The sequence below is a fragment of the Ostrea edulis genome, chromosome 10 (assembly GCF_947568905.1).
Source record: "Ostrea edulis chromosome 10, xbOstEdul1.1, whole genome shotgun sequence".
Classification (NCBI taxonomy): domain Eukaryota; kingdom Metazoa; phylum Mollusca; class Bivalvia; order Ostreida; family Ostreidae; genus Ostrea; species Ostrea edulis.
The window spans coordinates 34,545,317-34,617,405 of NC_079173.1; the positions used below are offsets into that span (position 1 = coordinate 34,545,317).

The following is a 72,089-nucleotide window of genomic DNA, read 5'->3' on the forward strand; positions in this document are numbered from 1 at the left end:
GTTTATAACGAATCAGAATTATTTGCCCCCCCCCCCCCCCCCGTCCCCTAGCACTTGCTTTATTGTAATTCTTCGCCCCAACTCATGCTGAAGCAAGCTCTATTATAATTTTTCGCCCCAACTCATGCTGAACCATGCTTTATTGTAATTGTTCAACCCCAACATTTGAGGAAGAATGCTTTATTGTAATTGCCCCCCCCCCCAACACTTGAAGAGGCATGCTTTATTGTAATTGTTCGGCCCCAACATTTGAGGAAGCTTGCTTTATTGTAATTGTTCGGCCCCAACACTTGAGGAAACATGCTTTATTGTAATTGTTCAACCCCAACATTTGAGGAAGAATGCTTTATTGTAATTGCCCCCCTCCCCCCCCCCCCCCCCCCCCCCCAACACTTGAGGAAGCATGCTTTATTGTAATTGTTCAACCCCAACATTTGAGGAAGAATGCTTTATTGTAATTGCCCCCCCCCCCCAACACTTGAAGAGGCATGCTTTATTGTAATTGTTCGGCCCCAACATTTGAGGAAGCTTGCTTTATTGTAATTGTTCGGCCCCAACATTTGAGGAAGCATGCTTTATTGTAATTGTTCGGCCCCAACACTTGAGGAAACATGCTTTATTGTAATTGTTCGGCCCCAACATTTGAGGAAGCATGCTTTATTGTAATTGTTCGGCCCCAACACTTGAGGAAACATGCTTTATTGTAATTGTTCGGCCCCAACACTTGAGGAAACATGTTTGACTGTACAGTTTTTTCTTCAGCCTTCTGTCTATCATATTCTTTTTAAGGAAGTTCATCTTGCATATCTACAACTAGTAAGGATATTCCTTAGATTTCTTTGTTTTCTTGTCAAAGAGCTGAAGCTACTGATATGGATATGCTTATAACCTTTTAGTAATAGCATGTGCAACAGTGTGGTAATATATCAATATTGCATGTAGTTGAGGGTAACATTGAAATATTTTCACCCTGAGAAAATCATTGTCAACCGAGGTGTAGCCAAGGTTGGCGATGGTTTCTCGAGGGTGAATTTTTTTAAATTTTACCCTTAACTTCATCCAATATTGATATATTAACCAACAAAGCAGAAAGACTTAAGTCTGTTGACATTTTATGAATCACTGCCATGCGATATCTTGTATATTAATGCAGATATTTCACGTTTATTACAAACACCCAAATGGCATCATCTAACAATCTGCGGCGAACCGTACGCGCATAAATTTAACGCATGTGATGTTTTTAATATCACCCGTTGTCAAGTACTGTTTTAATACTCGTTACTAGATACTAATCACCCTGGAACCTGTGCTTTCAATTCTCAGAGGGCAACAATATATTTTTCTTTTCATATGCTTCTCCACCAATCAGATTCGAGTATTTTACATGAAAGTATAATGATAGCAATATATACAACATTGTAGTAATGTAACATACCACAGTGTAGTAATAACATATACAACACAATAGTAATAACATATACAACACAATAGTAATAACATATACAACACAATAGTAATAACATATACAACACAATAGTAATAACATATACAACACAATAGTAATAACATATACAACACAATAGTAATAACATATACAACACAATAGTAATAACAGATACAACACAATAGTAATAACATATACAACACAATAGTAATAACAGATACAACACAATAGTAATAACATATACAACACAATAGTAATAACATATACAACACAATAGTAATAACATATACAACACTATAGTAATAACATATACAACACAATAGTAATAACAGATACAACACAATAGTAATAACATATACAACACAATAGTAATAACATATACAACACAATAGTAATAACATATACAACACTATAGTAATAACATATACAACACAACAGTAATAACATATACAACACAACAGTAATAACATATACAACACTATAGTAATAACATATACAACACAATAGTAATAACATATACAACACAATAGTAATAACATATACAACACAATAGTAATAACATATACAACACTATAGTAATAACATATACAACACAATAGTAATAACATATACAACACAATAGTAATAACATATACAACACAATAGTAATAACATATACAACACAATAGTAATAACATATACAACACAATAGTAATAACATATACAACACAATAGTAATAACATATACAACACAATAGTAATAACATATACAACACAATAGTAATAACATATACAACACAATAGTAATAACATATACAACACTATAGTAATAACATATACAACACAATAGTAATAACATATACAACACAATAGTAATAACATATACAACACAATAGTAATAACATATACAACACAATAGTAATAACATATACAACACTATAGTAATAACATATACAACACTATAGTAATAACATATACAACACAATAGTAATAACATATACAACACAATAGTAATAACATATACAATAGTGTAATAATATAGGGTTATTGAACTTATATCGGTGAATATTGGCACGAGTTGGCTGTGAAAATGCACGAGCTTGTATGTACAACAGTGTGATTATCAATAGTGCAGTAATATCATATACAACAGTATAGCAATATCATATACAACAGTGTACTAATAGCATATACAACAGTGTAGTAATATCTTATACCACAGTGTGATTGCATCGGGCACAGTAGTATATAATAAGGAAATTGACAGGAGAAATGTGATTTTTTTCGTTTGAGGTACGAATTAGACAGAAATCAATTTCTACTAATTGGTGTAATAATGAATTACTTGTTCGGAATTACAAGGTTTTCATTCGAATACCTGTTTGTGTCACGTGGTTCTTTAGAACCGGTTTCATAGCAAGGCTTTATAAGGGAATGCACAGGTGTTATATACCAGTTAAGGATGACACGGGCAGCTAAACACATGAGTTTAAATTTCATGAAATGCATTTTTAAGTAAATTTATTTAATCCAACTTTATGATATATGATATACAATTATGTATCTGTACATTTAATATGCCCAGTATTAAATAGTTGCAGCGTGTCGTTGCTAATTCCACACAGTGTGTTATTTATTAGTATTCTACTTTCGTTAGAAAGTAATGAATAGACTCAAATGAGAAATCAGAGTGACTTCAATCAGTTACCACATAATAAACCTGGGCTATCTAATAATTAATTGTCGTGTACTAATTGAATTATGACACTGCAATTGTGACCTTTATAGTACAGCGTCTATTATACATTATTTTTGTTAACCTTCGGTATCATTTTATTCAGGTTTTGGAGTACACCGTTTTAAATTTCAAAAGGAAGTTGTTTAAAAGTTATTTTAAATGTTGGAATTTCAAGTTTCCCTAACCTTTGTTGCGAACTTCAAGTTCATATAATGGGGATGGGGGATGGAGGGGAATAAAGATGTAGTAGGGGCAAATAGTGTTACACCCCTCTCCCGACAGGATCATAATGTTTACTTGCTTTTACGTATCTTTAAGGAAGTCAGTTCCTCACTTTTTAGCACAATTACGCAGGATGTTACATGTATAATTGTGTAGGTACTGGTTCGATACTTACGTCATGAGCCCAAACATGATATACATTTATTACTTAAACCAATCCAGTTAAAAACGAGTTGCATGGGATGCATTGTAAAGTCAGGAATGATGTGGCATATTTATAATTGTGAAGAACTAATTTCAGTTTTAAATTTTTCAAGTTACTGTCCAGAAACCATATTTGTCTGAAGTTTTCAATCTATTTTTGGTCACTGTGACCTTGACCTTTGACCATTTTTCTCTAAAATCAAGAGGGGCCTTGCTTTGCTGGTATCCAACAATATAACCACGTTTCATTTGATTCAAATTAAAAAATTTCAAGTTATTCTCCGGAAACTAATTTTTTTTTTTAATTTTAAATCTATTTTCGGTCACTGTGACCTTGACCTTTGACCCATTTTCTCCAAAATCAATAGGGGTCTTTTTTACCTGGTACATAACAAAATCTTTAAGTATCATTTGATTCGGATTTAAACTTTCTGAGTTATCATCCGGAAACCAAATATTTCTGAAATTTTCATTCTATATTCGGTCACTGTGACCTTGACCTTTGACATTTTTTCTCCAAAATCAATAGGGGTCTTCCTTACCTGGTACCCAACAATATATCAAAGTTTCATTTGATTCGGATTTAAACCTTCTGAGTTATCATCCGGAAACCAAATTTTTCTGAAATTTTCATTCTATTTTCGGTCACTGTGACCTTGACCTTTGACAATTTTTCTCCAAAATCAATAGGGGTCTTCCTTACCTGGTACCCAACAATATATCAAAGTTTCATTTGATTAGATTGTAAACTTTTCGAGTTATCATCCGGAAACCAATTGTTGACGCCCGCCCGCCCGGCCGCCAACCCACCCACCCGCTCGCCCACCCGCATCACCAAACCAATAGCCGAGTTCAACTTCGTTGCAACTCGGCTAAAAATAAATTTCAAAAGGGTTTCGAGAGGACTATATTTTGTGGCGGACGGATTGTTTTTACTGTTCATGTTTTATACAATGATATATTGTCCGAGGTTTGGGTCAATATTTATATCCCCAGACGTGTATTTCATTTTTGTAATTCATGATTCAGTAGTCGATACTTGGAAATAATTTAAATGTTATAAATGTATAATCATTATTTGAAATGCAAAGATTGTATATATTTAATAGGTGATTGGGGTGCTCTGCTTTGAACCCAATGACAAAAGGTTTGAAAAAAAATTGATATGAAATATTCTTTATATTGTACATACAAAAAAATGCTTCCTTGATAAGATTTTCTGAAAGTTATTTTTCCTTTTCTTTTTACACAATATTTTCAAAGCGCATGAAAATGAAATGAATTGATACTATGTGTATAAGTTATGACCCTCTGGGTGAGGTCATAATATGGGCTAAAAAATCTTGTAGGAATAAAGAGGACAAAATGCTAGGGTTAGGGGGTCATATTATGGGGTCAAATTGTTTTGTGGGAATATAGAGGGCAAAAATTATTTCTTCTGAGTAGGATCAGTGTGACTCCGGTGAGGGTTACGCCCATGGTCCTCTTGTTTAGAATCTTAACTCTAGCTACAAAATGTTTCATCGGCGTTGGCGAGTGAGGTTTGATATGCATTCCAAAAATATCTTACGTAAATTGAATCGATGGATTTTTAATTAAGCTCCTCTTCAGATTGTCGTCTTTAACGCGTTTTCAATTGAATTAAGATATACGCAACACTATCGCTAGCGAAAATCCTACACCTCGTTTTCCTGATAAAATTCATGGAAATGATGATGGTTCACATTATTTGCGCCACAATAATGGAGTGCCAATTTCAAGTGCCACTTTGAAATAAATATCAGCGAAAATATTCTTTCAGGTATAATGCGTAGATACTATTGATCGTTGTTAATCTTATCAAACCAAATTAGCAGATGTTTTACAGAGTTTCGGAACCTGACATAACTCTATTGACGAACGGAGACCAAATTAGTTTCTGCCAAGCTGTACGCCGTGGAATAGTTAAAGATAAAAAGAACATCTATTAGCAATTGATGACTCGGTGAATTGTCTCTCAAAGTAAACTATCCACGGTAACAGACCCCAATGAACAACCTGCAAGACAAATGTGGCTGTCACAGCACACCAACACGTCCAACGACCCGATACACACTCCCGCCGCACAACATTAATTTTTCATGTGCTGATTCAGGAGATAAACGGTGTGATTGACGCCAGTGCCCCACGCCTCCTATTGACAACCCCTGATCGGGTAATTTGCCTATGGATTTAGCCGGAAACAACTATATGTTGCTTTGAATTAAATCCTTATCATCTGATTCTGGTGCAGATGAAGACAGCTGAAGTTTCGGGATGACAAGTATCAATATTATAATACCTTACCTTAACAAGGACAAACACAATCGATGTGGTTAGTCGTCGATTGATAAGCTGAATTAATGTTAATTCCTGTAAATAGCTACCGGGACTGGTAATATAAGGATCATGTTTTAACAAGTGCATTGTTGGATTACAACGAACAGTGTCCACTTGCTTACGAAAACACTGATCTGATTGCTAGTATATTCAATAGGATTTTAATTGGATTTTTAAGAATTTATCATTCTCCAGAAGTTTTTTTTTTTAGAAATATATATACATGTATATATATATATATATATATATATATATATATATATATGAATATTCAAAGAGACAATGGTGATTTGACTTGTAGTGCTCTGAGTCGGCGGTGAGTAACATTTATATTCATTAAGTTTTCTCCGAGTTCCATTGATTCTGGCAGTCAAGGTTTGGGAGACCAAGCGGGGATTACCAAGGACGTGTAGGATTTCTAAATTTTTCATCTTCAGATTCAACTTTATCTCAATAGCGACTAGAACAGTACTTCTAAAACTGTGTGAACTTTGTCGTAAAACTTCGGCGATTAGTGACAGCGAGGGATGCATCACGTGTTTTAAGTGGTTTTGTTTGGTAGTGAAGATAGTGACACTGGGAGGAGGGTGTGTCGATCTGAGACAGAATTCCAAGGACGTGTTTCTATAAACATTGTACATTCTATCCGTTATCGATTTCGTCAGAATTTATTTAAAGTCAGGACTCGTGAGAAAAAGACGGCATTTTTTAGTTTGTTCATGTTACTGCCATTACTGTCATATATATTATGTAACAAGGAAAAACGGACAAACCATATAATGTCCTTGTGTCATTTGGATATTCGAGCATAACTGTGAAACCGGAGCGGTGCTGGTGGTTAAAGACAAATCGACCTCATGTGTGTGATCGACGATTATTTTGCGCGTTTTGTTTAAACCTATTCTAACAGTAGGCTTCCATCATGAACAACACTACTTTGACCGCGACTGACCAGTTGGAGCCCGTACCTATAATATTTATTTGGTCCTTATTGACCATCATTGGTTTGACTGGGAATAGTGTTGTCATCTATATAACAATTTTCTACGCCGTGAAATCTGCTACAAATTCCTATATTCTTAACCTGGCAATATCAGACATGGCTTTCTTGATTGTCGTAGTTCCATTCACGTGCTTGGCGTTTATCTTCAACTATTGGGTGCTCGCCGATGGTGGATGTAAGCTGTTCATCTTCACCCAGTATGTGAGTATCTAACGAATCTTCACCCAGTATGTGGGTATCTAATGCCCTAAATATTACATCTAATCTTCACTCAGTATGTGAGTATGTAACGCGTCAATCAGTATGTGAGTATGTAACGCGTCAATCAGTATGTGAGTATGTAACGTGTCAATCAGTATGTGAGTATGTAACGTGTCAATCAGTATGTGAGTATGTAAAGGGTCAATCAGAATGTGAGTATGTAACGCCTCACTCTTCTACGCGAGAAGAATTTTTTTTTGTCTATTAACAATAATAACTTCCATTCATATGTCGATTTGATATATCCCTGTGAGCTCGAAATAAAGGACACCACAGAGTCGTCCACTTCTGCTTCATACTTAGATATTTTATTGAAAGTAGACATTAACGGCAAACTGACAACTCAACTGTATGACAAACAGGATGATTTCAGCTTCTCCATCGTTTCCCATATTTATGTAGAAATATTCCATTATCACCTGCATACGGTGTTTATATATCTCAACTGATTCGATATGCAAGAGCTTGTTCTACGAATAGTCAGTTTTTAAATCGAGGTAAACCACTGACAAAAAAGTTGATGCTACAGGGGTTTCAACGGTCTCGATTGAAGTCAGCATTTCGCAAATTCTATGGTCGTTATAATGATCTAGTTCGTCAATACAACCTATCATTGGGTCAAATGCTGTCTGACGTGTTTCATACCGATTGTTAAACCGTTCTTGGCACACTGATTTTGACTACGAATAACTCCGTTTACTTGATCAGGATATAGGGCTCATGGCGGGTGTGAACGGTCGACAGGGGATGCTTACTCCTCCTAGGCACCTGATCCCAACTCTGGTGTATCCAGGGGTTCGTGTTTGCCCAACTATATATTTTGTATTGCTTGTAGGAGTTGTGAGATTGATCACTGTTCGTTATTTTCGCCTTTCAGTATGTGAATATGTAACGCGCGTCACTCTATGTGAATATGTAACGCGCGTCACTCAATAAGTGAATATGTAACACGCGTCATTCAATATGTGAATTTACCGCGGGTTGTAATTTATACACTGTGAGACTGGGTGTGTATGTGGATTTACCGCGGGTTGTAATTTATACACCGTGAGACTGGATGTGTATGTGGATTTACCGCGGGTTGTGATTTATACACCTTGAGATTCAGTGGGTGTGTATGTGGATTTACCGCGGGTTGTAATTTATACACCTTGAGACTGGGTGTGTATGTGGATTTACCGCGGGCTGTAATTTATACACCGTGAGACTGGGTGTGTATGTGGATTTACCGCGGGTTGTAATTTATACACCTTGAGACTGGGTGTGTATGTGGATTTACCACGGGCTGTAATTTATACACCGTGAGACTGGGTGTGTATGTGGATTTACCGCGGGCTGTAATTTATACACCGTGAGACTGGTTGTGTATGTGGATTTACCGCGGGCTGTAATTTATACACCGTGAGACTGGGTGTGTATGTGGATTTACCGCGGGCTGTAATTTATACACCGTGAGACTGGGGATGTATGAAACGCAACTTGGATAAATCCCAGTATACACTTGATTAGACCTCATTCAGGTTCAATCGTGTGTGGGTGACAAATTACACTATTTATTTACTGTAATAAATTGGAACATTATTCTATGTGTTGTACAAGGTGGTTAAAAATCAAAAGTCAAATATAGATTAAACTAACAATCATTGTCTTGCAAGCTATATAAGAAATAAATGTGTAGATGTATATTACCGCATGTAAACAAGCAGAATTTTATATTTATACGTAAAACTAATGGCAAACAAAATTATCCAGTTTAGACATAATAAGCAATATACATGCAAGAGCGGTCACCATCTTGCTTCTTTACATGCGATTCCTAGTCCATTGTGACGGTCCAATTGTTAGGGGGCGGATAGGGTGAAAGGGAGGGGTGGGGGTGGGAGGGGGAAGAAAAAGGTTTAGTAGGTTTTATACTTCTTTTTTAAAGCTCCTTTCATCTTTCCCATTTCACCACTAATCTGCACCAAATTAATCGCACCGGATATATAGGTATTCGATGCCATTTCCATTGTGTTTTGACAGACAAAAGAAACAATTTACAAATACAGAAAACAAGAGGCCCACGGACCTTATCGGTCACCTGAGTACTAGTTAAAAGTATCACTAGTCCCAATAGCTACGGAATCATGAAAAAAATCCTGTTCTGAATATCTTCGCTAAATTCTAATATTCAGCAACATTGTAAAACAAGATGTGTTCTTAAAACTTCAATGCCCTCAAAAGTGCATACACTGTCTGATGAAAGGCTTCACATAATATATGTATTAACAATAAACGATATGACCAAGTTGGCCCCATCCTAGACTTAAAACCCTGCGGTTGCAAAATTCACCACTTTTTTTGCTATTCCTAAATGTACATTTAGATTTTATAAGGTGTCATCAAACTTAAAAGAAGTCCTTCAAATCATTATAATAATTTTGACACCACCCTGAAACCAAACCCTTACCCCCTAGGATCATGAAATTTACAATTTTTGGTAAAGGACTACCTACTCCTTTTAAATATCCATTTAGTTTCAATTTAGTATTAAGAGCATTAAAGCAGATATCATTTGTACATGTATATTTTGCACATATACACTATATATACCAAGTTTGACCCACCCTGGAGTCAGCACCCCTACCCCGGGGATCATGAAATTCACAATTTTGGTAGAGGCTTTCCTGCTTTACATCATTATGCATTTAGTTTTTCTTACACATGTGCGGTTGTAGAGAAGATTTTTTGAAAATTTGTCAATTTTGGGCAGTTGTTACCCAACCCCTAGAGCAGACAGCAGGAGTCCTGAAATTTGCAATTTATGCCTTCCTTGTCCCAAAGATACTTCATACCAAATTTGAAAAAAAAAAATGAAATAGTAGTTATCAAGAAGTTAGAAAATGTTCAATTGTTAACGGACGACGCACGACGACGGACGTCAACCAATTGCAATAGGTTACCTGAGTTTACTCAGGTGACCTAACAAAGAATACATTTGCAATATTGCGTAAGCCTGTTATATCTATATAAATATAATAACCATTGCAGTGGATATGGGTAGTAAACTGGCATGCCATACCCAATCCCCAGTATCCATATGAAATGCAATTTAACACTATTTAGGGGGTGGTGGGAGGGGGAGATGGCTAAACCCCTGTCCGCCCTCTCAATTGTTACATGGGTAATGGAGGGGCGTGTCCTAATATTTTGGTTGATTAAATGCATGATAAATTGCATCACTATTAGCAATCATCATGGAAGGAATGACAATTACATTTTGTATATATATGCATACTTGCCCCATATATAGCGTTATTATACATATGTGATCACTGTTCTAACGGTAGTTTAGCATAATTAACTAACATCATAATTATTGTTTTCCATGTAGTTTTCACCAACTTAGCCTATACGTGATTACTGATAAATCGTAATCCACATAATTCATAAATCGCAAACGCTGTACATATTTAATCGTTTGTAGTTTGGAGCTCTTGGGCACTGAAGCAAGATCTATGGTGTATCTTTCATAAAGAACATATCTTTATGTCTATATGTTCATCGGAACCAATCGGAACATCGCTAGACCAGATTATGACCCTTGTTGAATTAGAATTTAAGGTCCAGATTCTGAGGTTGAATGATATACTTTATACCTATACCACATCACAGCTCTAACAATGAGATTTATAATGGGATATTTGCATGTTTCAAGATTAAAAAAAAACGTTTTAAAATAAATTTTTATTTCAACTTGAATATTAAATTTCTGTTAGAAACACACGCTTCCGTACTACAGTTCCTGTTTAAAAGACTTGCTTCGTTGTCTGCAGGGGTTGTACATAAGAGGGTGTGGTTGTAATCCTCTAGTGGGGTTTCTCGGGGCACTCGGACCTCTTCCCACATTTTATGACCCCTTCACGCAAACATCTGTGCAAACTAGAACCCACAGGAAATACACTCACAAGCTTTCATGAGTTTTCCTGGTATTTAACATCGAAGTTAATCAAAGACTTCTTCATCGATGCATACCAGCCCGCCTATGTATGAACGCTTGATGCTAAAATGAATAATGTTTTATATCTACATTTCATAAATGTTTGGCTTTGATATCCTTCGCATATTAAAGGAGTTGGTAAATCGAATGAGAGATCAATAAAACTGTTGTGCATATCAATGCAATTTTCTTTTATGGTAACTATATCTGGATGTAGATTAAAAAGCTTCCATGAGGTTCTCATGAAATTTTTAAAGTCATAACAAGATCAAATATCAAAACAAAACACCCCCACTCCCGAAAATGCATTTATGTAGTTATACCAGCACCTCAATATTTCAGGGAATAGAAAGGGTCAGTTGGCAGGTACCAATAAACACAGATTTGTTTCTGTATCTGTATAAGCGGCCAGTCATCTCGGCGTGAATCGGGAGTTACAGGGTATAATCTAACGTCCAAGACGATAATTACTTATACACGAATAATCGTTTAGATAGAACAGAGACTTTATCATAATCCCGTTTTTCCTTTGATAATTAGATTCTAGACGTTTAAAAGCGGAGTAGAAACATAAGATACAAACATCGGTTTTTGACATGGAAAAATAAGCCGCGGATTTCACCAGTACAGCTATCGGATACTGATGCAGATCCTTTATCATGTAAAACATGTTACTTCTCTTGATTTTTGTAAGCTTGTTTTTCATACAGCGCTGTGCTTGAGGGCCAATTATTGATGTTCAATCCCTCAAATTTTGTTCAGGCAGATGTTTCAAGGCCTATTCGTCACAATATCAGCAATGGATAGTTTTTCCTTTCAATTTCCGCAAGAAATTTTACTACTACGCAAATCTTTCAACTGTAACTACATTTTTTCTTCAAATATTCTCTCAACTTTTGCATTTTTATATCAATATACATTTTTGTCAATTTTGTGTTAATTCATTTTTATCTGTCTTTTTTTGCACAAATTATATATATATATATATATATATATAAAGCACAAACAAACAATTATAACACCCAACCTTACGTTTACCCCTAGGATCTAAACGATACATGTGAAAATCAATTAATTAATATATAAAGCACTAAATAATCACAACTAGGTACTGAAAATTTTCGCCCCAGCCCGGGGTCGAACCAGCGACGTACGGCACCCACCGCCTAGCAAGATTGTCAAACCAGTGCGTAAGTCCACTCGGCCACAATATATATATATATATATATATATATATATATATATATATATATATATATAAAGCACTAAATAATCACAACTAGGTACTGAAAATTTTCGCCCCAGCCCGGGGTCGAACCATATATATATATATATATATATATATATAAAGCACTAAATAATCACAACTAGGTACTGAAAATTTTCGCCCCAGCCCGGGGTCGAACCAGCAACCTACGGCACCCGCCGCCTAGCAAGACTGTCAAACCAGTGCGTAAGTCCACTCGGCCGAAGTCGTTGTGGCCGAGTGGACTTACGCACTGGTTTGACAGTCTTGCTAGGCGGCGGGTGCCGTAGGTTGCTGGTTCGACCCCGGGCTGGGGCGAAAATTTTCAGTACCTAATTGTGATTATTTAGTGCTTTATAAATTAATTAATTGATTATCACATGTATCGTTTAGATCCTAGGGGTAAACGTAAGGATATATATATATATATATATATATATATATATATATATATATATTTATTGTTCAGGCAGATGTCAGGCAGATATATATATATAATGGTTATGATTTTCCTACTGTACACCGGTGTACATATTTCAATACTTCATGATATTTACGCGGACTTATTTCTGCAGTATGTTTCCCTGATGCAACATTTCTCCAGCACTAAAGTATAAAATGGTGCCATTGGATTATATCTTGATGTCTAATAAAGCGGTACATGTACTAGTTGAATTTTGAAATCGTAGCTGTGTGTGTTGAAAACGTCATTTCCTTTCACAAATAAATGTTAACTCGGTGAAAACCTCATTTCCTTCCACAAATGAATGTAGACTGGGTGGGTTTATGTGGAAGATGCTAGTCTACGCCGTACGTGTGTTTATTGATTGTATATTGTTTAACGTCCCACTCGAGAATATTTCACTCATATGGGGACGTCACCACTGTCAGTGAAGGGCTGCAAAATTTAGCCATTGAGCAGGGAGGGATCTTTATTGTGCCATACCTTCTGTAATGCGGGCCTCGGTTTCACGTATTCATCCGAAGGACCTCCCCATTTAGTCGCCTATTACGACAAGCAAGGGCTACTGAGGACATGTTCTGACCTGGGTCCCCAGGAATTACGCAAAAATAAATTCCATTGTAAAGACCCTTACACTGTAGTTCTGTGAGGGTGGGCTAATCATGAGAAAAAAGTAGACTTTCTGTTATGTTACGAAAGATGGATGGTCAGTCACCTCTAGTTCGCTCAGGTTTCACCGGTACACAACAATTAACGAGGAAACCCACGTGCACATTGGCATAAGTGTCTGGGCAGTCACTATTTAGCATATACACCGGTACACAGTAAATAGCGAGGACACCCACAAGTGTTTTCTTCAAAGTAGCTGAACAGTCGCTATTTATCAAAGACATAGAAAAACTCAACAAAAGAGAACAGAAAGATGAAAAACGAGGACAAAGATGAAAATCAATACGAAGAGACAAAATCTGTCTTCATAATTCATAGAGGAAATGAGAAATTAATGGACTTGTTATGACGGAACAGAGTTTACATGCCATTAACAATCTACTTTTATTGGTTCAATGAAGGAATGGAAGTATCCGATGTTTAACGCTTTTTCACTCATTGGTACTATATACATCACGGAAGCTCAGTTAAGATGCCCCATTCTTCGTCCTCCTGGCATTAAATGGTTATCATTACTCTTGCAACGTTTGTAGACAGTGGCTCCCTCACACCGTTTGTAGACAGTGGCTCCCTCACTCCGTTTGTAGATAGTGGCTCCCTCACACCGTTTCTCCTTATAATGCTAGTTATTGGGGATGTAAAGGACCTGTATATCTCACCGGGAACCGGAAAAGTTGTCCCGAGGCAATCCAAAAATATTGTTCTTGTTGTTGATCATTTTAGTGCTTTATATACTGTTTGTATTTGACCTTGTATATATCTCTCTCTCTCTCTCTCTCTCTCTCTCTCTCTCTCTCTCTCTCTCTCTCTCTCTCTCTCTCTCCATATGTATCTACCTCTACACATCTATTATAGAGTACTTTTTGGTAGGGTATATCTACCTCTACACATCTATTATAGAGTACTTTTTGGTAGGGTATATCTACCTCTACACATCTATTATAGAGTACTTTTTGGTAGGGTATATCTCTGAATTTAAATGATCCATTAACGTCAACATAGACTAAATAAAGGAAATGTACAAACACATGTAGAATTAAACCATCGGGTCAATCGTCACTAACATGCATGCTTTGTTTTCTCAAACCACGAACAATTCATTCCACGAAATTGTTCAACAGAATTCATTGTATCGAGAAATACTATAATATAATTTGAATTAGGATGCTTATCCGTATTTCTCTGATGTTTATTTGTGTTTGTCCATTAATGTCATTGTAATGGAATACTTTGAGAAGTGATCACGAGATATTGGGATTTTCCTAACAGCTGTATCAGATTTAAAATCCTTCTGCGAAGGGAGATGCGGGGGTTTATGATATTGTAATAAACAACATAAATCCTGCATACTAAGCAATGAAAACTAAGAGCAATATGTAATAGGGTTTGATTCAGGTAATTGGTACAGGTAATCTGAAAACAAAGCACAGCCTTTATAATGACATGTGAAAGATTTCAGGTCAAATAGTCATATTGAGTTTTAGATTAATGTACGGTTCTTAGAAAATTTCTGTATAAAGTCATGCATACTACAAGTCATTAATTCTGTCTGATGTATTGTGTTTGGTGAAATAATCGAGAGTCGGACTATTACATATGAACCAGTGTTAACAAATAAACAACAGCAAGGCTTAGGTCAAATGAAGCAGGTAGATGAACAACCCTGAGTTCAACATAAAGGGACAACAAAGCGAAGGATTAGATTATCATTTTCCTGATTCATATCTGCTGATCAAGCCCTCTGAAAGCAATGTTAGCTCTAAATCTGAAAATTTTATTTTGTTATCAAAATGTGCTATTATGATAGTTTTGCATGTAACCTTTTACTATAGTCATAGATAAAATTAAAATTAAGTTTAAGATTTTATCAAAATAAAGATTTTGATTCTATATTGATTGAATATATATATCAATTTTTGTACGGGAAGACAATAATGTAATCTTGCTTCATCCTCTGGATATGTTTTCTAACAGATACATGTAGCAATAACAAAGGTTTATACCTTATATTTTGTAATCAAAATAGTAAATCACAATTTACAAGAAATGATTTCGACACAAAATGACAGCTAATATTGCTATCAACCAACTGAACGCTTCGATCCACCCACAGAAAAATTAAGTCCACCGACATAGCGCTTAGATCCATCTACAGAACAGTGAAACACTACATGTCCTGCAGGTAATAGTCAGTAATATCCACTGGCCGAATCATTACTGAATCTTAAGAGGAGAAAAAACCCGTGTCTATTTAAATCATACTGATTCCTATCGAGGGAATTTTAGAGTAGCGGCCCTTTGTGTGACGTCACCGAGGTACGTAAAGACGTTAATCGAGGCTCTCATTTCGAGTAGGGAATATAGAAATCTTGCTGCTCTAGATTCATGGCTTATACATGTAACTGGTACCAACTCGATATGAGTGATCTGATGTCGTTCTCTTGTCAGATTCCATGCAAGTAATCCGATAAGACTGTTTACTCAGTCAATATCCGATAGATATACAAGTGCAAGCAAAGTCCAGGCTCGATATTGCTACATTTACAACTACGGTTTTCTCAGTTCGATGTTTACCATATTCTAGCCCCAAATACAGCATTTTCATTAGCCTTTATTGTATTCAAAGATTTACCTAATTTAAATTGTGTAAAACTGTTGTAAATCATCTTTAGAAGTTGCCTCGTCTCAGAGTTTGCACTTCAATAATCACAGTTAAGAAACAGGCTTCACAATGTATTCTCTAGATGAGTGTCTAAAGCGCATAAGGTAGATCTTAAAGACTAATCACCTTCGCCTTATTCTCCCTATAACTTATAAGAACAACAGAGATGACTTTATCTGATATATCATTCTTTTCTCTAACCAGTTTTTCCTCATTTGCATCCATGTTTGAAATTCCAAACATTTCCACATACGACCTTCCAATACTACGGCGTCGACAAGGGAACATGTTTTGAAAGGATAGCAAACTGCAGAGAGTGTAATTTTCACATATGTTATTGACTCTATCAGTCTTTAGAGTAAAGTAACTCTATTTTTCAAAATTCACTTCCGGTCGGTAGTAAGATGGGTTGCAGAGGGCGGTAATTGAACTTTTCCTTGAGCTTTGACTGTCAAAACAATTTACCGTCGCACCAGAGATCATAATTATTCTACAGAAATCGCACCACAATTCATGAACTTAAATATAGAATCATGATAATATTCCAAACAGAATGCAGAATAATTTTCAGATAGATTGTAGAAGACGGAGATGCTATTCTAATCTCTAGTTCATCTAGCAGGGCTTAGCAAAACCGTCATCCGAAAGCAATGAGATGGAAACTTCCATACGAGTAATTTAGCCCCGCAAATTACTTCTCGTCATTATTCAAGTGCCTGATTTCGAGGGGATCCTATTGAAAGGTCCGTTGAAATTGTTTTGCGATATTAAAACTACCATTCTAAGGGACGATTGGTGTTAATCGTTGTTCGGAGCATTAATTTGTTAAGTGAATGGAGTTTCACAGACAAGAAAACATTTAGTTTTAGGAGTCCCGGAGGAATGTCATGTTCTATGTGAATCTTCAGTGTGATAGCGTCTTACAGCGTTTCAATTTATTGAAAGCTGGGTTGATCTGGAAAGTACAAGTTAAACGAGGATAATAATTTTCCTTCACCAAGAGGCCGGTATTAGAAGTGAAAGTCACAGGTCTTTTGAATATTACCTTGGTAACGGAGGTCCCGGATGATGGTAGGCGTTGGCATGACAATGAACGACCACCTCTATAGCCGTAAGCGCTATATAGAGATCAAAATTTGTATTTTCACCTTCAACTACATGTATTTCCCATTTTCAAACGCATATTTTCGTAGAAATTTTATATAAAGGGCACATTGCGATAAGTGGGAAAAAATCCTGGATTCCTGGACTTTCCCCGAAAATGTGCACATTCTATTAGTTTCCTTTCATCAAACATGAAGCGCACCAGAGAATCTGATTTCTATTGATATGACACATAAAGCGAACGATAGAAAAAAGATCAATAATGTTCTTGGTGTTTTGTAAAAAAAAAAAAAAAAAAAAAAAAAAAAAAACTTTCACGAGTAGTTTTTTTTTTTTTAGCAAATAATATAGTACTGAAGCAAAGTTGCAAAACTTGACGCGAGATTTTTAAAGTTTTATCAGCTGCCGTATTTTGTTTGATGTTAAAAACCAGACCAAAATTTTGTTAGTATGATAAAATATGAAAAATAATACGATGACAATTGTGACAAATTATTTACGGGTATGAAAGGAGTACTGGTCTACTCAATGTAAGGAGAAAACGATGATTTTTAATGCTTATTTGTGAATTAGTGACGTTTACGGTGGTTACGCGCATGCACGCCAGAAAAATATTACACACAGCATGGGAGTTACAGTATATAGTCGTACTAAATGGTGATTTCATGTTAAACATAAAATTTAACTCCCTCCATTGCTCAAATTGATCCCCTCTTCCCTGTTTTCCTCTGACTGGCTAAGCCTGCAGCTGTACACTTTTTCACATCGCATTTCTAAATCCCACGTGCAACGTCACGTTATCATAAATATTTCAACATGGGAAGTTCACTATTCGACTCGGAGATTACATAATCAGATAGGAAATTAGCTTTGATAACTTTTAACCCGATTGAGTTAAATTGTATATAGTGTAAACTTATATACAACTTGATCAAACATTTCGGTTGAGCATCACTGAAGAGACATTATTTGTCGAAATGAGCATCTGGTGCATCAAAATTGGTACCGTATAAGTTTTACATTATGACCCCTGGGTCGAGGCCTCTGCTGGTGGACTGTTAGTCCCCAAGGGTCTCTACAGCCCAGTAGCTAAGTACTTCGTTACTAGCTTGAAAATACGGATGTATATTTAATTGCTGTTATAAAATTTAGAAATTCATTTCAAAATTAAGGATTGTCTCCCTCATGCATAGCTCTTATCCTTAGACGAATTTGGCTCCACTTTTTTGGCACGCTGTTTTTGGCTATATTTAGCTCTAAAACTTCATAGTTATTTCGGATTTCAAACATTTCGGTTGAGCATCACTGAAGAGACATTATTTGTCGAAATGCGCATCTGGTGCATCAAAATTGGTACCGTATAAGTTTTACAATATGAAATACATGCTTTATATTCCTACGGTGTTATCCAACGAATACGGAATATATAGCTTTAAACAAGACAGACCTGTATGTAAACCGGTAACGCTTTAATCATATACCATCTTCAGAGTCTTTCAATTTAGATACTTAAATACTTAAATTCAAAATCATTGTTACCATGCAGTCGTTGATTCAAGTCTGCAAATCCTGGGTAAAACTACTTTTCATGATCACTTATTAAATAGTGTAAATTAGGAAGCTTTCAATTTCAAAATGCCATTGTACATACATGTATATTGTGTGGTGGTCCTACTTTTTCTCTCATTGGATGTTGCAATTGTTAGTGCATGCACACTGAAAATTAAATAAAAGCCCACAATGCAATAATTACCCATAGCTCCATTGACCTACATATAAAAGCCCCATCATACAAATAACCCAACTAGTCATTCCCCATACTTATATTGAATAATAGACTTTTCACGTTGAAAGAGTATTCGTGCGTCAGTCCATATCGAGAATTAGAAGCAGATACTTACCATGGATAAGATGATGTGTCAAAATCTTGTATGATATAATATTAACGTATCACGGGTTTTCTATGTTTTGCTTGGTTTATGTATCTTCGAGAAATTTCGAAAAAATATATGACATCGTCTTCTAGTTGATATGATTCCTATATGATTTAGTGACCGTTTAATCACGCTTTGTTTTATAGTGTCCATGTTCAATAATCATGGCAGGATTATACGTGACAAGAAATGGTGTTGTTTTTTTTCATTCAAAGATATTACAGTGTTATCCAACATCTATAAGCTATAATATAAAACAAGCGAGAGAGAGAGAGAGAGAGAGAGAGAGAGAGAGAGAGAGAGAGAGAGAGATTGCTGTAACATGTAAAGAGTAATCTCCCTTAACGAGTTCACAGATACATTGGAAATTGGATGAGTACAATTTTCAAAAGTTTCCGTTTTCTTTTATTTTATTCCAAGAAAACTGGGATGAATGATTTATTTGCAGTCTTCAAAAACGGAGTGAATATCAATCATTTTCTTTTATTCTCTAGTAATTTGCATTCAGTTTTATACATAGTAATTATGCTCCTGGGAGTCGTTTTCATTAGAAGAAATATCAAGTTTTCGTATTCGTCAGTTGCAAATCACACAAAAGCGTAAATTTACTTCAGATCTAAGGAGGAAAGCATAAAAGACACGCGATGTTTCCCAGAAGCTCGAGAATGCTTTCTCAAGTCTCTTCAATGTCCGTACCTGTGTACCTCTATATAAATGTACCATGTATTTATGATTATAAACCAACTTAATTCCTATACAAACTCTCTCTTGATTTTAACAACACTTGCTACAAATAAATCTCTTTCAACAACAATGAAAATGGACACTGAATTTATGTTTATAGAAATAAAATGAATTATACATTTCACCGAATGGAATCTCATTTTGTCAATGATGGGAAACATGCATATCACAACTTTGGAACATCACAGGAAATGTGCAAGTCCCATAAGCTTTAAGAATTTGATATTTGCGCTAATATGCAAAGAAATATACGAACCTATGCATCGAGTTTGCTTGTAGCGAGTGTCCTTAATTAATTGTTCTAGAATTTATTCTATGAATCGTGATGGTAATCATTCAAATAGTGTAGTTACTAAGATTTGATCTGAATCATTTTCGATAGATTGTTTTGTATTTCATGTGAAATACTTTACAATACCTGTAACATCCACACGTAAAAGCGCTTACGAATTGTTTGACCGAAGAAAAGACCAATTACAATCAATGGTACAACGATTAACATGGTGGTTTAACTGGCATGGATAGCATAGACAACTTGAACTTGTAGTACATTTCAGATATGCATCATTCGGCGAGATCGGTCGCAGTGTGGTATCTAGAGCGTTCACTTCGTAACCGGGAGGTCGTGAGTTCGAGCTCCGCTTGTGCCATGGGCATATCAAAACTAAAAAGTGTGAGAATCACATGGCTTTCGAATATAAACTTTAAAAATGAGGTCCTGTGTCTCTGCAGGCGTTGACACGCTAAAGAAACCTCACTGCTATGGCTCTGGGCGCCAAGAATAGGTCAAATTAGTGTACTTAACAAAATGAGTGAAAATTCTCGACGGGACGTAAAACAGCTAACCTTTAGACTGGTATTCGGTCATTAATCTAAATCAAAGACATCAATAAAAATAATATATATTGGCCCAAATATTGTACGTAATACTCGCCTCCGTATTTTGTGTATTTCCTCCGCCATTTCCAATGTGATTTTTAATGAGAAACTATGTCCTGATTTTCAAATCAAATTTAGATTTCATTACAATGTAAAATATGCTTTGTTTGAATTCCATCGATATCGTATTTACATGTTTACGAAAACATTTTGCTGTTTTTGGATTTTATATGAAGACTACTACATGTGTAGATTAGAAGCATTTATAGAATAAAATAGGAGTTATGAGATTGATCACTGTTCGTTATCTTCACTTTTTCATGGATATTTATATTTAAATCTGGATGCAAAGTACAAGAAAGGTGTGTTATAAACACATATATATATATGAATAGATATAATTAAATATAGTTACATGTATGATACAAACATAGACAATAAATATCTGTACTATGTAATATTTATACTACCTGCTGTTTATGCATTACATTGAAGAGAAAAATATCAAGAACAGGTAATTTGTACCATGACAATAATCCTGTGGGGACCCGGGTTAGAATAGATCCTCAGTACCCCTTGCTTGAGTAAGAGGCGATTAATGGGGCGGTCCTTCGGATGAGACCACATAAACCGAGGCCCTGTGTCACAGCAGGCGTGGCACGATAAAGATCCCTCCCTGCTCAAAGACCGTAAGCGCCGAGCATGGGCCTAAATTATGTAGCCCTTCACCCGGAATGGTGATCTCCATATGAGTAAAAAATTCTCGAGTGGGACGTTAAACAATATACATGTACAACCAACCAACCAACCATGACAATACATTTATAGTTAACGTTTACTATTCAATATAAGATTTTGAACAATATACATTTATAGTTAACGTTTACTATTCAATATAAGATTTTGAACAATATACATTTATAGTTAGCGTTTACTATTCAATATAAGATTTTGAACAATATACATTTATAGTTAACGTTTACTATTCAATATAAGATTTTGAACAATATACATTTATAGTTAACGTTTACTATTCAATATAAGATTTTGAACAATATACATTTATAGTTAGCGTTTACTATTCAATATAAGATTTTGAACAATATACATTTATAGTTAGCGTTTACTATTCAATATAAGATTTTGAACAATATACATTTATAGTTAACGTTTACTATTCAATATAAGATTTTGAACAATATACATTTATAGTTAGCGTTTACTATTCAATATAAGATTTTGAACAATATACATTTATAGTTAAATTTACTATTCAATATAAGATTTTGAACAATATACATTTATAGTTAACGTTTACTATTCAATATAAGATTTTGAACAATATACATTTATAGTTAACGTTTACTATTCAATATAAGATTTTGAACAATATACATTTATAGTTAGCGTTTACTATTCAATATAAGATTTTGAACAATATACATTGGCATTTTCGGTGAGAAGTCTTTGAACCGTATTAATGCCGTTTGATATAGAACAGGAGTTAAATTAGCTTGATGTTTCCTTATCTAATATAATTATAACTGGTCGCCAATAACCACTATTAATATTATTCGGAGAATATTATTCTAGAAAACGTCTTATTCGAATTATGTTCCAGCCATTTTAGTCCTGCGTGAGGCTTATGTGTGAAGGCAGGGGTAATATAGTGCCCACTGTGTATATTGTACATTTATGGCTTGATATTGAGGGAGATATGAATAAGTATTCACCCTCGGGGAATATTATTTATTTTGGGTGAATCGTCACCACTCCAGAACAGTCATGCAATAAATTGTTTATCATGCCGAAACAAAGCAAGACTACAGAAATGTATTTGAAATTGGGATCCGCTCATTTAAGTGTAGCTGATCTAGCCCTAACAGAAGCACCACGCGGTCAACGTATTATATCTAGAAAGTACACAGCTGGTACAAGCAACGACATAAAGTGACAAGATAACCTTTTATCGTGTTTCCTTTCTCCCAAGATGCTGATTCTTTCACAGTTGGTGAACTCATTTGAAATGTATTTTAGAAATTTTTTCTGGGCCTTATCCACTTACGAGAAATGTCTCGGATGCATTATGACATTACAATAATCACGGTTGACCTTGATGTAAGTTTATGGAAAGTAGACGAGGTCACACGACGTCCCGAGACAAATCGAGGGAAAGTTTGTCGACTCAATCACGTAATTTGCTCAACCAATAGTAATCCAATAATCTTAGTGTCCTTCCCTTGAGATGTATAATAATAATAATAATAATAATAATAATAATAAAAAACAACTTTCAACGTCTGCTTGTGAGATAGGAATCAATTATCATTGTTCAATTTGAAAGGCTGAGAGCTACATTTATGTTGTAGTTACATGTAGCGACGTTGATCCTTCTCAGCAGTTATGCTCGGAAAAATCTCACCTGGGAAATATTTGTACCTGTGATAAGATCGGGCATTATATTCCCACAGCTTTATTGGTCACGTGTCATCGTAATGTACATGTACTGATATAGTGAAATATATTCCGTGAAACACTTTACCACGGCAACAAGTTTTGTGAAATATTTTGCGTTCAACGTGTGTATTTCGAAACCCTATGAATTCTATAGAAAATAAACCCTAGTCACTCAATATTTAATGTTATTAGAATATAACGGGGGGGGGGGGGGGGGGGGGGGGTGTAAAGTAAGCCAGGGAATATTTATCTTCTTATTTGTTATTTGCTGTCTCTAATATCGCAAATTGAGTTTTACCGCGTCGCCAGTAAAACTGATGTTGCGACCGTGCAATCAGCATAAGAGAGAGAGAGAGAGAGAGAGAGAGAGAGAGAGAGAGAGAGAGAGAGAGAGAGAGAGAGAGCGCAGTTAGCAGTAATTTCCATTTTAAGGTATTCAATGTATAACGACTATATTTCATATCTAGTAAATGGATGGTGGATTTTTGTGATCATTTAGAAGGGTTCATCAAATAAAGATAATCCAGGATTTAGGGAGAGGTCTGAAATAGGCTATGCCTGCTGCCCAATCCCATTTACTTATTAGTGAATAAAATATTGTTTAAAAATAAATAAAAGATAATCCACCATAGGAATTTTCTAAATTTTGATTACTGATTGATTTATTTTACCTAGAATTTTACATTGAAGTCTATGGGTTGGTTGGTTGTATATTGTTTAACGTCCCTCTCGTGAATCTTTCACTCGCATGGATACGTCACCATTGCCGGCGAAGGGCTGCAAAATTTAGGCCTATGCTCGGCGCTTACGACCTTTAAGCAGGGGGGAATCTTTATCGTACCACATCTGCCGTGACACGAAGTCTCGGTTTTTGTTGTCTCATCACATTTAGTCGCCTCTTAACGACAAGCAAGGGGTACTGAGGACCTATTCTAACTCCACGGGTTAAGTATATGGGAAGAGCATGTTTTATCAAAATATTTTTGAAAGAAATTATATTTTCATACAAATGTCTTGGTACTTTCAATTCATGAAAATATGAAACAATACATATGTATTAATCATTTACGGCATTGATTTTTAGAAAGCTAAATTTTTCTTATCTTTACGAAGGGCAGATAACTCTTTAAAAAAGTCTCGAGTGTGAAAAGGTCAGCTCTAATCATTTACCAGTCATATGAATTTGACGTACTTCACTTTCATGATTATTTAACAATAAACATTTATTTTGATTTGAATCATTATCCTTTCGTTATACATTGAATACCTTAATGCAATATTCGCCTTCCTGTATGCTCTAGTTACAGTGGAGGGACACAGTTTGTGACTGTTATTGTTGATAGTCGTTCCTCAATCAAAATACATAATGTCGTATTAATGCATACAAGTTGCATTCGATTCACAATTTTTATTTTTGCACGATTGTAGAGGTGATCAACTTGTGTCATGCGCATTCTGTGTAATGCATGTTCCTGTGTAATGTGCATCTTGTGTAATGTGCATCTTGTGTCATACACATCCTGTGTCATGCGTATCCTATGTAATGCGCATTCTGTGTCATGCGTGTTCCTGTGTAATGCGTGTTCCTGTGTAATGCGTATCCTATGTAATGCGTGTTCCTGTGTAATGCGTGTTCCTGTGTAATGCGTGTTCCTGTGCAAAGCGTGTTCCTGTGTAATGCGTGTTCCTGTGTAATGCGTGTCCCTGTGTAATGCGTGTCCCTGTGTATTTCGACTCTTCTCTTCCCATTGTCTCTTTACACTGTTATCGTATTTCACGGTGCAGTCCGACATCTTTTTTATCCTATAAATACATATCATTAGAGTGTATCTGATCATTATTACAGGTTTATTGTGCAGAATGCTGTGACCTTGGGGACATGTATTTTCACACAGGAACAGTAACTTTGTAAACACGCGTTCTGTATCCAAACTTCCGAGCTGCCAGACATCGTGTTGGGTTTAAAGCAGTAAAAACGATAACCGGCGATATTTTCATCTTATATAATTAATATAAAACAATACACTGCATTTCCGAGATGAATGCTAGGGAAGACAGAAACAGGCAAAATATGATTATCATGATAATTAAACATTAACACGTAAATGCAGGGTCCCTTTTGAGATTAAAGCGCACTATGATATGCCTTGAAGGGAGACATCTGTTTTCTCTGCGCTTCTTAACACCGTCCGCACGCAATATATGCAGTATATATTAATCTCATCTTTGAATGCTTTCGGGATCTCTAGCTATTTGCTGTTCGTTGGTTTTAACACTTGTTATGTTGATACTGATCTGTCGATCGGGTTTAATGTAGAACTGTTGTTATTGCTAACCTACAACGGAAATGACGTAGGGAAGACCGAACATTTCAATCCTGCTTTCAAAGATTATGTTTTGGTGTCTAGATAAGAATGCGAACACTTTCCAGGACGACAATTATATAAAAAAAAATATGATAGAATTTGCAACTTTTTTACTCAGAATTTGAATTTGTCAATTTACATACAAGGTGTTGCACGTCTCATGTTAATTTCCCTAAAGGTGTTGCATGAAAGATCGATAAAATCAAATTATTGAAATACATGATAAAACCAATTGGAACTTATGTCTTGATTCAATCATTTTTGAAAACAAGTTTAAAAGACGTGTATTGACAAAAATTAGCTAAAATAATTCGAGTTTAAATCAAGCAATGAGCGATTTATATGGTTTTTAAAAGTTAGAATGGAGGAGGTATCCCTGAATTTCAGAAAAAAACTGCCTCCGTGAAACAAATGAATTTAGCATGTACATGTATATGTTCTTCGAGTTTTTCACTCAGAACTGTCGCTTTGAAATTTGTTTCCTGGGGGCATTTGTTTTGGAGGGGTGTAAATTAAAAAAAAAAATAAAAAAAAAATTGAAACTTCACTGATATTATCTTCAACTTCACCTGTACGTTAATTTTCGTAGTAATGTATGGTCTACTGCGTGGTTCAGTGGGTAAGGTAATCGACTTTTATATGCAAAGATGTTTTCTTTTTTAAAACGACCGGGTTCGAATATCTCATGAGCACTATTTTTTTCATATTACTATTACTATTACGTTTTCCATCTAGGTTTTTTTTTCTTAATTGAAACACATCTCTGTTTCTATGAATGTTTCATGTCAAATCTCTGTTTATCATCGAGCTGAAAATTTTCAAATTTCATTGTTTAGAATGCTTAACTAAAGTGTTTCGAATGGTCAACGAAACGTTTAATGTCAGTTGTCGAGGTACATGGAAGATACAGAGCTTACACATGATGAAAAATGCAGTTTCCGCAAGGCTGAAACACTGCGGAAACACTGCGGAAACTTAGGTATACATAAGGTTTCTGCCAAGTTTCCGCTTGGAAACTTCAAGTTTCAGCAAGATTCCGCACTCCGGAAACTTAGGGTGTCCACGAATCCATATAGTTTCCGCAACGGAAACTTGCTGAAACCTCAAGTTTCCGCGAGTTTACGCAGTCATAAACCATTGACATACATATGGTTTATCATAAGTTTCCGCAGGCGTAATCCATCAACATGCATATATGGTTTATCATAAGTTTACAATTCTTAATTTACAAGTTAATTCTGAATACAATTAAATAGTTTCATAGTTTCTAGTGTTTGACACATCTCATCATGTTTTAAACATGTAATTTCCTATCTCACTTGTAAAAAAACCCCAGACTACGTTCTCGGACATTTCAATGCATACTCTGTGTCCATCATGCTTTCCAGGAGACAAGAAACAACACACAGTGTACGACACAGTAAACGCATGTTCCTCTTGTGGTGTCTATGTACTAATTAAAGTACTGATGTGATCATTGTTTCTCGTTTTAGGTCACAGTGCATGCGACATGCCTGACGTTAATGGCGATGACGATCGACAGATATCTTGCCATAGTGTACCCGATACAGTCGATGAACTGGAGAAACACTCGCGCTGCCACGTTCGTGTGTCTCGGAGTTTGGTGTGGTAAGGCTGTTTTCATTGTGATTTCTCTTTACGTCGATAAGCGTCTCATCACAAGGAAAATAATTTACACTTTAGAACCTTATAGTTTTAACGAAATATGTAACGGATTCATCGTGTTTACCACCAGCTCATTAAGCAGAAAATTTACACGTCTTTACCACCAGCTCATTAAGCAGGATATTTACACGTCTTTACCACCAGCTCATTCAGCAGAACATTTACACGTCTTTACCACCAGCTCATTAAGCATAATATTTACACGTCTTTACCACCATCTCATTAAGCAGAATATTTACACGTCTTTACCACCAGCTCATTAAGCAGGCTATTTACACGTCTTTACCACCAGCTCATTAAGCAGAACAATTCATCGTTTTTAATACCAGCTCATTAAGCAGAATATTTACACGTCTTTACCACCAGCTCATTAAGCAGAATATTTACACGTCTTTACCACCAGCTCATTAAGCAGAATATTTATACGTCTTTACCACCAGCTCATTAAGTAGAATAGTTCATCGTTTTTAATACCAGCTCATTAAGCAGAATATTTTGCACGTCTTTACCACCAGCTCATTAAGCAGAATATTTACACGTCTTTACCACCAGCTCATTAAGCAGAATATTTTACACGTCTTTACCACCAGCTCATTAAGCAGAATATTTTACACGTGTTTACCACCAGCTCATTAAGTAGAATAGTTTACGTCTTTACCACCAGCTCATTAAGTAGAATAGTTTACGTCTTTACTACCAGCTCATTAAGCAGAATATTTTACACGTCTTTACCACCAGCTCATTAAGTAGAATAGTTTACGTCTTTACCACCAGCTCATTAAGCAGAATATTTTACACGTCTTTACCACCAGCTCATTAAGTAGAATAGTTTACGTCTTTACCACCAGCTCATTAAGCAGAATATTTTACATGTCTTTACCACCAGCTCATTAAGCAGAATAATTCATCGTGTTTAATACCAGCTCATTAAGTAGAATATTTTATAAGTGGGTCGTGTCATTCTAACATGTAAAAATGATAGCATGTAACGTTGATCTGAATTTCCAATCTTTACCTGTTGTTGGGTGGATACTGTAACTTTTATCTGGGTATAGCAATTTTAAAGTGAATTCTCTGATCAAAATTTTTTCCGTTTCTCTTTCATTTTTCGCATTTTTAACTTCATCTACAATAATGAACAAGAGGCCCATAGGCATTATTGGTCACTTGAAGATTAGTTTTTAAGTATCAATATCCCGAAGAGCTATGCCATCAATGATAAGTTTCCAGTTCTGCATATCTAATCTAAATTCTAATATTCAGCAACAGTATAAAAGATGTTTTCTTAAAACACAAAGTCTCCCGAATGTGTCCATACTGATGGAAGACTTTACAAAACATAATCTAAATTATATAAATATTTACACAATATGACTATTTTTGACCTGCCCTAGAGTAAGAACCCTGTGGTTGCGAAATTCAGAATTTTGGTACATCACTTTCCATTTTCCCTAAATATGCATTCAGTTTTATACAGTATCAGCAACATTTAAGAATTTTTTTAAATATCACTATGATACATGTAATTTCAGCACCACCCTGGAACCAAAACCCTTACCCTGAGATCATAAAATTTAATCAACATAAACATGAACACTCTATGCCAAGTTTCTCCCGAACTTTGAGTCAACCCGACGATCATGAAATTTACAATTTTGGTAGATACCTCCCTGCTCTACATGACTATGCATTCAGTCTTTCTTTCAGATGTCCAGTTGTAGGGAAGATTATTGAAATTTGGTCAGTTATTTTGGCAGTTTGTGCCCCGTTCTGAAGGCCCCAGGAGTGCGGGAGTCCTGAAATTTACAATTTATGTCCCAAAGATGATTCATACCAAATTTGAAAAGTATTGGAATGGTTGTTATCAAGAACTTAAAAATGTTTATTAGGTAACGGACGACCAACGATGACGGCTGCATACCGATAGCAATAGGTCCGCTGAGTGACTCAGGCGACCTAGAAACTAGGTCACTTTTGAATGAACCCCTGGGTAAAGGGTTGGTTGACTGTTTAGTAAAATACGCTCTGTCGAGAATATCTATACCCCACCCAATGAAGTTGCGGATGGTATAATGTTTTTAACAAGCCTGTCATTCCCTTTCTTGTCAGCGCAACACCTCTGAGACCGCTCAGCAGAATTTTGTAAAACTTTGTAGTTGATAAGGGTACACTGTGTTAAAATGTGCCTATTTCCAGGAAATTTTGATTCAATAATTTTTCTTGAAATTATTCCCCTTTTGAACTTAAAATTTTGAGCCCGTTTGTCCTGTTTTTGTCGGCGCAACTCCTCTGTCGACAGAATTTCTTGAAACTTTGTAGCTAATGAGTAAACACTGTGTAGATATGCATGTTCCCAGGAAACTTTTATTCAACAATTTTTTTCTGGGATTTATGCCCCTTTTAAACTTAAAATTTCAAGCCCGTCTGTTCTTCTCAGCGCAACTCCTCTGAGACCGTTCAATAGAATGATAAGTACACATAACGTAGATGTGCATATTCCTAGAAAACTTTGATTCAATCATTTTTCTGGGAGCTATACCCCCTTTTGAATTTAGAGCCCGTCTGTCCTGTTCTTTCAGTAATGCATAACATTACCATTCATTATGTGAGGCATTGTTAAGCAATACTGGAGCGTGGGGTGTATGCGCTTGCTCACTTTTTCTTTCATTCACTCTTACTCAGACGTCACCAGCTGTAAGTGAACTACCACAGAGTTAGACCTATGCTTAGCGCTAAGCGATATGAGTGGTAAATTCTCGATGGTACGTGAAACAAACAATCCATCAATCGAACTCACGACCTCCCGGTTACGAAGCGAACCCTTTACCACTGAGCGACCGATCAACAGTACATCATAAAAACATTTTGTTTAATTGCTCGTTAATTTTCATTTAAAAGCTTGCTCAAATTACAAGCCCCGGGCTAGATCGGTTTTACATGGAAATGCAGGGTAAAAATGATTATACAAGAGTATAGATTAAATACAATGTACATGTAGTTCACACGATGGGGTTTTTGATTAAGTTCCAAGTTAACGTACATGTATTCAATACGCAACTTCCGAGATATCAGCCCTTCTGTGCATGATGGAGGCACGTTCAGTATTCTATTGAACGCTTGGGTGGGTACAAGCTGTATACACATATTTTAGACTAGCTATATAATAACGGATGAAAGTTTTGATTTTGTTTATATCAGCCGTTGGTATACAATAAACGGACCATATCGGATATATATTTGTTTGAATTAGGCCATTAAATTAAATATGAAATTATTTTTTATTTCCTCTTCTGCATGAGTAAATGTTAATCAAAGAAAGATGGTGATTCTCAATTTTTGTTTTAGCTATTTCATTATTAAATAGTCATAAACTTACTTATATTGTGTCTCGGCACTTTGAGTGGTTGCATGATGTCTGATAATCGGCCTTTAGGCAATATATGAAGGCAGCAATAAGCATTTGTACCCATCGCGTGTGGACGAAAGTATGTTTTGCGTCTCATTGCACGTAAGAGTTCGACAAAGGGAAATAACTATTTGGCAATTTGGAAAAATTGCGTATTAATTTTTACTTTTGTTAGCGCAAGACGTCTGTGAGCATTGTTGCCCATATGTCTCTTTTTTCTATAGTATCCATTGTCCTGTCACTGCCGTTTGCTGTTTACAATAAGGAGAAGGTGGACAGTCAAAACAACACTATCTGTGGACCGGATTGGCCGAACCATAATATCGACAAAGTTGCCACCCTTGCCGTCGTAATGACGTCATACGTCATTCCACTTATTGCTATCATCGCTTGCTATTCCAGAATTTTGCTCCATCTTTGGAGAGGCGGGGCTAAGATGAATAACAGACAGACAGTAAGTAATTAATCTATGCTTGTTGGAAGCAATGTTGGTATCACATAGCAGTAATAACGAATATCCATTAAGGCATGTGTACGAGAAAAGTAGAGAGTTTGCTGATAATCCTAGTAATTTTGTTTCATGGCCGTGAGTGTTGTTTCTGCATACTCGTTACTTGCCGGTTGAATGATGATGATTGTGATATTTCCCCACAGACTTGTGACTTAACTGTGCTATTGCTATTTGGAATAGGAAATGTTGCAGGTTGAGGATAAATATCGTTTTCAAATTCTCCACCTACAAAGGTGGTATACATGTAGATTTATCATGGCGTGTCCCTCTGTAAGATGTTCAGAACACAGTCCGTATTGATTTTGTGGTCAGAGGGTCAAAAGTCTAAAATCCTGATTGATCGATACTTACATATGTAATTGGTAAATTAAAAAAAAACAACAACAAAAAAACCAACAAAACAAAACAAAAACCAACAACAACAAAAACAAAACAAAAAACCAGTGCATGATCAAAAATGACAATTGTGTTCATTTATATGTCCATGTGTATGGCTGTACATAGCAGGCTGTCTTTTAACAGTGGTGAACAGATTGCTAGCAATATCAGAGATTGTATCTATTAGTTAATAATTCATAAACAATTAACGATTAATTTCTGTTCTTAAAGGTATTTCACAATTTTCACCAGAGGGCATGACAAACCATTTCCTGACTCGATAACAAAGTAAGATAAGGTCTCGTGAAAGTCGAGAGGGTGGGGTAGGTGTTCAGGACACACCCTAAGACTGAACCTGTCTGGATCTTTCGTACATTCATTATATAATGCGTGTTGAAAACAACCAAAGTAAAATAATTTTCCAACGAATGAAGGTTCACTTCAAAGCAGGGCCGACGGAGCAACGAAGAAAACCCCTACTGTAGTGGCGGATCCAGGATTTCCGAAATGAGGGAGCCCACATGTTAAAGTCAAGTATTTGCTTAAATACTCAGCCATTTTGGGTGTCTAATCTGGAGTTTTACTCACATTATTTTGTAAAATGTTTGCGAAAAAGAGGGGACCCGGGCCTCCTACCCCTCTAAATCCGCCACTGCACTGTACATCGCTCAACCACCCCACCTGCAATCTAGAATTTGAAAAAGCAATATTTTTGGATGTTTCTTATTTCTTTAATAAGGTTACGTTACCTATATATTTAAAAGTACGACATTTTCCGTGTCAAATATTTCGATTGTAGTTTCTCTAGTGTTAAATTTTATGCAATTAGTTGTAAAAAATTTTCACAATCAAAACGTATCGCTCATAAATGAAACAACAATTGTTTCGTTAAACATCACACGTACATTCCGACACAGCATTTCATAAAAGTCATACTGGTATGAGTTGATCATGTGAGTATGTGACGTCACAATGAGGCCCCGCCTCCTGGTGAGAAGTATAAAACTTGCTTTCTCCATTAGGAGTATTGACACAGTCACGTGATCACTAGTGTCCCAGGAGTAATGAGTGTTTTTTAGTTCCTATGATTTGAAAAGTTCGTTGTTTTTTTTGTTTTTTTTATGTGGTTGCAATGTTACAAGGGTCTCTATCGTTGGTATGGTTTCACCGTGTGTATCTTGCACTATATAATACAAATATTACGACATTTGAGAAGTAAACAGGACCAAATTTGATTAGTAAAAGGTAAAGAAAAAATACCGTACCGCGAAATACAGAACACACACAGAGCACGTATAGGCTTAAAATAAACTCTTGGTATAAATATTGAAATATTAGAAATATCGTTGGATATTAATTTTAGCTATTTCATTATTTATTTTGATACATGTATTTTCTGTTTTCGATTCCCATTCCTAATTGCCAATCCGTCTTTTCATCTGACTCGTTATCACTGATAACCAACGATGTCACATGATATTAATCTAATAAAACCAATGTTATATGTACCAAAAAAATAGACAACCCAGAAAATGTGCATGACTTATTCGTAAATACAAGGTAACTCGTTCTGACAAGACGTCTCCGAGGTTCCATATCTAACATAATGTATACATGGAATATAAAAAATTATGAGGAAAAAATTCTGAAATTAGATAACGGAAAATCGATTGCATCTGTATAAAAAAAAAGGTGAAGTTGCATAGAGAGATAATTTAAATCTATGCCATTTGTATGTACTTCTATTTCAACGAAAATGACATGTTCAACTAACATTTCAGGTTTTAAGTTACTATTCATAACGAGAGAGAGAGAGAGAGAGAGAGAGAGAGAGAGAGAGAGAGAGAGAGAGAGAGAGAGAGAGAGAGAGAGCATATTGCGGTTCCCTGTCTGTCAGTCCGTCCGTCAGCACTTTCTATGGCACATTATAACTTAAGTTTCTTTTGGTAGATTTTCATAAATGTTATACATGATGCTTTGATTTGGCAGAGGAAAACGTCTTTTGATTTTTCAGATGGATCGACTTTGTCTCTATAGAGTTGTTTAATATTGATAAGATAATACATGTAGCACTTTTTATGCCATGCAGTAACTTGAGATAATTTCAGATGACTGTAATAGAATTTAAAGGTAATGATCCGATTCCTCAGTACACTTTGCTTGTCGTGAGAGACGACTAAATAGGGCGATCTTTCGGATGAAACTGCAAAAACCTAGACCCCGTGTCACAGCAGGTGTGACATGATAAAGATCCCTCCCTGCTCAGAGATCGTAAGCGCCGAACATAGGCCTAAATTTTGTAGCCCTTCACCGGCAATGACGACATCTCCATATCAGTGATGCTCGAGAGGGACGTTTAACAATATACAATCAATCAACCAGTGAAAAGGCATATATTTACCACATTCCCCAATTTTGCTAAGTTGTTGGGTTTTAGTAGGGCTGACAGATTTTGCTAGGTTGTTGGGTTTTAGTAGGGCTGACAGATTTTGCTAGGTTGTTGGATTTTAGTAGGGCTGACAGATTTTGCTAGGTTGTTGGGTTTTAGTAGGGCTGACAGATTTTGCTAGGTTGTTGGGTTTTAGTAGGGCTGACAGAGTTTGCTAGGTTGTTGGGTTTTAGTAGGGCTGGCAGAGTTTGCTAGGTTGTTGGGTTTTAGTAGGGCTGGCAGATTTTGCTGGGTTGTTGGGTTTTAGTAGGGCTGGCAGATTTTGCTGGGTTGTTGGGTTTTAGTAGGGCTCGCAGAGTTTGCTAGGTTGTTGGGTTTTAGTAGGGCTGGCAGATTTTGCTGGGTTGTTGGATTTTAGTAGGGCTGGCAGATTTTGCTGGGTTGTTGGGTTTTAGTAGGGCTGGCAGATTTTGCTAGGTTGTTGGGTTTTAGTAGGGCTGGCAGATTTTGCTAGGTTGTTGGGTTTTAGTAGGGCTGGCAGATTTTGCTAGGTTGTTGAGTTTTAGTAGGGCTGGCACATTTTGCTAGGTTGTTGGGTTTTAGTAGGGCTGACAGATTTTGCTAGGTTGTTGGGTTTTAGTAGGGCTGGCAGATTTTGCTAGGTTGGGCTGGCAGATTTTGCTATGTTGTTGGGTTTTAGTAGGGCTGGCATATTTTGCTATGTTGTTGGTTTTTAATAGGGATGGCAGTTTTTGCTAGGTTGTTAGGTTTTAGTCAGGTTTGCAGCCCTTCTCAGTTCTAGTCCGTCTGATTTATTTATGAGGTTCGTACACTGCTCCCGAAATACAATTACAATTCTATTTCTCACAGTTAGTTCAACACCCTAATTGATGTAACATGTACTCTCGTTCAAACTGATACTTCAGACTATCACTAAACATGATGTATCGATCTGTAACTACAATATGTATAGAGGAAGCAGACAAATCACAAGAGCAAAAATTCACACTTCCTATAATGCTGTACATATCCGATAACAATATCGTTACAGTTAACTCTCGAATTATCGCCACTCCATTCATTTTCGGTATAACGCCGAATTTTTCAAAGAACATTTTTCTATTATCTAAAATTCTCGATAAAACGACAAATTCGCTATCGCCATTTGCCACGGTGTTTGTATTACAAAAGTCTATTTTAAAGTGCTTATCATCTCGATAAACTGCCGTGGGTGCATGTGGTCTCACTGACCAAATTTGTCATGATCGATCTCCGGCGTACACCCGGGCAGAAGAGTTCCAGTAATTACTCTATTATATAAACAAGAAAAATATTTAATATGAATTGTAATTTTGTTGTTTTCACATCGTTAGAAAATATTTCAGTTTAGCTATGGTTTCGCCAGGAAAGAGGTTTCTCTTGAATGTCAAAGAAAATAAGCAACTTATTATTATTAAACATACCATGGAAACTATCCAAAAGGTACGCAATTGAAAGTCACATATTATTTTACTGTTTTATGGGAAAAGTCCATAAAAAGACTGCAAAAGATGAAATTCTTGTTGTTCCTCGTCCAGTTAATCACGGTTCACCTGCCAGGAAACAGCATGTGCGCTAAATACCGACACTGGACAAGGTTGTTTTTTGTTTTTTTTTTCAAAATAACTCTTTCTTCCCAAGATGGCGGAAATTCAATTCATCGCCAAATTCGTTAAACGCCATCAATTTAAATGAACAAAAGGTGGCGCTTTATTGAGAGTTGACTGTATTTATCAAGTACCCTCAAATTACGTGCTTTATCTGACAAAAACTATCTTTAATAACCCAGCAAAGGTGATCCAAAAGGCTTTTGTGCGTTCTCATATGTTGTGACGTCGTCATGCTTTCAAAGTTTACATCGTGACGTCAAATATACAATGTACAACCGCCACGCAGACACGTCCCTGTTCCTGGCATGAAATGAACTAATATCGGTATTGATAAAATCTTATTTGATACAACCAGTCATTTGGTCAAATGCTGTAGAGCTGACGTGTTTCATACCGATCGTTGGACCGTTCTTTACATCCTGATTACTCCGTTTACCTGGTCCCGTGGGGATCCGGGTTAGAATACGTCCCCAGTGGCCCTTATGTCTCGTAAGAGGCGACAAAATGGGGCGGTCCTTTGGATGAGACCGCAAAATAAGAGGCCCCGTGTCACAGCAGATGTGTCACGATAAAGACTCTTCCCTGCTCAAAGGCTGTAAGTGCCATAGCCCTTCACCGGCACTGGTAACGTCTCCATGTGAGTGAAGGTTCTCGAGCAGGAAGTAACAATATGCAACCAATCGTTTACAATGTATCTGATCAAGGTATAAAATTCACGGCGGGTGTGACCGGTCAACAGGGGATGTTTACTCCTCCTAGGCACATGATCCCACCTCTGGTGTGTCCAGGGGTCCGTGTTTGACCTACTCCTAATTCTGGTGAGATTGATCACTGTTCGTCATCTTCACTTTTTTGGTATTGTTTTGCTGGATTAGCAGAATACATTGTTACAGTAATTGTTTTTAACATAAAAGAGATTTGCCTTGGATCTAAAATATGAATATGATTAGACTCGCTCAAAATATCACTTTTATTTCAAGACATTAATTGACCATCATGTATTATATATGTATGATATTATGGCTAATAATATATAATGAATGAAATATTACGAAATTCTACAGACTTCAATCAGGCACTAAAAATGAATTAATTATTATGATTTGTTATACTCCTATAAGGAGTTCCTTACGAACGACAGTCCAACATTTCGACTGTTCTGGCGACTGTTGGACCGGGAACTGTTACAAAAGACAGTTGACCGATCACTTCATATGGCTCTAACTCGAGTTATCTTTTCGTGTCGTTTGGATAAAGAGAAATGGCGGATGCACATTTTGCGACAGCAACGGAAGATGGAATTCAATTAAATCTTCAAATTAGGGACAGTGAGAACATTGAAAAATTATTTGTTCATCTTTTTTTTTTTTCTTTTTTTTTTTTTTTTAGAATAAATTGTATAAAATGAAGTTTACTTATTTCTATTTTATTTTTGTTAAAGCTGCTATACGCAAGTCACGTGATTCTTAGTCTGTTGATTTGTTTAAGTAATGGCGATGTTCACTGATTTGACTGATGATGAAATACAGAATTTATTAGATAAAAGGCAGAGCAGATACATGAAAAATATAATTAATAATCGCGATATTGGGTGTGTTTTCTTTTAAACTAGTGGGTACGGTGATATATGTACGCAATCACACAGTCCTGTTCAAAGTTCAGTCAACAAACCATCTAGTAAAAACAACCCAAAATGAAGGTGTATAACAAAACAGTTATAGACTGTGTCCTCGAACCCTTCAATGGCTTTGTTGCCCGAAGCCGTACTACAGATTCGTTCTATGGTCAAACAAAACAGCTGTTGTCCAAGAACCCAGCCAATAACTGTATAATAGTGTTCTTAAGGTATTTCCACCTTCGTGTGACGTCATAATATTTAGCGAAATTAAAGATTTAATTAGATTTATGCATGACAGGAATATAAATTTCGTTGGAGTTTTTTTCAATTGTTGTCAAAAATCTTCTTTACCATAAAATATTTCAAAACTCGAAGTTATGTATGAATGATCATGTTTCAAAATATTGCATCCAAGGTCAGTAACTGTTTTCGTTAAATCATTTATCAAGTCCATTATGCGGTAGATTTCCTTTATTTTTCACAAACATTTTGTATAGTTTTTCTGACGTTGACAACAGGTATATCGTGCTAATTGATACAAATTTAATGAATACCGCAACATACTTCATTATTTTTATTTGTTTAATACTAAGATATATTATTTGAAGAATCAAACATAAGATTGAACCTATAATTCTAGAGGAGTGGAATTACTTTAATTTGCTGTTAAGGACCAGGGTTTGATCTTATGGTATGAACATTGCACCAGTGTTGATCAATACATTTGGGTGAACGTTTAAAACGTGCAGGCATTCAGATCGGCACCGATGTGTTTCAGTTTCTATACTTTACGAGAAAATAGATAAAATATTATCAACATAAAACACACAAGTTGTGGCTCAGCAATGTAATAAAGAAGTTATTGAACTTACATTGGTGAGAATTACACTTGTTGGGTGTAAATGTTTAGCACCCAGCTAGCGCTAATATTCACTATAAGATTCCGAAAACCCTTAAATATTTCGTCACATTCTATCAATTAACTAGCAGACGGCACTGTTCTCCATTAGGGTAGTGAACAAATAACTCGATTTCACGGGGGAGGGGGGGGGGTATCATTTGGAATTTCCGCGGTTTTGTAGAAAATTGATTAATGTAAGGTTTACAACAATATGGAGATAACTGAGGTGCACTTCACACTTCATGACGTCACAATGAAAAAGTGTGTCGCTAATGAGGAGACACGGGACTGTAGAAAACCCGGAAATTGAAGATATAAATATTGCATCAATTTGTTTTCCCCTTGATATTAAATCTAAAAAAAAAAATCTTGATTTTTTTTTCATTTCTAAGGTACACTGTACATGTAGGCATCCATAGGTATTCTAATTAATCACATTTGTTTTTGTGTCTAAGGTCATATTATTTTTAGATATCATTTGATAAAGTTCTAACATCACCTTCATCGATCGTCAGCTTGATCCATATTCCTTGATAGTAAAATTATTTAAATCAATCTGGAGAAAATGTGGTACTACAATGCTCGACAAATAAATATAACTAGTTTATCATTTTTGGGTTGGAATCATATTTTGATCATTTAATAACTTTTAAAGTGATGACTTAATAACGATGCTGATTGGATGGAAAATTCGTTTGATTTGTGTCAAAAACAAATTTCGTCCGGAGTTCATCTGCACTAAGCACGCGGGACTACTTTTCTCGGGAATGCGTCTTCCCCTAACGGCCGTTCTAATTTCAGCGCTATTTATAGAATGGGAATTTCCCCACATGCATTGTAAACGAAATGTATTCGTTTGATATGCTATCAAAAATAAGCACAATCAAAGATGTGAATAAAATACAAATTAATTTAAAGAAACAACACACATAGGCTTTAAGTGATGACGTGGCAGAATAGTCAACTTGATCATGACGTAGGGCACTGACTGGTACATGTAGAAGTAGACAGATTACGGTATGAATCGTCTGCTTTACGAGTTCGATAACATGACGGAGCAAGCAGCGACATTTGATCTGGTAAATATTAATGAAATTTAACTGCGTCATATAGGGCTCAGTCAACAAGAGCAATTCAGATGAAGAGGTGTTTAACTTTTTACTTGATATTGAAATGGAGCCGAGTCGCATTTCACCGTTCCTACGATACAACCAGTGTTCAACGTTTCGAATGCAATGCTGCATACATCCATTCACAACTTGTTCTCTTCCTTTATATCTAATTCAGCTTTTAACCATTGCACCTTTAATTTGTCGTATAATCCATTTAATTCTGCACAGTAACTCTATCTCACCCGAACGCACAGCCAGTTTTGTTGTTGTTTTCATTGTTACGTATAGGTATTCCTACGCGCCATTTCAAAAACGTTAATTCAAGCTTTTTGATGAGAGAAACTATTTGTTTTTCTATTTTAAGAATATAATTAAATGATAAGAAATAAAACTTATAATTCTTTATTTGATGCATATATCAAATAAAGAATTATAAGTTTCATTTCTTAATTCGTGAAAATGTTCAAAAATTGTACAGTTATAAATCGAAATGACAAATCGCATAAATGAAATAAATCTTTTCAATCTGTTATCATTGAAACAAAGTCCGATAGGTAGTCGTTTTATTTGCATTTATAAATGTTTATGATCCAAATATTATGCTAAAAGTAAAATTTTCTGACGTAAACTCTGTAAAGCTGCTCAATATACATTTTTTGCTTAACATCAGAGTACCCGCATATAGTAAATAAATCATTATATAAATTTATCGAACCATTGCTTACTATGCAAATTTACTGAAACCAAATCAATATTTAATTTTAAAAAAGAAACACGACGGAATGGCTTTGATACATAATTAATTTTATTTTCCTTTAGATGTTTGAAAAGTTCCTCTCTCCTTGGAATACATTTTGTTGATTTTTAAATACTAACTTGGTCTTTAAATTCTGTATGCATGTAAATCCATAAATGTATTGATTGATTGTGTCTTGTTGAACGTCCCTCGTTGAACGTCCCTCTTGAGAATTTTTCAGTCATATGGAAACGTCAGCAAGACTGATGAATGGCTTTAAATTTAGGCCTGTGCTCGGCGCTCACGGTCATGAAAGAGAGACGTTAAACAATATTTAATCAATCAGTGAGGGTTCTTTAGCGTGTCACACCTACTGGGACACGGGACATCCGTTTTTAACGTCATCTCCGAGGACTCGTGACATTCACACCTTATGCCGAGGGTATGGTGATTGAGAACTGTCTCTGCCTGCTTTATCGACTTAAAAAAAAGTCTGTCGCGGCCGGGATTCGATCCCCGACCTTCCGCGTGCGGGGTGAAAGCTCTACCTCTAGACCACCGCGGTGGTTTCCATAAATGTATGATGATTTGAAAACTGCAAAGTTTTGAAGAGGCCCATGGGTCTTCATGTTCATTTGGGTATCATACACACTCAACTTATCAGAAAAAAGTGACATATACAGTAAAACCCGGACGTGTCCATACATGTATGAGTGAAAGACTCGAGAGAGGTTAATCAGTAAAACCCGGACGTGTCCATACATGTATGAGTGAAAGACTCGAGAGAGGTTAATCAGTAAAACCCGGACGTGTCCATACATGTATGAGTGAAAGACTCGAGAGAGGTTAATCAGTAAAACCCGGACGTGTCCATACATGTATGAGTGAAAGACTCGAGAGAGGTTAATCAGTAAAACCTGGACGTGTCCATACATGTATGAGTGAAAGACTCGAGAGAGGTTAATCAGTAAAACCCGGACGTGTCCATACATGTATGAGTGAAAGACTCGAGAGAGGTTAATCAGTAAAACCCGGACGTGTCCATACATGTATGAATGAAAGACTCGAGAGAGGTTAATCAGTAAAACCCGGACGTGTCCATACATGTATGAGTAAAAGACTCGAGAGAGGTTAATCAGTAAAACCCGGACGTGTCCATACATGTATGAGTAAAAGACTCGAGAGAGGTTAATCAGTAAAACCCGGACGTGTCCATACATGTATGAATGAAAGACTCGAGAGAGGTTAATCAGTAAAACCCGGACGTGTCCATACATGTATGAGTGAAAGACTCGAGAGAGGGACATTAAACAATATTTAATCAGTAAAACACGGCGATTGCGAAAAACGCTTCGTTATAACAAAACTTCATTATATTCCATACAATTTTCCTCTAATAGGAATAAGCATCAATTCGTTACAAGTGTGAATGTTATAAGCGTGTTTTATTGTATACTGTTGGTGTCATGGGTAGAATGTTCAAACTCCGAGAAGTCAAGCGTGACGCTTCTAATGTTTTCTCTTTAACAAAACCATGATCTTAATTAAAAGTAAACTTAAACTTAGTCAAACGATTATGGTTCAAATCAAAATAAACAACCTTGCCTTATCCCTTTTCTCTATAAAGTTATGACCAGAAACAAATATTTACCAATGACCTTGACTTTGGCAAATTGACAGTAATCCAAGGTCATGCCACATAATCTGATTATTCCATTATACGAGTCATGTAATATCCGTCCACTCTATAAAGTCATACGAATATTCACCAGTGACCTTGCCAATATAACCTTCGTTCAACGCTGTGTGGTTGTAATAAATAATGTTGTTGTAGTTTGTAATCTAATCATTGATTATTGACTGTCTTCAGGACCAATACTTAGCAACCTCACAAAGTATGAACTTCTATTACAAAGGGTTGATACTGACAATTGTTTTGTTTTTTACTTATTTGAGGGGTCAGTATATCATGAGTTTCTAATGACACTCAACGCGAACAGTCGACGATCACATGATTGCTTATGTCAAGGAACTTTGTGCCATTTGTAAATACATACTGTATAGGACTTGTAATGTACATGTACAGGACTTGTAATGTACATGTACGTATAAAGATGAAATATGGTGTATCAAGATGTCCGTCTCCTTTGAAGAACAGTTGATGAATGTATTGCATTATCATACCCCCCCCCCCCCGAACGAAGTTCTGGGGGGTATATAGGAATCACTCTGTCTGTCTGTCCGTCCGTCCGTCTGTCTGTGCAGATTCGTGTCCGGGTCATAACTTCTTTGTTCTTTGACATAGGCATGCCATATTTGACATATGAGTGTATCACCATGAGACAATGTGTCGAGTACCTTCATGACCTCTATATGACCTTGAACTTTGACCTCAAGATCAAAATTGATTATAGGGTTTTGACATAGGCATACCATAAGACATGGGTGTATCACTATGAGACTATGTGTCATGTACATTCATGACCTCTTTATGACCTTGACCTTTGATCTCAAGGTCAAAATTATAGGTTTATGCCATGGATTTGTGTTCGGACTATATCTTCCATTTTCTTCTACAAAGGCATACCATATATTTACACTCAGGAAAGAGGTCATTTATACCTATTAACAACACCCTTTGGGGGATTGGGGTAAGCGGGGGGTATTCTTAGTGAGCATTGCTCACAGTACATCTTGTTTTGAATTGTTCTCCTTTTCTCCGCAGTCTGACGCCAACGGAACAGTGCCGTTAAGGAGTGCGGGGCAGCTCAGAAGAAAAAAGCGAGTGACAAGGATGGTAGCCATCGTCATTCTCCTGTTTGCTTGGTGCTGGCTCCCAATACAGTTTTTCACCTTGTGGTATAAATTTGATCCAGACTTTCCTCAAATTCCTGCTTTATTGAAATTCAAAATTTTTGCTCACACGTTATCATACGCTAACTCCTGTGTTAACCCCTTTGTTTACGCGTTTATGAACGAAGGTGTTCGAAAGGCTTTCCATAAGAAATTTCCTTCCGCTAGTAAATATTGTCAATGTGCGAAAGAACCGAAGGAAAACCACCCAGAGACTAGCACAATGATCGACAAGGCCGTCATGACAACTCGCGGTGGAGTAGAAAGCATGGCCACCACTCAGTGCTCTCTGTGATACGAGATTTTCTAGGCATGCTGGGAAAATCAGAAGATTGCTGCAATCACGTGATACGTGTATGCAGTGGGACGTTGTGACAATCACGTGATACGTGTATGCAGTGGGACGTCATTTAATTTTGCCGGAACAAAATTGTTGTGCACTATGTCCGCACTGTTTGATATAAAACTATTCTTATGCAGGTGTATATTGCCTATGTTATTCCGTTTTTTATTTTGGGGCAATATCAGATTTGTAGCAGTTACGTTTACGATTTTTCCTAATGTTTTTGCCCTCATTTAAAACATTGTTATTTTGATTTGATACTGTTGCATACTTTAAGGTGAATTATCATGTACAGTGTAACGGGTATATATTAATTCTGTAAGATCCGGAGTTACCTGTGGTAGGGATCATAAATATGTACATGTAAGCTTTAACTTACAGAAGGAAACTACCAGACTAGCTTGACGTGCTTGCTTGTCGTCTTTTAGAGTTCTATATTTGTCTTTTTGTATTATATGTCTATGATATCAAATGTCTAAAATGATAGGTTTACTTAATGAGGATTTAAAAGTTTAAGTATTGTGATCGTTTACCAAAGATTCATGACCCGCAAAACTTGTACTCAAAACCTTTTTTTTTTCCCTCCGAAAGTGCTGTAAATTTTGCATATTCATATTGGGTCTAAAGGAAACTGACAAGATATGCGTCAAAGTAACCTCCCTGCTCACCCGGATGTTCTCATAGTGAGCACGAAATGAACAAAATAAGCTCGCCGATTACTCCCCGTCTCCCTTCAATACACAAATACTTGAATTCAGGCTACTTAGAGCTGATTCAAAGTGTAGTATATTTAAGATATGTATATTGTACTTACATGTAGATTGTAGAATGTGAATGCAGAGCTTTACAAGCAATCGGTAATCAGGTCCCAACCCGTGAATTGCTTGTTAAAGCTCCCCTTCAAGATGTATATACAAGTATCAAAACTGATGTTTAGTGTGGATGAAAAAGGTAGATATTTACATGTACCTGTAGTAAAACAATCATGTGGGTTTTTTTTTTTTTTTTTTTTTTTTTTGGTATATTATATTCTAAAAACTGATTGGTGTATTTCAAATGAAGATGAATGAATATATTCTATATACATAGACACTATGCTGACCACATGATCTACAAACAGCCCGAACAGTCCGAATGTAATTATAATGCATGTTGTTCAAGTATATATGAAATGTCATCTTTAGAAATTAAAATAGATATGTTTGAACATGTATCTATTTCTTTTTCAGCATTTGTTTTAGGGTTTTTATTAATGATCTGAATGGTATATACGGCAAATTGTGTTACAATCAGACCGTGCATATCATACCTGTTTAACAGCCTTTGTGGTTTTGAAAAAAGAACGTCTTAAACATCGATGTAGTAGTAAAATGTCAAATGGTATCACTCGACAACAATATGTAGATGTAGAGAGGGGAGGGGCAGTCGTAAACGCTCAACAAATATCGCAAAGTGCGAAATATACTAGAACTGTCGTAGCGAGACTAATACTGCCCACATTGCAGGACACATTGGATGGTGGGAATAAGTGCATGCTTTTGTGTTCATTTTTAGGGAAGTTGGCTCCTCAGCTTTTGAGCACAATTGCGCAGGTCGCTGCAACTTCTGTTATCACATATTTACCTCTTTATCCCGTGGATATCACTCATACGATAAATCATTCATATCCACGCCGTGTGACGTAATGTGCATAGGGACTGGATCAGGGTGACAGAAAAAAGATGAAAGTGGCACAGATGATGTTAAATTCTTCAAAAGTTGAAAACAATAAATCTATATAATTATGAAGTAATTACATGTAGTTACGAGGGAACAGATCTGCCATTTTCATTATCTAGCAGGGTTATCGTCTCGAAAAAGTAAAACAGCCGGTGTTATAGAGCCAGACTTCCCTCCATAGTGAGACTTCGCTCCGGAAGTCTGGCTCTATAGTGAGTCTTCCCCCTGCGGAAGTTTGGCTCTAGAGTGACCCCCCCCCCCCGGAAGTCTAGCTCCAGAGTGAGCCTTCCCCCCAGCAGAATTGCTCTAGAATAAACCTTACCCCCAGAAGACTCACTCTAGAGCCATATCACCCTCTTGAAGTCTCGCTCTAAAGGGTCATCCCCGCTTTCACCCCCTCCTGCGAAAACTATGAAATAAACTTTAGTTTATCGGACAGGGAATTACCTACCTACATGTACATATACCTAACCGCTCTACCTACCTACATATTTATCTACCTACTTACCTGAAGTTGCACAAGTTTAAAAGCATAACCGATATTTGTACGCAGTTGAGAAGAAACATAAATTCGAAATTTCCTCATTTCATTTTTCAAACTTCTAAAACTAACCAAGGCATAGGTATTGTGTGGGTCAAAGTTCAAGGTCTATGGGTCAAACAAAATGACTTATCAATTCCAATGTGTTTTATTCACCGTTTTCTTCTCTTGAGTTTAAAGAACGACTTAAGGATGTATGCTACACCAGAGATATTTTGATTTGAATGTCAGACATTTCGGCCCAAAGACATTTCGGACCATTGACATTTCGGTCCATTTACACCGGCCCAAACGTTTCGGCCCAAAAAATTGGACACTTCGGCCCAAATTTTTGAGACACTTCGGCCCAAAGACATTTCGACCCAAGACACTTCGGCCCTCATTTTTTTTTTTTTTTTTTTGGTATGAGACACTTTGGCCCATATTTTTCATTTTGCTAACATCACCCACATTATTGCGTTTCCACAACATTATAGTAAATTAACACTTCGGCACAGTGACATTTCGGCCCAATGACACTTCGGCCCAATGACATTTCGGCCCAAATGTTTAATAATGACATTCATGGGTAAATTCCTTTGGTTTTTATATTTCGTCACTTCTGTCCAGACGTTTCGGCCCAAATTTTTGAGACACTTCGGCCCAATTTTTTAAAACTGAGACATGTCGGTCCATTATACGTTTTATTATTCTGCTTTATATATCACACACATTTCTTTTTAAAACATCATAGTATATTAACACTTCGGCCCAATTTTTAAAAAGACGATCACTGACACATAATTAAATAGTTTCTAGTGTTTGGCATAAGTCGTGTATATGTAAACAAAAACAAGACACGGGCCTTGTTTACGTAACGATGAATTTTGAGTATGGTATCTTGCTTGTATTTCAACAGCTACATTAAATTCTAACTTTGTCTGACCATTAAAAATACTTTAGTTAAGCATTGTAAACAGTAGAAATGGAAAAATAGGGTTTGAAAATTTTCAGCTCAAATCGTGTCCATGTCCTTTTAACAAACGATTCACTGCTAACAACACACTCATTGGATACCTCGCTATTTGCTGGGGTGTCCTATATTTTATTATTTTCTCTCTGGGACTTGGGCGTTATTTGACGCCTTCGTTGTTCCCAATCTTTATTTTATCCATTCATACATACATACTGAATGACACTCACTTACAAAACTAATATACATGTTTATCATAAGACATCATCCAGGGAAGTAATCTTCCTTGTCAAATTTATAAAGTTATATAAAACCTTTGACAGTTTGTCATCTCTCTGTAATAATAGTTTTGCCCAGTAACCCAACATTCTGGTTTTGAATATTTTTAGGTATAAAAATAACTTGTCTTCGAGTTCTTGACCTATTACAGGCAGTCCTGTAATATTTTTGTCAATGAAAAACTTTTCTAAATCGTTCAAATAAATGACAAAAAGAGACGGATACAAAATAATATTTCCCATTAATCACTCGTTTGGTAAATATAATATTGAATATTTTCACATATGAAGTTTATCAATTTTCAATAGCTTTCTTGACTTCGTCGTCAGTAATTTTTGCATTTATAATATCATCAACATGTTCCACGTTCCTTTACATCAACATGCGGGAACTCCCCTCCACCATAATCGGCTTCATTCAGATCTCTAAAGTATTTTAAAAGAGTATTTTTATATATTTATTCCTACACTTTGTCTTCTGATTACCATTGATTAATTTCCAAAATTCTCTTCGATTATAGCTTTTTAATTTATGAATTTTCCCCTTCATTTCGTTCCTTTGTTCCCTTATGGATTTATTCATTTTTAAAAAAATATATTTTCTAGTATATAATGATAACATTTTGTCATTAGTTGTTAGAATCCTGACCACTATATTGCAACTTTATATCGTTAGTGGATATTGTATCATTAATGGTTACTACATTATTTCTTCATATATACCAAATAATATTGTTGTTCTGTCAAAAGATAAAGATATTCTAAACTTGTATAAAAGCCGCTCTTCAATATCATTCCAAATCTCCTTTACTAAATAACACTCAGCAAATAGATGTTCAATTGATTCAATTTCATTATTGCAGAAACAACATGTTGGGGATTCTTTAATCTTAAATTCATATAGATATGAATTTGTGAGAACTATTCTATGTAAAATTTGGAACTGTAACCAATATAATGAAGAATTAATAAAAGAACAAATTATATAAAATCCAAAGGAATTGACCCATGAATGTCATTATTTAACATTTGGGCCGAAGTGTCAATTTACTATAATGTTGTGGACACGCAATAATAATTGGTGATGTTAGCAAAATGAAAAATATGGGCCGAAGTGTCTCATACCAAGAAAAATGAGGGCCGAAGTGTCTTGGGCCGAAATGCCTTTGGGACGAAGTGTCCAATTTTTCGGGCCGAAACGTTTGGGCCGAAGTGTCCAACTTTTGGGCCGAAGTGTCTTTGGGCCGAAACGTCCGACTACCTTTGAGAATGTCAGACATTTCATCCGCCTACCTTTGAGATGGATGACAAGTGGAGGATATGTATAACAATATTTTGAAATTGTAAACTTTCAAATTTACTTCATTTAGTCAAAAAATGCAGTTTTAGTAGAGAGCAATCTGAGAAAAATTTAAAACCCATGCTGGACTCGAACACACGATCTACAGTTCAGCAGTCGACGTGTTTTTTTTTTTTTTATTGCAGTCGACGTGTTGACCTACTGAACTACTCATCTAGATGAGAATTCTTTAAATGATTAGAAAAATATTGCTGATATTTATATTTTCATCCATGTTTTAAAAGGAAATCAGCCATTATGACGATGTAGAGTACTTTAATGAACGACTTAAGCAAACTCATTTAAGGCCCTGCTGAAAAAGGTCTTGGTATCTAAACAATCTCCATAAAGTGATAGTAGTTTACCAGGAATAAATGAAGGGGGAAGTCTGACTCTACCACTAGTGATAGAGTAGGTCTTCCCACGGGGAAGTCTGGCTCTAGAGTGAGACTTCCCCGGGGGGTTCTGCTCCAGAGTGAACCTTCCCCCAGGGGGAAGGCTCACTCTAGAGCCGGGGGAAGGCTCACTCTAAAGCCAGGGTTCCGGGGGGAGGGGGAGTCTCATTTTGGGGGAAGGCTCATTCTACAACACCGGCGTTCCATACAACCCCTGATCATGTTTTATATCGATCATAACATATTCTCAAAGATCAAGGAAACAAAAATACATTGAAAGAAAAAAAAAACTCACATTGGATGACATGAACTGAACTCGTGTTTATCAAAACTCAAAATGAAAACCGTTTTATTAAACACCCCTCTGTCATAACTGACCACGTCATACTGTGTAAATCTTTCTGAGTGTTAGAAATCGCGATAGTTCACATTAAAGGGCGAACACACTACAATCTTTTTTCACATATCTACCATTTTATCTAGTGGACATCAACTCTCCAACTCCATGCACCAAATGAACCCGAGATACACCACATTCAACTGCACACAAATATAGATGTAAGAAACACAAGCATATCTAACAATGAAAGGTCTACGACCCTCCGTGTCACAGGACAAAAAAAAAAATATCTGAATGACGGTATACATGGTGGAAAATTCACCGTCAAAATTCAAGACCGCGCGTCATCTATGGCACAGATTCGGATGACTGAATCTTCATGAATAATCACACTTCAAAGTAAAACGTTTAAATGTAATTTCTTTTCTCATTTAAAATTAATCTTTTATGAATTAAACATTGTGACAGTCAATATTTAGTTTTATTTATATTTCCCAACGAACCATTTGTATGGCTGTATTTTAGATTTAGGTAAACAAAACAGAATATTGGGACAGTATTATGGAAAAGTATTTTAGGATAAAATATAATGATAAAAAGAATCTCCCATGGTTTGTGGCTGGATATGACTATTATCCAACTCGTTGTGTGTTTTCTATCCCCGAGCCTCGAGGGGTAGAAAACAGACACCTCGTTGGATAATACCCGTTAGTCATATCTAACCACAAACCATGGGAGATCCTATATATATAGATATGTACTGGTTCAATACTGTCCCAGTGGTCCAAAAACATATAATTATGTATACACACTTTTAAACCCATTCAGTTGAAAATGTATGTGTCAATTCAAATTCTGAAAGGGTTTGGCAGGTATTATATTTTATGACGAGAGAATTGTTTAATCAAAAAGTTCTAAAACTACATGATTTTACAATCTCTGCTCTATCCAATATGTCATCAATTTTTATACCGCTAGACTTGTATTTCAGTTTTATAGTTTATGATATAAGAAGTTTAGACTTTCCAATCAACTAATGTTAAACTTTTCTATCTGTGTTCTAGAAGACATGATTATGTATCCATTTTATGTAATGATGGATTTGTGTTGGTTATGGTGTGTTGACACCTACAGAAAAATCAAAGAGCTAGGTACGTTAGGGAGCAAAATCGGCCTTGTCTACAAATTTGATCAAATTAAATACATGAGATGTCCACAATATGCCATTGTCAGAAAACATTAATTTCCCCCCATGTCTCTTGTCGTTTTCTTGTAAGCGTTGATTAAATATATCGTTGTTTCTAACAAAAAACTGCAAATAACGTCATGACGTCGACGTTTATGAACAACGTCTTGGAAAGCAAAAAAGAACTACTTTATTTATACAAACATTAGGATATTTTTTTTAAAGATTACAATAGCATTATCCATGCAGCAAGAGCATGGGTGAAAAATTAAGACCCTGGAAAAAAAATCATGAAGCTCACAAGTCCATTAATTATGACAAATACTTACACAATTTTGAAATGTTACAAATCAAAATTTTTCTATGAAATTAACTCGGTCTCAGATCATGAAGGTCAATGCCGTATCAGAGGAACCTATCTCTTTAAATGGCACAAACATAGAAGATGCCACCAACTTCCCATACCTAGGAAGTAAGATCACCACAAGCTCGCATTTCTAAAGCCACAGGAGCGTATGCTGCTCTGCGGAACATCTGGAGGTCAACAAAGTTTAGCACCAACACCAAAATTAAGATCTTCAAGAGTAACGTGCTTGGGGTCCTACTATATGGTGCTGAATCTTGGAAAGTAACCAAGTCCATTTCCAACAAGCTGGATGTATTTCAGACCCGATGTCTTTGCAGAATATTGAGCATCTTCTGACCTCAAATGACGAACTGTACAAAAGGACAAACACCACTCCTCTATCCCACACGATCAGAAAGAGAAAATGGCTGTGGATAGGGCATGTATGCTGAATGCACCCAACTTCCATCCCAAGGGTTGCATTGAAATGGATACCAACTGGCAAGAGAAAGATAGGAAGACCAAGAGAGACCTGGAGAAGATCGGTGGAGAAAGAAATGAAAGATAACAACTGGAGTTGGGGACAGGTCCAGAAATGGGCGCAGGACAGACCAACATGGAAGTCTCTGGTGACGGCCTTATGTGCTGACTAGCATAAAGAGGACTAAGTAAGCAAGTAATAAACATTAATTCATGTAATTAGTTCTTCCTAACATCACACCCAATTTTGAAGGTGGGAAATCCGTCGATATCAACCCTTAATTCTTTATTTCTTAAAAAAAAAAATTAAAAAAATTTGACATGATTAGTCAAACAGTATAGAAATTTCCAGTGCTCCTACAATGTCTGACATTTTCTCAGAATTGATTAACGTCATGATCTAAATCCTTGTCTCTCTTCAAACTCATCTGACAGGATATGTATGTAAGAAGTTATGCTTTTGTTCAAAGCAAGCAAAAGCAATGAACTTTTAAATTATCCAAACCTGCATAATACAGTATAAAAAATATCTGACCCTCCGTGACGTGATTCCTCGGATACTGCCCAGATGTATAGAGCTGGAATTCTAATCTATTTCACGTTTTTGCAATCAAATTCAATAAAATCATATTAACCTTGAAGCTATAATTCAGTGCATGCATTATAACAAAACATTTCACGTCTTGTATAAAAACTAAACCTTGGGGAACATGTTTTCATTGAACAGTGCTGGGAAATTGCTTACTTTTACGGCATTACTGCATTATGCATATTACAACATTGCAAGTTTACAGCCTGTTTGTCCAGATCGACGTCTTGGCTACGTTATCATATTGAGCGATGTCAGACTAAATGACTTTTTCAAAATTCAATTATTACTTTGCACAAGAAAATAGATGGACTTGACGACAAGCGGATCTACATATCCAGACGAATCAATCATCCTAATAACAAAAGAAACCATTTGATTGACTTCCGTTTAATAGCTGTCATCACTACCCTTCATTTAACCTTTGAACTTTGATAAATTGCAATATTCCTCCGCTTGCTGTGTGAAACATGATCAGTACAAAGGTTTGGACACTAATTTAACTTCCAACATCAGATAATTAAAATTCTAACATAATCCTTTGTGAGTAGAAACTTGTGTAGAGAATTCCACCGAGGGAAGGGGAATCGCAGTGTAGGCCGAATCCACAACAATGATTATTGTTCCTGAGGTGAAACTTTCTTAAAACCAGTAATTATGAAGTCTTAATTTTCTTACAGTTATGTGTTGCATGGATTGAAGAGTTTGATTTTGGGAATATTTAGAATTAAGAAATAAACAAATCAGATTGTCAGAAAAAGCGTACCTGAGAAAAGTTTACGCTTAATGTAAAAAAGTAAATAAAAAAAAAGTAAAAAAAAAATACAACAAGATTGTCCCCGAAAAGCAAAGTAAGAAAAAAATGAGACTGTCTCCGGAAAGTAAAGTAAACATTTTTTTAAGGCTGTCCCGGAAATAAAGGAAAAAAACCCTAGGCATTCCACGAAAAGTAAAGTAAGAAAACACGTAGACTGTCCCCAGAAAGTAAAGTAAGAAAAAAAAAACCCACCGGATACTGCTACCAAGATGAGAATTCCTTCTTTTAAACCACTTGTTATGAATTTATTGATGCTACTGTAACGTATTTTCCGAAGTACTAACTATACTTCAGATTCATACCTGGTCAATTCCAGGGTTAGGGGTGAACTAAAGAAATGTATTTACAAACTATATTTCTATATAATTCCTATTGATTAGACTAATGATTTTAGTGGCCTGCCAACGTTTACAGACACGCCTAACCTTACCTAGGTTGTAATCAAATATTTAATAATCACTACAATATTCAATTTATTGGTAGGTCTTTTTTGAATGAAACGCCGAGCTCTGTCGCCCTTGGATTACCACATATACTGTGTGTTTCCTCGTTCAGGACGGACAGTATATGCGATAGCCCTTAAACCACTGCACTCACTGTAGATTGCCTTATTCAGGACGGACAGTGAGCACAGCAGTCTGGACGACGGATCTGTTCAGCCAATGCAAACGTTAACTATGACTAGCCTCTCTACTGAGGTCAGCCGCTCAGTGGCAGGCCTTATAAATACGTCAATCCATAATGGCCTTCCAAATTCTCTCTCTAAACCGATGAACGAGCGAGGAATTATACTTTATTTAATTTACTAAACTTACACTGTTTTCTTTGTCTTCCTCCCTCGACTGAACACTATTAACAATCATACTACCCATAGTTCTCTGCGTCTCCGCACTCAAACTCTGACGGAAGTTTGTATAAACATAACACTGACGATTGCTGATGCTCGTTATTTATACCCTTTTATCACGTGACATTAGACATTGACTAACAAAAGAATCCATTTGATTAGACCTCAAAATTCCGGAATCATAACACTGTGATTGTTGGAATGTTTCAACGATGTACATATCTAACTTCAATGACTTAGAATTACACAAAATGATGTGGATATTAGAATTGTAGCCAAGTGCACAATGGTAATCCTTAGTATTTTGCTTTCCGGATATTTCTGGTCCCCACTTCTATATTATATCGCTTAGTTTGTTCTTTCCACTACATGTAAACAAGTCATTTGAGTGACTCCATAGGTGTGTATTTATATGCAAATGTGTGTTAACTTGTGTTATGATTGTGGCTTCATAATGATGCATACACTTTGTACAGATTCTGTGGATATGCTTATCGGTATTGTTTATTCCCGCCATTTCAGCAGTCACATTATATAATTCTTTGATGTTTATTTGCTGGTATATGTTTCATAAGTAGTATTGACAGAAGTTAGGTAGTTGTTTTATTGATTACAGTATTAGCAAATAAGTGTTACTCCACACTGGGATGAATTTGTCTCGTTTGCCTTACATGTGGTTAGATATTCCGGAACTTGCATTTCCGTCTGCACTAGTCTCAATTTAGATTTTGTGATTTATGTGGCAAATTGAGTTTCCGGTCGCATTGTTTACTTGAAAGGTGAAGATAATGAACAGTGATCAATCTCATAACTCCTATAAGCAATACAAAATATATAGTTGACACACTAGAAGTGGGATCAGGTGCCTAGGAGGAGTAAGCATCCCCTATTGACCGGTCACACCTGCTGTGAGCCCTATATCCTGATCAGGTAAACGGAATTATCTTATATATGTAGATCTTTGAAATCAAAGACGAAACCCATGTTATAACGAACAATTGTATCATATTTGACAGGTTGGTAACGATTTCCTTATTTCATACTTGAGCATAGTTAGCGAATATGCATTATAGTCAGACATGTATGTGCTGCGAGGCGCTAGACTAGGAAGGTTGTGAAGTATTGGTGTTGGTGTCCTTGTTAGGTTGTTTGATAGACATATAAATTGTGTATGACAAGAAACCATGAACACTAGATGGGTTGTGTCCTAAAGGAAAGTTATGATATTCACTAAAGGTGTGTAGAGTAGCTTTATGTATTTATAACATTGTCCAGTTATATGATCTTCTAATAATGAGTGTTGATATATTTACAGCATAACTATTGTAACATTACTAGGGTAGACGCGATTCAAAATGGAGGAATACATGTCCACGAGCTAATATTCGAATCGACGCCATTAGTACCAAACTTTTCAAGTTCCATAGGTATGGTTTAATTTTTCTTTATTTTCCTATATTTTCGTTTTAAACATGTATATACGTGTTACCTATAGGGAGAGCTCCGCTCACGGCCGTGAGAGGGCTTCGCCTTCCATTACTTTAGTTACTTGAAAGTGGGCATGTGACCCTGACCTGTCCTGGCAATACATATACATATATAGTTAATTACACATGTATATAATATGGCACCATTGTAATATGTCTTACGGCGTGGTGAAGCAAAAAGTATTGGCATTAGAAATGATTCTATATCCAACAAAACAAAGCATCCCAACTATGGACATTTGATCCGCCTATTCATTGAACGCGGGAAATATAACGCATTTGATGTAAACATTACATTGTGATATCATATTCAGCGTCGGTGTTTAGGAAATTTACAAACATAGGAGACATGGTACAGTATACAATTGCAATAATCGAGGGATGATTATACTAGTATATGATTGGTTAAGAAAATAAGATATGCATGCTTTTTACAGATTTTATGTAACATCTCAGAACAACGTGAACTAGGGTAGACGAGATTCAAAATGGAGAAATACATTTCCACGTGCTTCTATTCCAATCGACGCCATTGGACCAAAATTTTCAAGTTCCATAGGTATGGTTTAAATTTTCATTAGTTTTCTATATTTCTCTTCAAACATGTATGCAATCAATCAATCAAACATGTATGCACATGTTACTTATAGGGAGAGCTCCGCTTCGCCCTCTTTCATAGTTTTTGGGCGTTGTTCCGTTTGATAATTCATTATAGAGGGTGAAGCCCCCTCACTGCCCAAAGGGCCCAAAGGGTCGTGAGAGCGGAGCTCTTCCCTATAGGTAACACGTATATACATGTTTAAAAGGAAAATATAGAAAACTAATGAAAAATTAAACAATACCTATGGAACTTGAAAATTTTGGTCCTAATGGCATCGATTCGAATGCAGCATGTATTTTCTTAATCATATATAATCACTCCACGAATAACGCGATTGTACCATGCCTCCTATGTTTGTGAATTTGCTCAACACCGACGCTAAATATGACGTCACAATGCACTGTTTACATCAGTTGCACTGAGTTTCCCGCGTTCAATGAATAGGCGGATCAAAAATGTCTAAAGTTAGATACTTTGATTGAGCTCTGTCCTCACACGTTAGGTGCTAATGTCGGAATATTTTTTGTCTTGTTATGGATCTAGATACTAATACCAATACTTTTTTGCTTCGCCCTCAAACACGGTCACGCCATAAGACACATTAGCGAGCCAGCGCGAAGCGCTGGCTTGTACTGCGAGCTCTAATGACTAGAGCACGGAAAATAACAGCGATCCAGCGCAAAGCGCTAGCTCGTACTGCGAGCTCTAATGACTAGAGCGCGGGAAATAATCCGAGCTAAATCTAAACCCCTAACAAGAAAAAAAATTTGACGTCAATCCCAGAAGTCCCTTGTCAAAAGTGGCTGAGATCTCACCAAGTCACATCTTGGAATATGATTGTGAACTTACGTGGATTAGAATCCTAATCTTGTGGCCTTCTAGCTCCAAAATTTAGTGCACCATTAGGCGAAATGTTTAACGAAGTGCAATGTTTATGAAAGGCAGGCTAAGATGATGTGTGACGTCATGTCTACGTTTTGACGTACGTCATAATAAGACAGACAGTGGCGGATTTAAATACGTACTTGTTTTTAAAAAAGTCATACTACCGGGACATTATTATTTTTTTTTTTATAATTTTTTATTTTTGTGCACATACCGGTATATCAGATATACAATAATATTATATCCAGAGACACCCCCCCCCCCAAAAAAAAAACAAAACAACAAAAACAACCAAAAAAACACCAAAAAACCAAACAAAGAAACAAAGCATATGAGCTGAAGGTATATGGGATTTGAGAGTGAAAGAAGAAGAGGAAGCGAGAGAAGTTAAGAAAACAGAAGGATCCATCAATTCCATTGGGCATCAAACTTTTCCTTTTTACCATTTTTATACGAAATAAATTTTTGAGTTTCATAAAAAAAATTTCATTTGTGAAATTGCAGCACGCACACTCAAGGACTTCTCAGTGCATATTGCTGTGTACACATAGTATTTCAGCCATAAGACAATAGTGTTTTGTATCATACTTTTATTTTCAATAAAACCAAAAATGAAATATTTTTTTGTAATAGCTTTTGATATTCTTATTCATTCTAATTTGGATTGCTAATATTTCCGCACATATCAAAAATATGTATGGTGATAATGGATCCCCTTGTCTGCAACCTGTCTGAATAATGATTCTATCAGAGAGATTACCACCTTGATTGATTGCAGATGTAATGTCTGTATTAAAAATCGATACCCAATTCCTAATCGAAGGGCCAAAATTAAAAAGTTTTAACGCGTTTTGTATAAATGTCCATGAAAGAGTACCACAGGCTTTTTCAAAATCAATAAGTAGATGGCTGAAATAACTACATCCAGGTATATTTTCTTCTTCAGTATAGTGCATTATATCATGAATAAGCCTTGTATTTTCTGTTGGGAATTAAACCTGTTTGATCTTGATTAATTCTTTTGTCTAAGTATCTTTTCATTCTATTCGCAATGCAGCCCGATGCAATTTTATACACAGTATTTAACAAAGTAATTGGTCTCTAATTCTTCAAATATTGTCTCGGCTTGTCAACTTTTGGTACCAATGTAATAATACCATGTCTTTGTGTAATAGAAAGACTGTTATTTTTGTACCCATAATTAATAGACCTAACTACAAAAAGACCAATATACTTCCAAAACATTTTGAATAATTCAGCAGAAAAACCATCAGATCCTGGGGATTTGTTTGATTTCATTTTGTAAAGGGTATTGGAGGCTTCCTTAATAGTAATGTTACCTTCTAGTGATTCAGATTCTTTATTTGAAAGTTTTGGAACATCTTCAATACCAAGATCATTGTGCAAGTCTATTGTGTTTAAATTGCTTTTCTTGTATAATTGTTCATGGACAGTAGTTTATAAACAATCAGAAATATTACATGTAAGGGAAACAAAAACATTCTATGAACAATTATACAAGAAAAGCAATTTAAACACAATAGACTTGCACAATGATCTTTGTCAGTTGATGGGTCTTGAGTCTTCAGAGTGTGTCGACCAAACAGTAGGTCACTGTGACCTACTTTTGGCATTGACCAAAAAGTAGGTCACGGTGGCCTTCTTTTGGAACTTGACAGCTATATTTGAATACTATTTGACTTGTCAGTTGATGCATCTTGAGTCTTCGGTGTGTCGACCAAAAGTAAGTCACCGTGGCCTACTTTTGGACAATTGCATTTAAATTTCCAGGTAGTGTTTGACTTAACATCATCAAACTTTGTCAGTTGAAGCATCTTGAGTCCCCGGAGTGTGCAGATTATAAATTAGGTCACATTGATCTACCTTTTTAACTTCTAAATCAAATGCTAAGAGGCCTAGAATCATGAACCTGTTTCAGTTGATGTATCTTGAGTCCTCGGAGTGTGTCAATTAAGAAGTAGGTCACTGTGATATACTTTTTGAATTTCATGGCTATATTTAGATATTTCAGATACTAAGTGGCCTAGATCCATCAAACTTATCAAGTTAATGCATCTTAGCTTCTCAGAGTGTGTCAGCTAAAAGATAGGTCACTGTGACCTACTTTTGCTTTTTTTGCAAATCTATACATCTTTTAAACTAAAAACCCAAGGATCATCAAACCTTCACTTAACTCACTCTTTGTTTTTTTTATTTCAACAGATCTGAAAAAGTTAAAAGGCAATTTTTTTGATATTGGTTTTAAGAACCATTCTCCAACAATGGCATGAAATGTACTTGCATTAAAAATCGGACAAAATACAATGCAATCCCCTTGTTCTAATTGTATGCATAGTAAATTCGGTATTTAGCACCCCAACCGTCTCTATGTCCCTTGAAAAAATCCGTGTAGAAGAGAAATATGCACTACCCAGATATGCACGTAGGTTAAGTAACTTCATTTTGTAATTGTTTTGATTGCCTAATCTAATAGTGTACTGTATGATATCCCCTTCATACACTATCATGTGATAGGTCTTTAAAACCTTGTTAATTGATGAATCTTGGTTAGTGAGAATTTTTGCCTGTTCTACAATGTATCAGAAAAGCGATTCTATAGGCCTATGGGTCTCTTTTTGTTTGTTTGTTAGTATGCATTTAAAAAAATATCCAGATCTGAAGCAGATAGGGAAGACTTTGTGGTGTCGTTTTTTTTATTTCACTGTTACAATAAGTACATATCGATATATCAAATAAGAAAAATAAAATAGATAAATAATAGTTTTCCGGAATGTCTCTACTATATATATGTATGAATGTATGTGCGATATATAAGGAGGTTCGGATGTCAGCGTATTTTGGTTTAAGAAATATATCTCTAGTTGTTATTTTCTTTGTCGGTTTCTTCCCGTGGTAATTTACATAAAAACCAAAGGCACCCGACTGATAGCACCATACCCCAATTACTCTTTATCTTTGTCTAATTAAAGTAAGCCCTTTTTTATAAAAAATAACAACAACAACAAAATAAAAGTCGTTGAATAAACTTTTGGGGGTTGTTATATTAATTCGGCAATTAAATATCTTGATGAGAAAATAAAGACAGTATCTTGTTTGTGTTGTCACTTCAGATAAAGAATTGAAAATTATGTCTACATTTCCAACTGGAGACCCTTTGAAGCAGTGTGTTTTACAAACGGATGGGATAATACATTTCTCAGTTCAGTGTGCTTTACAAGTGGATGGGATAAATTTCTCATCAGTTCAGTGTTTTTTACAAGTGGCTGGGATAAAAATAATTCTCAGTTCAGTGTGTTTTACAAGTGGATGGGATAATAAATTTCTCAGTTCAGTGTGTTTTACAAGTGGATGGGATAAAAAAAATTCTCAGTTCAGTGTGTTTTACAAGTGGATGGGATAATAAATTTCTCAGTTCAGTGTGTTTTACAAGTGGATGGGATAATGAATTTCTCAGTTCAGTGTGTTTTACAAGTGGATGAGATAATATTTCTCAGTTCATGCAAAACGAAAGGTCATTGAGCGGGAAAATTAACATGGAATGCCATGAGTATTCTAATTTCTATTAGGCAGGATTTTCATATTTTCATTTTTATTTGATTTTAACATATTCTATTGTTTATGAAATATACAAAAATATCAGATGCAAGTTCATACAACTTACGAGTTCTTCTCCTTAAAACCTAATGACACACAATTGTCATTGAAAACAATATACAGAGAATAACCCCGGTAAGTTTTCCACAAATAATCAATACAATATGATCATCAGCGAAATAGTTTAGTTTAATGAATATGTGTCTGAACATTAAAAAAAAAATCATAATATTATTGAATTTAGCAGATAAGACATTATCACTCCAAAGTAGAAGATGTGTATCAATAATAACCAAATCGTTTAACCTTAGCTATATATCTATTAATTTGTATCTAGCGATTGAATGTTTCATACAAATAAAGAAAAACTGATACATGTATGCGTGTTCACGCATGCCACAGGTACATAATGGGGAATCAACAATGTTACGTCTATAAAAATCATAATTCAAAACGCAGGTGTGTGTAAGTGTGGTATGAATTATATTCAGCAAACGAGGACCATATGAAAAGTATGCAGGGAGTTTGAGATTGTTGATATTATCAGACCTAACACTTTTGCAAAATTATTTAATTGAAATTGCAAAATGAAAGGTTTGTAGGAAATTAAAATCCAATGTCATGACTATTTCAAATTCCGTTAGGAATCACTGCCTAATTTGTTGAGTATGTTTGAGGATTAATGACAATGAAAAATCGCGATCATTTATACAACTGCGGAACCCGCAGTGCAGGCAGATTCGAGGAGCGGTTTTTTTAAGTTTCTGTACCTTTAGTTTAATTTCATCGTTCGGATATGTTTATTTTGTGTTCAATGGCCTGTCGCGGATCCAGGATTTGTTTAAGAAAAGGGTGTGGGCAATAGACTGGGGGCTCCAGAGCCTTCAGGCTTTCTAGGGGTTTACTTCATATATACATGTACAATCAGTATCAACAAATACTGGATTTATTTATCTTTCTGTATGTATGTTTGTATGTATAATGTCAAATCTTATTCTTTTTTTTATTATTGTTCTACTAATATTGTTTTCGTCGCAAATAAGGAAGACTCTAAATCCGCCACTGACGGCATCCTTATGGTTCAAGTATTTCATTCAGCAACAATTCCATGACGTGAAATTCATTCGGAATTAGAACAAAACAGTGACCGAATGGAATAGAGCTTAGCTGAATTTATTCCCGAAAGAAGATATACGTGTTGAGATTGGAAAACACACTTATCTCACTTCCTGTCTCACAGATCTCACTTCCTCTCTCACAGATATCACTTCTTCTCTCACAGATATCACTTCTTCTCTCACAGAACTCACTTCCTCTCTCACAGATATCACTTCTTCTCTCACTTCCTGTCTCACAGATATCACTTCCTCTCTCACAGAAATCACTTCCTGTCTCACAGAACTCACTTCCTGTCTCACAGAACTCACTTCCTGTCTCACAGATATCACTTTTTCTCTCACATAGATCTCACTTCCTGTCTCACAGATATCACTTCTTCTCTCACACAGAACTCACTTTCTGTCTCACAGAACTCACTTCCTCTCTCACAGATATCACTTCTTCTCTCACATAGATCTCACTTCCTGTCTCACATATTTCACTTCCTGTCTCACAGATGTCACTTCCTCTCTCACAGATCTCACTTCCTCTCTCACAGATCTTAGAACAGTCAGTTCGACTTCTGCTGCTTCACCACTAACGTTGTTATTTCTGCAATTGTTGGATTAGCAAGTTGCTGTACAGTGAAAAAAGTTATTTTCCCAATGCGCCATGCAACGAGTAACAATAAACCATACACCGGACTAGAAATAACACTGCTAATTTCTTTCATATAATCGACGTTTATGGACTATCACTGATTTCAATGCACACATAAATTCACTAGAATTGTACTTGAATCGAAAACAGAGGACGTGTAAAACGGAAGACTGTGTTGTCTTTTATTTCGAGTCAATGGGGTATATATCAAATCGACATATCAATTAAAGTGGATAATGTTGATAAATAATCGATAAATGCTGACTGTATGACTTACTAAGAGGTTTTTTATGTAGAATCTTTTGAATAAATTCTGCCCCATAGAAATACAAAAAAGCCAGCTAATAAAGGAGTACAATTCGTGCCCATGGAAATTCCTGCTGACTGTTGGAAAACCTCAACACCAAAACCTATGTATATATTACCAGTAATGACAATGGCTTATTCTCATAAACTGACATAATGTACAGTGTAGAGACACATTACACTAAAATAGAGAAAAATGAATTACAATATCTGATAATGAACTAACCAGGAGAGCTTTCTCAATAATAGTTTTTTGTTTTTTTTTATAAATATACAGTTTCATCAATTCAATTTCATTCGTTGTGTTAAAAAGTTGTTCAAAGTTATACACATTTGAGTGTAAATAGAAGTACTTTGGTACATAGAGTAATCTTGATTGCAGTATAGATGTATCATTTCAATTAAATAAAAAATGGTACTAATCTTTAATTTCGTTTTTCAAATATAACTTACAAATTATATTTTCTCTTCCAATTTCAATAGGTATTTTAACATTTCAATAAAGTTTTGAATCTACAAAAAAGTTTCAAATATTTACAAGGTAAGACTAATGAATACTTTTCTAGGCAAAAGGTAAGCTTGATATGCCATCAATTTTTAGATATCACGCTTAAGGAAGTCAGCTACTTATACCTTTTGATTCCTGGTAACCTAAAATTTCAAGTTTTTCATAAATATCTTAAAGAACTCTGTATTTGTATTAGATATCTGACTAATTTACAACTATCCACGTGAAGAGGTGTGATATTAGGTATCTTGATATGCCAACAATTTTCGGATATCATATTTAATGAAGTCAGCTACTTATACCTTTTGATTCCTGGTATCCTGAAATTTCAAGTTTTTCATAAATATCTTAAAGAACTCTGTGCTTGTATTAGATAGCCGATTAGTTTACAACTATCCATGTGAAGTGGAGTGGTACTAGGTATCTTGATATGCCATTAATTTTCAGTTTACCTGCAATCAAAAGGTATAAGTAGCTAACTTCCTTAAGCACGATATCTGAAAATTGATGGTATGTCAAGACACCTAATATCAGTCTTCTTCACTTGGATAATTGTATGTTAGTCAGATATCTAGTACAAACACAGAGTTCCTTGAGATATTTATGATAAACTTGAAATTTCAGGTTACCAGGAATCAAAAGGTATAAGTAGTTAACTTCCTTAAGCGTGATATCTGGAAACTTATGGCATGTCAAGATACCTAATATCACTCTTCTTCACTTTGATAATTGTAAATTAGTCAGACATCTAATACAAACTCAGAGTTCCTTAAAATATTTGTAGAAAACTTGAAATTGCATGTTACCTGCAATCAAAAGGTATAAGTAGCTGACTTCCTTAAGGGTGATATCTGAAAATTGATGGCATATCAAGATACCTAATACCACTCCACTTCACATGGATAGTTGTAAATTGGTCAGATATCTAATACAAACAAGGAGTTCTTTAAGATATTTATGAAAAACTTGAAATTTCAGGTTACCTGGAATCAAAAGGTATAAGTAACTGACTTCGTTAAGTATGATATCCGAAAATTGTTGGCATAACAAGATACCTATTTATCACACCTCTTCACGTGGATAGTTGTAAATTAGTCAGATATCTAATACAAATACAGAGTTCTTTAAGATATTTATGAAAAACTTAAAATTTCAGGTTACCAGGAATCAAAAGGTATAAGTAGCCGACTTCCTTAAGCGTGATATCTAAAAATTGATGGCATATCAAGATACTTAATATCAGATTTTGTCATATGTGCATTGGTAAATTAATCAGATATCTAAAACAAAGACGGAGTTCCTTAAAATATTTTCTAAAAACTTTAATTTCCAGGTTACCTGGAATCAAAAGGTATAAGTAGCTGACTTCCTGAAGCGTGATATCTGAGAATTGATGGCATATCAAGATACCTAGTACCACTTCATTTCACATTGATAGTTGTAAATTAGTCAGATATCAAATACAAACACAGAGTTCTTTTAAAATATTTATGAAAAACTTAAAATTTCAGGTTACCTGCAATCAAAAGGTATAAGTAGCTGACTTCCTTAAACGTGATATCTCAAAATTAATGGCATATCAAGATACCTAGTACCACTTTATTTCACATGGATAGTTGTAAATTAGTCAGATATCAAATACAAACACAAAGTTCTTTAAGATATTTATGAAAAACTTGAAATTTCAGGTTACCAGTAATCAAAAGCTACCTTGAATCTAAAGGTATAAGTAGCTGACTTCCTCAAACGTGAGATCTGAAAATTGATGGCATATTAAGATACGTAATCTCCCTCCTTGTCATGTGTGAGATGGTTAATTAAAGACTAATACAAACACAGAGTTCCTTAGGATATTTGCGAAAATTCTGAAATTTTAGGCTGCCTGGAATCAAAAGGTATATGTAGCTGACTTCCTTATGGGTGATATCTGAAAATTGATGGCATATCAAGATACCTAGTATCACTCCACTTCACTTTGATAGTTGTAAATTGGTCAGATATCTAATATAAACAAAAATTTCCTTAAGATATCTACGAAAATCTTGAAATTTCATATTACCAGGAATCAAAGGTATATGTAGCTGACTTCCTTATGGATGATATCTGAATATTGATGGCATGTCAATATACCTAATACCACTCCACTTCACATGGATAGTTGTAAATTAGTCAGATATCTAATACAAACAAAGAGTTCTTTAAGATATTTGCGAAAAACTTGAAATTTCAGTTTACCTGCCATCAAAAGGTTTATGTAGCTGACTTCCTTAAGTGTGATATCTGAAAATTGATGACATATCACGATACCCAATATCACTACTCGCCATACGTATCGTTGTAAAGTAGTTAAATATATGATATAAACACGGAGTTCCTTAAGGTATTCACACGGATCTTGAAATTTCATTGTACCGATAATCAAAATGTATAAGTAACTGATTTCCTAAAGAGCGATATCTGAAAATTCGTGTCGTACCAAAACACCATCTATCACTTCTTGCCATATGTATAGTCGTAAATTCGTCAGATATCTAATACAAACATAAAGTTTCTTACGGTATTCACACTTATGTTGAAATTTCAGGGTAACTCGAATCAAATTGTAAAAGTAGCAGATATCTCAAAATGGATGGTATATCAAATGATTGAAGGTCTGAATTCAATCCGTATCACTTTTAAAGTAAACACTCAGTTAAAAAAGTTTATTCGTATTTTGCATTGCAACGTTATGTAATTGGGGATAATTGAGCATGAAATTTCATACGACTCCTCGTCCTCTTTAGAAATAAATCTGATAGATAATAATTTTCAAACTCATTAACCTTTATCTGGTAGCAAGCTATCAGTAATTATAACTTTTATATTTTGTAGTAGGTGGCTATGAGTAGCTAACTTTTCTTACTTTTAGTAGCTGGCTACTAGTAACTGGCTACTAGTAGCTAACTTTTCCTGGTTCAAGTAGCTGGCTACTAGTAGCCAACTTTTCTCTTTTTAAGTAGCTGGTTACTAGTACCCAACTTTACCGATCTTTTCTGGATGTTTTATTAACATAGAATTGACTAAGGCTCAAGTGAGTTTTTCTGATCAAAACTTTCCGTTGTTCTTCGTTGGTGTCTTCGTTGTCATAAACTTTTCACATTTTCATCTTCTTCTTTAGCTGCAAAACTTCAGCTCTCTAAAAAAATATTGGGACAGATCAGAGAGCTACAGATCCATCCCTTATGGAAAAAAAAACAACTTTCGATTTACGGCGCAGAAAAAAATGCGTATGGTTGAGGCCTTATATCGTTGCATCGCCGTCTCATAGATTTAATATTAGGAAGTTCCTAACATATTCTCCTACTATAACTGTGTCCAGGTATACCATCAAATATTCATACGACCCAAAATTTCTGTCTGAATTCCCAGCCGTTAAAATGGACGTACTATATTTATCAAGAATCATTCGCACACTGTTGGCTTCTACATCACATTCATGACGAAATGGATGTCATAATATTTACAAAGATATCGAAGGCAAATACATTAAAATACAATTAGAATGTCAAATTGGAATATTTGTCACAATCTCAGAAGTCTCTCATCAAAATGGTGGAGATCTCGCAGTCAAATAACTTTCATCTCAAATTAGGAACTTGTGTAGATTATCTCAGTTTCCTCCTAGTCTTGTGCACCATTTTGAGCCTACTGTATAACGAAATATTTTAATTTAATATTTCAATTTTATCATACTTGGTCATGATTATGCAGATTTTGCACTGCGCGATACGGATGACGTCACAATAGCCTATGTCAACGATTGGTCCAAAAACCCATTCACAAGACCCAGACCGGCATGCAAAAATGCATATCAATCCTGAAATTACGTATTTGTTCGAAACAATCAACACTTTAGAGTTTTAACCATGGTAAAACAATGTATCAAAGTTTTCACTGTAGTAAATCAATGCATTAGAGTTTTTACCATAGTTAATCATAATTAATGTATCAAAGATTTTACCAAATTAAATTAATGAATCAAAGATTTACCATTAAAATAGTAAATTAATGCGCCCATGCTTTTACCAGAGTACATAATTATATGAACATAATGTACTAAATATTCCTTGGTGTACCTTTACATAATGTACTAAATATTCTTTGGTGTACCTTTACATAATGTACTAAACATTCCTTGGTGTACCTTTACATAATGTACTAAATATTCCTTGGTGTACCTTTACATAATGTACTAAATATTCCTTGGTGTACCTTTACATAATGTACTAAATATTCCTTGGTGTACCTTTAGATAATGTACTAAACATTCCTTGGTGTACCTTTACATAATGTACTAAACATTCCTTGGTGTACCTTTACAAAATGTACTAAATATTCCTTGGTGTACCTTTACATAATGTACTAAATATTCCTTGGTGTACCTTTACATAATGTACTAAATATTCCTTGGTGTACCTTTTAAATGCAAAAACGTAACCCCGCATGTGATATAGGCAAGAATGACATTTTATAAAATTAGCTCCTGGACTCCGTATCAAATAAAAAAAAATCCATCATAAACCTATTCGTACACACTATATTTGCATTAAAAAGTACAGTATATGATAAATAGAATATTATAAAAAGTCAAAAGTCCATAATCATGTACATCTTAATCATATCATGAACATTGTTAAAAGTGGAGAATATAAAGCTTATTGTTATCGTTTTATAGATTATATATTATGTTTTGCATCTTACAAAGCCACGGTGCAGTAATGGGTCTACATGAGATCCAGGCTGGAACCCTACCGCCTGCCCCTTCCGTTGAAAACAGTAAAAGGTCATTTACCCCCCCCTCTTTTTGACGAAAAAGTAGAACCTTTGGTGGCAACTCTTCATTGCAAAATTTCCATGATCCGCCAATATAGTCATACCATATGGACATTGATATAAAATGTTTATATTTCAATTGGCGCACCACAGAGAGCGACTTTGTTAGTCATGGCGTAGCTCGTCATCACGACACCAGTCTTAGCGCATCGACAGGTGTTATATCCATCCGCACATGGAAAAGAAGTCCCTACGTCGTGTATCTCTCCGCCATTGCTACAGGTACCTGAGGGATAATTGTTGATTTTTGAAAGTTGAAATGAATCTCGTTTACTATCTGTTTAGGTGCATTGCATGGTACATTATCTCAATACAGCATGCGCATATATTAGATTTACACATTCCACTTTATGGACATTATATTGTAACGAACAAAAATAGTCTGACAAAATAAAAATGTAGTGTACAACAAAGAAATTTATATGGTGATAAACGAAGAATGAATAAATATCATGACACTAGTATGCTGAATCTAAACCTTTTTTTCCGAGTTCACAAGCCTTTTAGATGTAATAATACATGTGTCTGTGATATTTTTGACACGTAAGAAGTCTATTTCAACATTGAGAGTTTGTATACCGCAACTACTATTTCAGATACATGTATCGTATCAATAACCGAAAGATGTTTGTTAAGCAATAAACATATATCCGACAGATCAAGTAATAATAAAATAATACAACCTAAATAATGATAAAACAACCCAAGTAATAATGGAATAATAACCACACTAAAGATAGGACAACCCAAGTAATAATGAAATAATAACACTAATGATAGGACAACCCGAGTAATAATGAAATCATAACCACACTAAAGATAGGACAACCCGAGTAATAATGAAATAGTAATCACACTAAAGATAGGACAACCCAAGTAATAATGAAATAATAACAACACTAATGATAGGACAACCCGAGTAATAATTAAATCATAAATAAACTGAAGATAGGACAACCTGAGTAATAATGAAATAATAGACACACTAAAAATAGAAAAACCCAAACAATAATGAAATAATAGCCACACTGAAGATAGAACAACCCGAGCAATAATGAAATAATAACTAAACTAAAGATACGAAAATCCAAGTGATAATGAAATAACAACCACACTAAAGATAGACAACCCGAGTAAAAATGAAATAATAACCACACTAAAGATAGGACAACCCGAGTAATAATGAAATAATAACCACACTAAAGATAGGACAACCCGAGTAATAATGAAATCATAACCACACTAAAGATATGAGAACCCTAGTAATAATGAAATAATAGCCACACTGAAGAGAAAACAACCCGAGTAATAATGAAATAATAACCACACTACAGATAGGACAACCCAAGTAATAATGAAATAATAGTAACACTAAAGATAGGACAACCCGAGTAATAATGAAATCATAACCACACTAAAGATAGGACAACCCGAGTAAGAATGAAATCATAACCACACTAAAGATAGGACAACCCGAACAATAATGAAATAATAGCCACACTGAAGAGAAAACAACCCGAGTAATAATGAAATAATAACCACACTACAGATAGGACAACCCAAGTAATAATGAAATAATAACTAAACTAAAGATAGGACAACCCGAGTAATAATAAAAATCATAACCACACTAAAGATAGGACAACCCGAGTAATAATGAAATAGTAATCACACTAAAGATAGGACAACCCGAGTAATAATGAAATAATAACAACACTAAAGATAGGACAACCCAAGTAATAATGAAATAATAACAACACTAATGATAGGACAACCCGAGTAATAATTAAATCATAAATAAACTGAAGATAGGACAACCTGAGTAATAATGAAATAATAGACACACTAAAAATAGAAAAACCCGAACAATAATGAAATAATAGCCACACTGAAGATAGAACAACCCGAGCAATAATGAAATAATAACTAAACTAAAGATACGAAAATCCAAGTGATAATGAAATAACAACCACACTAAAGATAGACAACCCGAGTAAAAATGAAATAATAACCACACTAAAGATAGGACAACCCGAGTAATAATGAAATAATAACCACACTAAAGATAGGACAACCCGAGTAATAATGAAATCATAACCACACTAAAGATATGAGAACCCTAGTAATAATGAAATAATAGCCACACTGAAGAGAAAACAACCCGAGTAATAATGAAATAATAACCACACTACAGATAGGACAACCCAAGTAATAATGAAATAATAGTAACACTAAAGATAGGACAACCCGAGTAATAATGAAATCATAACCACACTAAAGATAGGACAACCCGAGTAAGAATGAAATCATAACCACACTAAAGATAGGACAACCCGAACAATAATGAAATAATAGCCACACTGAAGAGAAAACAACCCGAGTAATAATGAAATAATAACCACACTACAGATAGGACAACCCAAGTAATAATGAAATAATAACTAAACTAAAGATAGGACAACCCGAGTAATAATAAAAATCATAACCACACTAAAGATAGGACAACCCGAGTAATAATGAAATAGTAATCACACTAAAGATAGGACAACCCGAGTAATAATGAAATAATAACAACACTAAAGATAGGACAACCCAAGTAATAATGAAATAATAACAACACTAATGATAGGACAACCCGAGTAATAATTAAATCATAAATAAACTGAAGATAGGACAACCTGAGTAATAATGAAATAATAGACACACTAAAAATAGAAAAACCCGAACAATAATGAAATAATAGCCACACTGAAGATAGAACAACCCGAGCAATAATGAAATAATAACTAAACTAAAGATACGAAAATCCAAGTGATAATGAAATAACAACCACACTAAAGATAGACAACCCGAGTAAAAATGAAATAATAACCACACTAAAGATAGGACAACCCGAGTAATAATGAAATAATAACCACACTAAAGATAGGACAACCCGAGTAATAATGAAATCATAACCACACTAAAGATATGAGAACCCTAGTAATAATGAAATAATAGCCACACTGAAGAGAAAACAACCCGAGTAATAATGAAATAATAACCACACTACAGATAGGACAACCCAAGTAATAATGAAATAATAGTAACACTAAAGATAGGACAACCCGAGTAATAATGAAATCATAACCACACTAAAGATAGGACAACCCGAGTAAGAATGAAATCATAACCACACTAAAGATAGGACAACCCGAACAATAATGAAATAATAGCCACACTGAAGAGAAAACAACCCGAGTAATAATGAAATAATAACCACACTACAGATAGGACAACCCAAGTAATAATGAAATAATAACTAAACTAAAGATAGGACAACCCGAGTAATAATAAAAATCATAACCACACTAAAGATAGGACAACCCGAGTAATAATGAAATAGTAATCACGCTAAAGATAGGACAACCCGAGTAATAATGAAATAATAACAACACTAAAGATAGGACAACCCAAGTAATAATGAAATAATAACAACACTAATGATAGGACAACCCGAGTAATAATTAAATCATAAATAAACTGAAGATAGGACAACCTGAGTAATAATGAAATAATAGACACACTAAAAATAGAAAAACCCGAACAATAATGAAATAATAGCCACACTGAAGATAGAACAACCCGAGCAATAATGAAATAATAACTAAACTAAAGATACGAAAATCCAAGTGATAATGAAATAACAACCACACTAAAGATAGACAACCCGAGTAAAAATGAAATAATAACCACACTAAAGATAGGACAACCCGAGTAATAATGAAATAATAACCACACTAAAGATAGGACAACCCGAGTAATAATGAAATCATAACCACACTAAAGATATGAGAACCCTAGTAATAATGAAATAATAGCCACACTGAAGAGAAAACAACCCGAGTAATAATGAAATAATAACCACACTACAGATAGGACAACCCAAGTAATAATGAAATAATAGTAACACTAAAGATAGGACAACCCGAGTAATAATGAAATCATAACCACACTAAAGATAGGACAACCCGAGTAAGAATGAAATCATAACCACACTAAAGATAGGACAACCCGAACAATAATGAAATAATAGCCACACTGAAGAGAAAACAACCCGAGTAATAATGAAATAATAACCACACTACAGATAGGACAACCCAAGTAATAATGAAATAATAACTAAACTAAAGATAGGACAACCCGAGTAATAATAAAAATCATAACCACACTAAAGATAGGACAACCCGAGTAATAATGAAATAGTAATCACACTAAAGATAGGACAACCCGAGTAATAATGAAATAATAACAACACTAAAGATAGGACAACCCAAGTAATAATGAAATAATAACAACACTAATGATAGGACAACCCGAGTAATAATTAAATCATAAATAAACTGAAGATAGGACAACCTGAGTAATAATGAAATAATAGACACACTAAAAATAGAAAAACCCGAACAATAATGAAATAATAGCCACACTGAAGATAGAACAACCCGAGCAATAATGAAATAATAACTAAACTAAAGATACGAAAATCCAAGTGATAATGAAATAACAACCACACTAAAGATAGACAACCCGAGTAAAAATGAAATAATAACCACACTAAAGATAGGACAACCCGAGTAATAATGAAATAATAACCACACTAAAGATAGGACAACCCGAGTAATAATGAAATCATAACCACACTAAAGATATGAGAACCCTAGTAATAATGAAATAATAGCCACACTGAAGAGAAAACAACCCGAGTAATAATGAAATAATAACCACACTACAGATAGGACAACCCAAGTAATAATGAAATAATAGTAACACTAAAGATAGGACAACCCGAGTAATAATGAAATCATAACCACACTAAAGATAGGACAACCCGAGTAAGAATGAAATCATAACCACACTAAAGATAGGACAACCCGAACAATAATGAAATA

General features: G+C 35.4%; 2 protein-coding genes across 4 annotated transcripts in view; one reads left to right on the forward strand and one right to left on the reverse strand.

The window, feature by feature from the left end:
• Positions 1-6,191: 6,191 nt before the first annotated feature.
• Positions 6,192-45,308, forward strand: LOC125665378 (kiSS-1 receptor-like). Its single transcript, XM_056151117.1, has 4 exons — positions 6,192-7,152; positions 27,209-27,344; positions 31,032-31,261; positions 42,827-45,308. The coding sequence occupies exons 1-4, from the start codon at positions 6,871-6,873 to the stop codon at positions 43,247-43,249; spliced, it is 1,071 nt and encodes a 356-aa protein (XP_056007092.1). The 5' UTR covers positions 6,192-6,870; the 3' UTR covers positions 43,250-45,308.
• A 21,534-nt stretch (positions 45,309-66,842) lies between these two features.
• Positions 66,843-72,089, reverse strand: part of LOC125665884 (uncharacterized) — a 16,827-nt gene continuing 11,580 nt past the window's right edge. For all 3 annotated transcript variants that reach the window (XM_056151118.1, XM_056151119.1, XM_048898843.2), the window contains one exon: positions 66,843-67,384. In XM_056151118.1, coding sequence (XP_056007093.1) covers positions 67,227-67,384 — 158 coding nt within the window. In that variant the 3' untranslated portion in view covers positions 66,843-67,226. The remainder of the gene's footprint in view (positions 67,385-72,089) is intronic.

What these genes read in the sequence shown, in the direction of transcription:
- LOC125665378 (XM_056151117.1), top strand. Translation starts at nt 6,871, where the DNA reads ATGAACAACACTACTTTGACCGCGACTGACCAGTTGGAGCCCGTACCT. An exon ending in TGTTCATCTTCACCCAGTAT is followed by an intron (nt 7,153 to 27,208) that starts GTGAGTATCTAA and finishes TTCTCGTTTTAG; the next exon opens with GTCACAGTGCATGCGACATG. An exon ending in GTGTCTCGGAGTTTGGTGTG is followed by an intron (nt 27,345 to 31,031) that starts GTAAGGCTGTTT and finishes TTTTTTCTATAG; the next exon opens with TATCCATTGTCCTGTCACTG.